At 45.6% G+C, this 72,089-nt stretch overlaps 1 protein-coding gene and 1 pseudogene across 6 annotated transcripts in view; one reads left to right on the top strand and one right to left on the bottom strand.

Moving 5' to 3' along the window:
* The window catches only part of LOC139605084 (coiled-coil domain-containing protein 171-like), a 22,465-nt gene extending 11,456 nt beyond the window's left edge, over window positions 1–11,009 (top strand). For 3 of the 6 annotated variants that reach the window (XM_071456467.1, XM_071456469.1, XM_071456466.1), the window contains 4 exons: window positions 601–736; window positions 1,771–1,925; window positions 2,436–2,510; window positions 5,945–8,953. In XM_071456467.1, the coding sequence (XP_071312568.1) occupies window positions 601–736; window positions 1,771–1,925; window positions 2,436–2,510; window positions 5,945–6,202 (624 nt within the window). In that variant the 3' untranslated portion in view covers window positions 6,203–8,953. Of the gene's footprint in view, window positions 1–600; window positions 737–1,770; window positions 1,926–2,435; window positions 2,511–5,944; window positions 8,954–9,650 lie in introns of those variants that run through there. The other 3 variants (XR_011684221.1, XM_071456468.1, XR_011684224.1) reach the window with 3 other exon arrangements.
* A 37,335-nt stretch (window positions 11,010–48,344) lies between these two features.
* LOC139605098 (E3 ubiquitin-protein ligase BRE1A-like) lies at window positions 48,345–60,061 on the bottom strand (annotated as a pseudogene).
* Window positions 60,062–72,089: the final 12,028 nt, after the last annotated feature.

Raw genomic sequence — 72,089 nt, 5'->3', positions numbered from 1 at the left:
GCTAACTTTATCATCAATCTAAACCAATATAACAAAATTGGGACATTATTCCACTACATACATGGAAACAGCTACATCTTTCCAGTTCTAGTGCAATTGGATTATTTGTTTTCAGAGGTCTGTAGGTTTACAATGTTTCTTTTGTTACTGCAAGTTAATTTTTTTGCTGTGGAGTGGAAGGATTAGTAACTTGACTCATCTTGGAAGTGTGAACATTAGCTTGAAACTATGTGGTAATTTTTTGTGAACAAAAATTGAACCTGCAGTGAGTCTTGTATTTAAATAAAATGAAAAAATTGTATCAAGAGCTCAGTGCTGTATTGCATACTTGAAAACATCACAGCATCTTCTAACTAGGGTGTGGACTCATTCCCTGCTCCTCAATTACATTATTCAACATTCTAGAAGAAATACAAAATCCATTGTTAGAACTTTTTGATGTTCAAGTCCTGGGACTAAGAATCTGCCTGGCTTCCAAACTGTATTTGATTTCTCTGCTAAAAAAAAATTCTGTCTTTTGTAACAAATGTGGATGTGTGCTATTTGGCATTTAAGTGTAGCTTGCCTGGCACTAATGATTCCTTTTACTTTTATTTAAAGAACATATTTGGACATCTTAGGGATCTCTACTCACTGGCAGCTGCCAGAATTGAAGCATTAAGAACAGGAAGACAATCTTCACAGGCTCACTGTGAATCCGAAGCAGCTTTGGTGCCTCTTACTCCTGTTCCTGATGGTAAGTGTGCTTTGCAAGCAATTACAGTCACTTGGATGTGGGTTCCCAGCCAGCATCTCCCTTCATGCTGCACAGCTTCTGTAGGCAAATACAACACCACTTAATTGTAAACATATTGAAGCAATAAAATTAGTGCAAACAGAAATGTTCAGAGACATATATCAGAAGAGAAAGAAGGTGATGAAAGTTAACACAGGACTTAAAATTAGTGCTGTATTTTTTTTCTATTGGTCATTATTTGATTAGGGGTTTTTTTGTTGTAGTTTGAATGTTGCTTGGTTGGTTGGATTTCTTTTGGTTTTGGGGAGTGGTGGTGGTGGGTGGGTATGTGTTTGGTTTTTGAGTTGTTTTTTGGTTTTTTTTTTTTAATATTATTATCCTTCCTCCTTTCCTGGGACTTTCCTTTCCTGGAACTTTGCTTGCCTTCCTTTTCCTTTCCTTGCCTTGAAATTTCCTTTCCTTGAAACTTCCTTGAAATATCTTTTCCTTTCTCTGAAATTTTCTGTCCTTTCCTTGAAATTTCCTTGCCTTGCCTTGAAATTTCCTTGCAATTCCTTTCCTTTCCTTTCTTTGAAATATCCTTTCATTTCCTTGCCTTGAAATTTCCTTTCCTTTCCTTGAAATTTCCTTTCCTTTCCCTAAAATTTCCTTAAAATAGCCTTTCCTTGAAATTTCCTTTCCTTTTCTTGAACTTTCCTTTCCTTGAAATTTCCTTGAAATTTCCTTTCTTAAAATTTCCTTTCCTTTCCTTGAAATTTCCTTTCCTTTCCTTGAAATATCCTTCCCTTGAAATTTCCTTGACATTTCCTTTCCTTGACATTTCATTTCCTTTCCTTGAAATTCCCTTTCCCTTCCTTGAAATTTCCTTTCCCTTTCCTTTCCTTTCCTTGCAATTTCCTTTCCTTTCCTTCATAGACTTTTCCCTTTCTTTTTGTTAGAAGCCATTAACATTTTGTAACAGCCTTTCCTTGCAAACACAACCATTCCAGTATTGTGCATTTCCTTGCTTATTACAATTTACTTTCTCCAAACAGAATCTTCACACTGCCACATTGACTCTGAAGCAGTTCACCACCTCCACCTCCACCTCCTCCTCCACCTCCTCCTCCTGCTCCTGCTTCTGCTCCTCCACCTCCTCCTCCACCTCCTCCTTCTGTTGCTGTTCCTGCTGCTGCTCCTGTTCCTGTGGGTAAGTGTGCTTTGTGCCTTTCAAGCAATTAAAGTCACTTGAATGTGGGTTCCCAGACAGCATCTCCCTTCATGCTGCACAGCTTCTCTGGGCAAACAATACTTAAATATAAACATAAGGGAGTATTAAAACTAGTGCTAAGAGAAATGTTCTGAGACTGTTTTCAGAAGAGAAAGGAGATGGTGGAAGCTAACACATGGATTAGTGTTTTTTATTATTGGCTCCTATTTCCTTGTGGGGTTTTTTGGTTTTAGTTTGGGTTTGGATGCTTGGTTGATTGGAATTTTTTGGTTTTGGGGAGGGGTTGAGGTGTGTGGGTGGGTATTTGATTTTTGATTTTTTTCTTTTTTTACTTCTTTTAATTGCTTGCTTGCTTTCTTTTTAACCAAAGGCTTTTCCCTGTCTTTCTGTTTTAAACCATTAACATTTTGTAATCACCTTTCCTTGTAACCATAACTATTTCCATTCTGTGCATTTCCTTGCTTATTAAAACTTACTTTTACTAAACAGATCTTCTTCAGCCTCACATTTCACCCCAAGCATCTGGTAGAGCTGCTGCTCCTATTCCTGCTCCTGCTGCTAAGTGTGCTTTGCAAGCAATGACAGGATGTGGGTTCCCAGCCAGCATCTCCCTTCATGCTGCACAGCTGCTGTAGGCAAACGCAACAACACTTAATTGTAAATGCACAAAACACTGAATTGTAAATGTAGCATTCCGTAATGTAGCATTAAAACTAGCACAAACAGAAATGTTCAGAGACGTTTTTCAGAAGAGGAAGGGGATGGTGATAGCTAAGACAGGGATTAAAATTTTTGTAATTTTTAGTAGGTTTGTTTTTTTTTTTTTTTCTAGTGGTCCCCATTTGCTTGGTTATTTTTATTTTTGTTTGTGTTTGGTTGCTTGGTTGTTTGGATTTTTTTGGTTTGGGGGAGTGTTGGTGGCAGGTGGATGGGTATTTGGTTTTTCATTTTTTTCTTTCATTACTATTTTAAATTTTTTAAAGGCTTTTTCCTTTCTTTCTGTTTTAAACCATTAATGTTTTTGTAATAGCCTTTCCTTGCAAACTTGGGTGGGGCTGCTACTCGTGAAAATTAGAACTACATTGGAAAAGTTCACAGAGAACTGTCTCGTGTGGAAGAGACTCCATGGCATAGCAAAAAAACACCTCTCCCTAAGCCATTGCAGTTCTTTGCATTTCCTTGCTTTTTAAACTTTGCTTTCTCTAAGTTGTAGAAATTTGTCAGACTGGGCTTTTTTCTTGTCACCCTCTGTCTTGCATTTTTTTTCTTGGAAATAGTGTAGGACAGAATTCAGTAAATGTGGACCTCAAATAATTGTAACTTTTTCTTAGTACTGTTAGTAGTGAATGGTTTTTTTGCTTTGAAACATGTGAATGTTCTCACAGTGATAGTAAGTAAAGTAAAATCTGATAGTGTCATGGGTTTGACATTGGCTAAAAGCCAATGCACCTACAGTGCATTAAAAGCCAGTGCACCTACAAAAAATCCTTTACTTATTCTCCTCTGCCACAGTTGAGTAGAGGAAGGGGAAAGAACAATTAAAAAGCTCATGGGCTGAGTTAAGGATTAGAAGTAAAAGACTTTAAAGGCAAAACAGGCTCAAAACTTTAAAATATATAAAGAAAATTCTATTAATGAAATTTAAAAAGAATCATGAGATTTAAAACCCTTCCATAGCCCTTCTTTCCTTCCGACCAACAACAGAGGGAGACAAAACATGGGGCTTTTAGTCAGATTGTCACTTCTAAAAGTCTTTCTTCAGTCTGCTTAGGGAGAGGTGTTTTTTTGCTATGCCATGGAGTCTCTTCCACAGGAGACAGTTCTCTGTGAACTTTTCCAATGTGGTTCTAATTTTCACGAGTAGCAGCCCCACCCAAGTTTGCTGCAACATGAGTCACTCCCAAGGGCAAAGAAGTCTTCCCACAACTGTTTTTTCATGGGCCATTTGGTTCACGGGGTTTTGTTTCAAGGATAAGCTGTTCTAGTATGAAAGCAAAGGTGTTTTCTTCTATCTCTGGAAGCAAGGCTTCTCTCTCTCTTTCAAGTCTTTCACTTGATCACAGCTTCTCAGCATCCACACGTTCCAGGATGACCACCTTTTTCTCACAGGCTGCAGGTGATTTCTGTATTCCCCCACGCACTTAATGAATTGCAAGGAAATAGATTGTTGTGTTATAGTCCTCACCACAGCTTGCAGGAGAATTTCAGCTTTGAGGCCCAGAGCACCTCCTCCTCCCCCTCCCTCTTCTGCACCAACCTTAGTGTCGCCATGTTGTTCTCCTCACATGTCTTCCCCTTTTCTTTTTCTCTGACTCAGGAGAGAATTAGTGTTCGTAAGTTCATTTGTTCTCAAGTTCTATCAATTGAAAAGTTTTATAGACCTCTGCAGCGTTGAAAGGTTGATCCCATGCAGGCTTCACCCTGGGCAATTGCTCGCCATGCCCCTCACACTGATCACACGGCTCCCGCCGGCGCCATGCAGGACGCGCCAGCTGCCAGCTCCACTCAGTGCCTCTCCTCATGTGGCGCACCAAAAAGGGGAAAAAAAATCCACTGCCACTACTTCTGGCTCTTTGTTGGCAGCATGGCTGGCTAAAAGCGGCTAAGCAAAGCAAATAAAGCTCATTGTGAGCCACACCGAGACAGCCGCACCACATGGCGCCAGCCTGGCTGTGCCCATCTTGGCTGCGCCGTCCTGGCCACATGGCCAGCCCTGGAGCAGGAAGACCCTGGCACCTACCCACCTCTCCGAGGAAGAAAAAGAGAGTTCCCAAGGTTTTGTCTTTCATAAATAAATTACCATAGAGGCATTACAAGCTTTTGTAATTGACTTAGCAGTGTGCCTATTCTCAGAGGGAGACAGCAATTGGTTTTGCTTGGCATGGAGGAAGCTTTTAGCACCTCCTCACAGAAATACCACTTTTATGGCTGGCTTCTTCCCTCCTGACCAAAAATAAACCCATGCAAAACCAACATATGCCACAAAAGAGAATTTTCCAGCTACTGAGATGATGGCAGACATGAAAGAATGGAGATATCAGTACAGGCAAAACAGAAAAGCATACTGACAGTGTTTACTTATCTGGAAGTGTCTATAATACACCAAGCAGTGATGTCTCCCAGAAACTAATTTTTTACAGGAGTAGTAGCAATTCTTACCTGATTTTAATCAACTGAGCATCACTTGCCAACATTACTACATAGCCAAGGAATGCACATATCCCAGTACAAATGCTCTCCTTGTCATGTGTCTTTGCTTACACAAGTAATAGTTGTAACTAAATATTACAAATCATGCAGTTTAAAATAATAACAATATGAAACTTATATTATAAATCACATTATGTAACTTAGGACAAAGTTTACAAAAACACGTTAGTTCAACCCCACACATGCTATTTGGTAAAGAAAGTGCCTTTTCTATGCAAAAATTGTTTGATACTCAGTATTCTAGTTATGTGAACTTTTAACTGGTCAGACTGTTGTAACATACTTGAATATTAGAGTAATTTAATTAAAATGTTGCCTGCAACAATATGCTTGACTAATATTTGAAGAGCATTAAGTGTTGATTTCAATTAATAGTGAAATATATCCAAAAACAAATAAATCCCTTCTGTGGCCAACAGGGCAAGTGTTCCCCAATAACAGTGACAGGGAGACTGTAGAATAAGTTTGTTTACTTGATTAAAAAACACAGCCTTGGAATTATAATGATGAGGGATAAAAGATCTCTGTAAGTATTGTGTAGCACTTCAAATAAAGTGCCATTGTTTTCCAACCCTTCTGAGGGCAGGATACTTGTGCTAATGTCCTTTGTCTATTAAAGATTAGTGTCTATAATCAGGTGCCATGTGTTTCAAATAAGCACTTAAGAAGCAAACAGTTATAAGTACTTCACATACATACCCTTGTGAGAGGTATTTAACAGGAAACGTAGATTTGCTCTTGATTTGTTTTTCTATTTTTTTTATTCCAGCACACAGGGGAGAGCTTAGACTCAGAACCTATACTGTTTCTGGAACCGACACAACATCCACTGTGGCACCAGACAGAACTGTGCCTGTACCCTCCAGTGTGGTACCACGCAGAACGCGCACTCTGTATACCACCGACACATCATCCAGTGTGGCACCAGACAGATCAGGTGTTGGATCATCAGTGGACATACCCTCCCACAGGATATCCAACAGAAGTTACAGTTTGTCTGCAAGCAACATACCCTCCATTGTGACACCAGACAGAACAGGTTTTGAATCATCAATGGACATGTCCCCCCATGGGGTATGTGACAAAATGTACATTCTGTCTCCAACCGACACATTCTCCATTGTGACACCAGAGAAAAAAGGTTTTGGATCATCAATGGACGTGTGCCCCCCATGGGATATCCAACAGAATGTACACTCTGTCTCCAATCGACACATTCTCCAGTGTGACACCAAGCAGAACAGGTTTTGGATCATCAGTGGGCATATCCTCCCATGAGATATCTGACAGAACGTACCCTGGGTCTGCAACCAACACACTCTCCAGTGTGACACCAGACAGAACAGGTTTTGGATCATCAATGGACATATCCTCCCACAGGATATCCGACAGAAGTGACAGTTTGTCTGCAAGCAGCATACCCGCCAGTGTGACATCAGACTGTCCAATATGTCCACTGATGACCCAAAACCTAAGTACAAGTTTTGGATCATCAATGGACATATCCTCCCATGCGATATCTGACAGAAGTTACAGTTTGTCTGCAAGCAACATACCCTCCAGTGGGACACCAAGCAGAGCAAGTATTGGGTCATCAAGGGACACATTCACCAACCAGAAACCAACCAGAAACAGTACTGGGTCATCAATGGGTGCATCCTCCCATATGACAGGGAGCAGAACTGGTACTGGGTCTTCAGTCAACAAAACCACACAGAACTAGTTCTTTGCCTTCAGTCAAGTCTTTCAGCCTGAAGGTCTTACCCAGCACCAGAAGAAATCAGGGAATTTAATTACTGGATGTGATAGTTTTCTTGAGCAGTATCCTAGCTTCTCTTCAGAAGAAAAAAAAAAATCCAGCAATGTAAAAAGACCTAATTAAAGTACAATTAAAAAAGGAGTAATTAAAGTACCAACCTTTGTATTATAGTTAAGTGTATGTAGTTTTTGGTTGTGACAGCTATAGGTGGCCTAAAGCTGCACAGATGATGTGGCATAACAAGACAGCAACTCAACCAGCCTAATCCATTGGATAGTAGAAGCAAACAAGTCCCCGGGTGTGTTACTGATAGGCTGGATTCAAGTTCAAACAGGGGACTTCAGCCAACCCGTTTGAACCATGAATGCACCCATATCATTGGCCAGTGAGCTGGTGGAGCTAAGACCCTTGTCCAATCAGCTAGGTAAGAGTGGGAAATTTGAAGCCCCTATAAAAGAGGGTGCCTTTTGTTGGTTTTCCCAGCTTTTGCAGAGATGGGCAACTGGAAGGCATTTAAAAAGATTTGATTCCATTATCAGTCTCGATGAATAGTGAGACACAAGAGATGTAAAACTCAATGCCATTCCAGCAGAAGCCAACCTATTTCCTGGTTACAATACCTTATAAATGTTTTTCAACCTATTAGCTTTTGCCACACAATGCTGCTATTAACTCTAACACAAATCACCTCGATTTTTCCCCACATGGTCCTGCTACAATGCATCTTTCACAGTTCTAATTCTCTAAAATATCTAGTCTTTTTGCAGGGCCATATTTTGAAACTTGTTGAAACGTGTTTCTAGTTCAGTCTCTCTCTCTCTCCACAATGTCATCTCTATTCCATGGCCTTCCTAAGTCAGCACACCTTACCTCAGTGTTTGCATACAGGTGTACAAGACTGTGAGCTTTCTGTCAGGCTGTGAGAATTCTTCACAAATCCATTTCCCACAGCCATTCAATAAGCATTGGCTGTTGCTGCATGGACTCAGTGTGTGTGTATGTCACATTCCTGTCTCTACCATCAGCGACTTTTGTCTGTAATTTCATATTTTTATGAAAATATGCATTCATATCTTCACATTTCTGTGTTTCTAATTATTTGTACACCAAAGAACTTACTTTTTTAATTCTTACTTATTGCAGTTGTTAATTTTTATGTAGTATATTTTAAAATGTTACAAAAAACCACCTTTTGAGTAATTTTCCTCATTCTTAAAAAAAAATCCATAAGCCATTTTAGTCTCTGTCTCCCAAAGTTGTTTCATACCTCTCTATTTTAAACCAGGACTACAGTACTTTAATAGGATTGAGAGAGGTCCATGAAATGCACAGCAGTGATTCCTCTTGTGGAACGTCATAGCCCTGCCATGAGGCTCTTTTTTTATTGGTGTTTTTTTGTTTGTTTGTTTGTTTTGTTTTTCTTTCCTCCTCATCAGTGTAACCGCAGCCACACATTGAGTTGCAAACTTAAGCCAGATGAGCAGAATAAAAACAATGTGATGGGCCTTTGGGAGCACCCTGGCTGATCTTTCTGCTTTTTCCATTGAGCAAGGCTCTGATCCAGGCAAAGAGATTGCACTTAGTGCTACAGAGCCATTTGGCAGGAACTCCATTGATTTCTAGGAACAGCTGGAGGCCTGTGTCTCCCCAGGATGTTTTGGCTGTCCCAGGCTTTGTTGGGTTTTGGCTGCAAATACCATTGCCTTTGCTTTCTGATCTAGAAGTACCATGGCTGGGCAAAAACTGCCCATGGGCCATATTCCAAAGGCAGTTTGGTCTGGAGTTTGTGAATGAAGGAGACCTTCATCCAATTCCAAACCATAGGAAAAAAAATCATAAAAGAGAAGTTCCCATCTTTAACAAGCAACTGACAATTCAGAAGGGAATGTAGAGCTTATTTACGGAATGAAAAGGAAAGGAATCTTCCAATGGAGTTGTGGTTTACAGAGTTTTTATTCCGACTCCCACTCACAGCTGGCACTGGAGAAAGCCATGTCCCTGGAATTGTCAGTGTCTTCTGTCTGCCATGAATTGTTTTGCTGCAACAGAGGCATCAGGTGGAGAGAGGCTTAGCTGATGTTAGGAACAGGAGCTGCCCCAAGGAGAAAAAAATAAACAAATTTTTACTTCCCAAATCCATCTCCGCAGAGGCTCAAGCAGGATTCTCTGGTTCCCAGAAATACACAGAAATAGGGCTGAGAAGGCCATCTGGACATACGTGTTCATGCCCAAGACCTTGCTGATGCCATTTGGGTTTTGCCTTTTTTTCTATGTTTTCTATATTCTTTGCATATATGTTTGTAGCTCTGTATCCTACTGTATTAGTCACCAGTTTTCCCAATACTTTTCCAAGTCCTTTCCCTAAGCAGAAAGACAAAACAAATTCCAGAGCTCCAAGCGCTGGGGGGTCCAAGGCCCCAGTGCCATCTTGGTTCTTCCTGGCACACAAGAACAACTCTTTGAGATGCATTTTAATGGACAAAGTACAGCCAGTGCCAAGAGGGGGGACTCCAGAGAAGGAACTTGACCTGGGGGGGGAATTGCGTCACCACTTGTTGTCCTAATTAGTGCTTTTTATCAATTACGCTAATTTCCTAAAACCTACAAATATGTACTCATCTCTGGAGGGAGTGGGCTTTTGTGGACATCTTCCATAACTGCCCCTGAAAACTTCCAAATAAAGATCCATTTTTATATTATCTCCTTACTAAAATTATCTCTACTTTCATTTCCAGGTTGGGAAAAAGGCAACATTGCCATCACAGGCAAACGTGGCTCATAATCTCACTAATCCGTTCATCAAGGTATCTTCAGTTTGCTGCTAGCTCTTTGGGAATGCTGCTTGCTGTCCAAGAATTTTGTTCTTTTCAGGAAACTCAAGATACTTGCTTAAGTTCCCCTTTTCTACAGACTTGGGCTATTGTTGAAAAAAATGAGTGGCACAAACCATTGCTTAGGCAACTTCAACAAATCTAACGTTGATCCCAGTAGGTCTTAGGCCCTTGTTCTGTCAATTGACAGGGGTGTTTTAAAGGACACAGACACCAATGGAAAGAAAGATCATATTTTACTAGGAATATTAAGGCAACAGAAAAGTGAAACAATACATTCAATAAAACTGTGTGCTTGGCTTTAGTGACAAGCAAAAACAAGCAAGGTAATCTCATTACTATATGAGAGACAGGACAGTGTTTGAGAAAGATCCATCACCAATGGCGTGAACGCCTGGATCTCTTGCCAAAAAAATGAAATTTATTTACTGTGTCTGGGTGATCTTCAGGACAATGAATAACTACTTTTTAAGCTTTACATGACATATACCCGGTACTGAAGATTAATGCTTATTCCATAAAATAAAATTAAAGAAAAAAAATTTACTCTGCTCTAATCCATTTCATTTTGCTCCAAATTCTGCTTAGCATTTGGATCAATAGAAACACATGTGCCTATGTATTCCTCCGTCTTTCTCTTTCAATTTTGCCATTCATATTTGTTGTAAAATTGGTGAAATTAAAGATTCTGAAGCAGGATTTCTGTTTGTAGTGTTTATACTGAGATGGAATGTCCACAGTTCACTATTATAAAGAAGACATTTATTTTATAGCATGATTTTCTGGAACGTGTGTTGTTTTTAAAAAATAAGAATGCTATATCATCACTAGTACCTTGTGTTTCAAATAAATTGCTACAATGTTCCTGAAGGTAATACTAAAATTAGATGAACCAGACCGGACAGTGAACTGCAGTATAGGGAATACTACATTAATTTCAACTACTCCTTCACTTGTCTTTCTAACACAAAAAAGGAAAAAAAAGCAAAGTATCTCCCCTCGAAGGTTTCAAAGATGGGTAGGGGGGTGGCAGCAGAAAACAGCAGAACAATGAAACAATAAAAATTAAATACTAACAGAATCTGTTGGCCTCAAAACAATTAAAAGATTCAGAGTTCGTTCAGCCATTGTCTGTCATCTGTACATCAGAAAAGAGGGAAATCAATATTTGTTTCTTGGAGAGTTCCAACCCCAGCATGTGGTATTGATAGTTTCAACAGTGTAAAAGATCAATACTTTTCACAACAAACCTTTCACTTTTCCACTGTTAGAAAAGGTTTGTGAATTGGCTGGTAACACTGCTCTTGTTTAACGTTTTCTTTTGGGGAGTTTATGTTATTTCTATTGGCATTACTAGTGAAAATTTTTGCACTACTATTGCTGTAGTAGTGATGAATGCATATGATGTAATGATGAATGCATAAATAAAAAAAACCTTCACCACACAGGTGACAGTCATGAGAAAATATGCAACCAAAAAGTGCTGCAGCAAAGTCCCACTAGCCATGGGTGACAGGAGCTGCTTTGTCCCCAACAAATGCCTGAGGCATTTGCAGGCTGCAGCAGTTTATGACAGGCCCTTTTTATAAGTTTCTGATCTCATTGCTATCCTGCAAAGCCCAGAGACACATCTGTGGAGGCATGGCCAGTCATGACTTCTAGTTGTCACGGAACCTTGACACAGCTGGGACCTCTCTACTGGCAGATTGTTTTCTCAGTTTCAGCTCTGAATGGGAGGAACTCATGCGAAAAGGAAATTTATCCTGAACTGGTACTATTGAAAAATGCTATCTGTGTTTCTTTGACTCCTGTTTTCAATGTGTCATATCACCTGATTCTTTTATACAGCTTCTGCATTATCAGTCTACTAAGTGCTGTAAGGGGGTTTATATCTCACCCCTCAGGAGAGGGGGGAAATAAAAGGCTCCTTACTGTGTTTGCAGGAGAAAAAGTAACTGACCTCTCTTAGAGCAGAGGGAATAGGAAAGGGGATGCTAGAATTAAACTCCTACCTGTTATCACTAAACTCTTCTCTACTTTTCCAGAGTAAATTTACAAAAATCGAACTTGCATGTGGTTTTCAGATAGGACCTCATGTGCTCTCCAGCACGTCTGAGCACTGCTAATTGCTCTGTGGCTCTCTCATTCTTCCCAAGAGTGTTGTAAATTGGGCTACTGGAACCACAGCACATTTGGGATCTGGTAGCAAGGCAAATCTCCCCGTTCTCCTTCCACAGCTTCAAGCATTCTGGTTTTAGACATTGTTGTTTCATTCAGTTTGTGCCTCCCAGTATGCTTCTCTTGAACATTCTCTGATTCAGGATGATTTTTTTTTCCATTGCTCCAGGCTTTCAAAATCAAGTGTGAATTATTTTACCTTTTCTCCAGAGTGCTAGGACTGTTCTAGGTTGGGCCAGCAAAACATTGCTGTTCAAAAGTCCAAAGTCTGTAGAGCACTTCTTGTCACTATGGTCTGTGGCAAGCAACACTAGTGGAATTTAAGCATATATCTTGCATGAAATATATTCAAATAAGTCAGTGTCACTCTGCATTTATGAAAAAATTTTGTTTGATCCGCAAAAAAGATAACCACAATACTAGAGAATATCGGTTCCAGGGAAACGGGCCTTGGAACGCACCCTCTCCATGCATGCCGAGAGAAATACAGAGAGCTGCCTGGATAGCTCAGCCTCCCACGGAAGAAGAAGAAGATTTTACTCCCTTAGATCGTCAACTTCTAGAAGTGCCAGTGTAGAAGTAGAAACCACAGTAGATGTTACCATCATGGACTCTGCTGTACACCTGATAGATACTAATGTAAAAAGACCCTTGAAAGATAAGCTTAGTTCTTTACTGTTAGAGAGATCATCTGCCAGTAAAAAGAGATGAAATAGAATTCCAAGAGTTATTGATGCAGACTATCAAGGGGTTGTTAAAATTATGGTTAGAACATTTTTCCCTCTTGTATCTGTTCCCAAAGGTTCACCAATTGCTCAGCTTATTCCTTTTAAGTCTTGTGTCCCCTGTACAGACTTAAAAGGAATGGGGAACAGGAAGCTTTGGTTCCACAGATAAACAAGAAATATATTGAGCCACAGACATCACAAGACCTAAACCAAACAAACAGGTAACCCTGACACATCCTAACGGTGATTTTATTACAAAGAAACTTTAAAAGCCACCATTGTTACACGGCCTTTTTAGCAGCGGCCACTGGAAGGCAGCCAATCCTCAAAATTAGCTAGACCACCGATACACCTGTTTGGATTGATCGGGGGCCACTGTCAAAGGAAAAGCTGCCCATAATCCAACAATTAGTGCAAGAAGAGCTGGAGGAAGGGCACATAAAGGCATTGATTACCCCTTGGAACACTCCAATTTTTGCCATCCCGAACAAGAGTGGGAAATGGAGGTTGTCCATGACTTATGTGCTGTTAATGCAGTCATGCTAAGTACAGCTGCCTTGCAACCTGGTCTTCCATCTCCTACTATGATACCTGAGTCATAGAATCTATTGATCATTGATCTCAAAGATTGTTTTTTTACCATTCCCTTGCATCCAGAACACACTACTCATTTTGCATTTTCTGTTCCATCTATCAAGAAGGCAGAAGCCTACAAAAGGTATGAATAGATTTCTTTGCCCCAAGGCACGCAAAATTCCCCTACGATGTGCCAAATTTATGTGGCTTGGACATTAAAACCCGTTCGGCAGCAATTCCCTGAGTATATCATCTATCATTACTTGGATGATGTATTAGTGGCTGGAAAACACTTAGACTCTGTTCTAAAAGCCATGACAATTAGGCTTGAGGAAAGGGGTTTGAAAATTACTTCTGATAAGGTGCCATCTTCTGCTCCTCGGAAATATCTCGGGCGGCAGATTGATCAGTCTGTAGTGAAGCCACAGAAACTCACCATTACAACTGAGATGAAAACTGTACCTGATGTGCAGAAGTTAGTAGAAAATATTCAATAGATAAGACCTATTTGTGGGATAACTAATGAAGAACTTGGAGCACTAATACAGTTACTAAGTACTTCGTCTTGAGCAGATGAATGCCAGATCCAAGATAAAAAACAACAGCAAGCCTTAGATCACATTGCCACAAAGGTTGCTACCTCACATGGACCTCCTCTGATTGAAGATGTTCCAGTTCAACTGATGATCATCACCCAGAACAAAGAAGATGACAATTATGCCAAGCATCCTTTCACCTTGATTTATCAATAGGTTAAAACTTAAGCTAATCCTTTCATTATTATAGAATGAGTATTTTTACCTGTAAAACAATCTAGAAATATTACCACTCAACTAGAACTTTTGGCTCATTTGACTATGAAGGGCAGTGAGAGAATATTAGAAATCTAGAGACATGAACCACATTCAATTGCTGTAGCATTAGCTAACTAATATCTTAAATAGAGAATTAAGCATTCTGTTTCTTTACAGATAGCTTTGGCTGGATATGATGGTAAAGTTCACAATACTTATCCATGGCACCGGGTGTTATCTTTAGTGGAGCATCAGCGTCTGGAGGACAGACCCTGGAGATTTGACTGTCCAGTGTCTGGGCAGACAGTATTTACAGATGCAGGTAAAAGGCCCAAAAGGGCTGCCTGCACTTGGCAGTAAGACAAAGTGTGGAAAAAGCATGTCATTTTTGGAGAGGTAAAAGATATATTGCAGACAATAGAATTGAAAGCTGTGATTTGGGCTTTTGAAAATTGGAATATTGAGGTCATTACCATTGTTTCTGATTCACTTTATGTAGTTGGCAGTGTCCAACGCCTTGAAAGAGCAGTGCTTGAAGAAATGAGTAATGAGCATTTGTATTCCCTTTTAAGCCCATTGATTAAAACCCTAAATCATCGACAGCAAGAGTACTTGATTACTCATGTTTGTGGTCATCAAGCTCTCCCTGGTCTGTCTGAAGGTAACGCTCGAGCTGATCGGTTAGTAGCCACTGTCTGGCCAATGCCAAACTCTGATAAATTTCAGCAAGCCAAAACTTCCCATGCATTTCTTCATCAATCTGCAAAAATGTTAGGTAAACAATTTGCTATTCCCCTTACTGATGCTTCTGGTATTGTGCAATACTGTCCTGACTTGTCAACCAGATGGCATTGGTTTAGTCACGGTGTTAACCCTAGGGGTACTCAACCCTTGCAATTATAGCAAATGGATGTAACTCATGTAGCAGAATTTGGTCAGAAAAAGTTTGTACATGTTTGCATTGATACCTATTCTTGAGTTATATGAGCTACTCCCTTAACAGGTGAGACGTCGTGTTGAGAAACATTTGTGCAATTGCTTTGCCATATTAGGTATCCCCTTAGCAATTAAGACAGACAATGGTCCTGCTTACTGTTCCTTAAGATTCCAACGTTTCTGTAATTTGTGGGGTATTCGACGTGACACTGGTATTCCTCACAATCCTTCTGGACAGGCAATTATTGAGCGTGCCCATCAGACATTCAAGGGCATGCTGCAAAACAAAAAGGGGGAACTCCAAGGTTATCCCCTGAGGAAAAAACAGCTAAAGCCATTTTTGTGCTTAATTACCTTAGAACAACAGGAGATAGGGAAGATCCACCTATTCTTGTGCATCGTGCCCTCACACGTAATCCAAGTGAGGAATTGCCTGACGGCATTCAGGTCATGTTCAAAAGTCCAGAAACAGGGGTGTGGGAAGGACCAGCTACAGGCAAATTAAGAGGAAGAGCTTCTATGTGCTTACTTACAGATAAAGGCATTCGTTGGATTCCAGCCATGTGGGTGAAGCCCTATCTGAAAGCACCGTCCTCAACCCATGTCGTGCCCAGAGGCGGAGAGTCGGCAAAAGCACCGACTCCAGACGGCCCTGAATCCAATTCTTCGACAGCCGACCGCTGAACAACGGTTAGAATATCTACCAAATTTACTGGACTATGCAGAGGAAGTACTAGCAACTCCACATAAGCTTAATACACACGGGTTAGATGTAGACAGACTTCTTTTACCTTCACTTCCATCACAAGCTGTAAATCAGATAGAAAATGCTTGATATCTGCATGGTTGTGCATGTAAGGCATGGCTTAAGGTTCGTTGTATAAAGCGTCACTTAAAAACTTGGCGACAAGTTTGTCAAGAACATCATTTAGCAGTGGTCCGAGGGAAAAAGCAAAAATTTAAGCCTATTAACCTAATATGCAATAACTGCTCTTACACACTTAACACTATTACCCCAAGAATGGCATGAGCTAAATTTTTAAGGCATAACTCAAGAAGATATCAGAGTTATCTCCAAGATGTATCTTTGATAGAAATACATAAGCAAAGATTGTTACTCTGGTTGCAGTTTAAACTTGCTTTAATTGCTGTAGTAAACCAAATTGTACTAGAGAGCAAGATAATAGCTACTGAATGGAGAGTAAGAATAGCAATACCACAAATACATCACTTTAGAGATTTTGAGTGAGAACAAGCTAAAGCAATTTGGGCAAAGCGCAGGCGTGATGGATGACAAGGGCAACAATGGCACCCGCCTGGCAAATATTAACAATGTTGCTTAGTGGAGAGATTAAGGAAACGCAGGGAGTATACAATAGAGAGCAGCGAGCTGACATGAGGGTTATTACATAGGCTACCAGAAGAGGGCAGAATCTTTCTGTTTATCTCTGGCTACACCTTTGCATCCATTTTGCACCTGTTTAATTGGAATTCCCTTAGACTCAATGGAAGAATTCGGAAATTGGAGCAGAGCTCACATTTATGGCAACTTAAGTAAGGCCTGGTCCAATTGGTGTACTAATCAAAATGGGATGATCACAGAAAATTGGTGTGAAACACAAAAAATCCCTAGAAATCCTTTAGGAGTTGAGGCATTTACAATCGCTCAAGGTTTAAATACTACAAGCCAGTGGCCGCAGGAATTGGATATTTTGGGATCAGTGCCAGGAAATTACTGTTTGTTCTTTGAGTACCACAAGGGTAAAGAGCTGATTAGGGAGAAATCAGGAAAACACGGCGATGGTAGCACTTGGATATCTCCTCTTTCTTCCTGGTATCACAATACCACAGCATACTGTGCCAGTTGGACATGGTCTGTATCCCTAAAACAAAAATCTGCAAGGATGTAACCTCCTGGAGTTTTCTCATTTGTGGAGATAAAGCTGAGCCTGTGATTCCTCAGAAAGCATTAGGAGGACTGTGCTATTTTGGGAAATTGACACTGTTTGCCCCTAGCATTCAACAGATGCTTGACATCAGGCACAAATTCCAACACCCAAAATGTAATTAGGCTCAGACTGTAAGGATAATGTAGAATTGTAGAATACACGTTTCATTATACTGGCATCACTTTTTACACCAGAAGTAGCTTCATCAAAGGCCCTTACACAACTCAAATGATTGGCTTGTTGGACAGGAAAACAAATTAACATTACATCTGCAATACTGAATGAGCTTACCAACTGATGTAGGTAGCATATGCCACGCTGTGTTACTGGATTGGGCTGCTCTAGATTTTTTGTTGCTAGCACAAGGAGACGGATGTGAAGATTTTGAAGGGATCTGTTGCATGAATCTCTCTGACCACTCTGAATATATTGACAAGAAACTGTCATTGCTTAAGGAGAATATGAAAAAGTGGGCAGTCGTTTAGAATTCTTTTGATGAGTGGCTAAAATTCTGGGGAATAACAGGCTGACTCAAGGACTTAGTACGCTCTGGCATTATGATACTTTGTATTCTTTTTTCAATTCTGCTTATAGTGCCTTGCTTACTATGCTGTGTGCAAAAAATAATTGGCTGTGCTTTTACATCAGTCTAGTTTGTGCAAAAATAAAAGCGGGGAACTGGTGAAGATATTTTGCAGGTTGAGGAGTTTTGGCAAGACAATGGCCATATTCAGCCAATGCACAATCCAGCCTGCTTGTAATAATGGACAATGAACACGTTCACAAAGAATGAATTATGGACATATTCAGAAATGGGCTCAGTATATCCTTGAAAAAGATACAAGAAGAAGAGTCATCAGGACTCAGCAAGTTTGTCAGCAAGCTTGGGAAAGTGAGCCATGGGTGAGCCAGACAACCACAGCAAGATACGTAAAAAATTAGATGATCCAATCAGCATTCTATTTTAGACGCGTGAACAGCTAGGATGAACCAATCATGTATTAGCTAGAGACACGTGGATAGCAGAGACTTATTATAAATATAGTCTTTTAAAGGATAATAAATTTGGCTTCACTAGATCATATTGGTTATGGTGTGATGTCCCAAAACCTCTGCACCCTGCAGCCTGTTCCCACAGGAGGCTCTGGTGAGCCCCTTGCAGGACGCTCTGCCAGGCACGCAGCACTTCTCCTCTTCTCCTGCCCGCCCAGAACGCTCCTGGGACAGCAGGACACAAGCTGGCGGGCTCTGGGCTCAGCACATCCCAAACAGAGGGGCAGGAAGATGCAGGGGCTGTTTTGCAGCCCTGCCCAAGAGAGGTGGGAAGGGTCTCCTCCCTCTGGGCTCACTTGGTTGGGTTTCTGACTGGGCCTGAGGCAGGGGCTGCCATTCCTCACTTGTGGGGACACCAGAGCTGCCAGAACCACACCGAGCCTGCAGGCACTGCCCAACAGCGCTGCGGCCACTGGGAGGGTCGCGCCTCTGGGGCTCAGCCACTCCCTGCTGCTGCTGCTGCTGCTGCTGCTTTTAGGCACACGCAAAGCTCACTGTTAGGCCATGACGGTCTCTGCTTCTGCCCTCTTCCTGTCCCTGTGTAGGGATGGAGCATTGCTGTGCTTTCAGGAAGCTCTCTGGGAAAAACTTCCAGCATTGCAAGCTCCTCTGCCCTCCATAGATGCATGCTGTGGAATCCCTCACAGCTGGCTTCAGAGCATCCTCAAGCTGGCTCTTCTAAAACCCAGGGTCCTTGTTCCCTTCAGCGTGCTCAGCACGACCTTCAACTCCATGGTGCTGTGCAACTGAAGCAGCAGGACAGGGACCTTTGCAGCCTGAGCTGCCCTTGTTCCTCTCTGCCCGTGCACAGAACACAGCGCGGAAGAGAACGGCAGCAGGGCCCTGCGTGTTCCTGGGCTCAGGATTTGTGCCGCTCCAGCTCCACAGACACGTGGGTAAAGTGACAAAGCCAAACTGTTTATTAAGGGAAGGCAAAGCAAAGGGGTGATCTGGGAGGCAAAAAAGGGGATGGACAGGGCCTGGGGGCTGGAGGGAGGAAGGGAGGGAAGGAGCTGCCAACAGCGAGGGAGATGACAGGAGCTTCCCACAGGCTCAGCTGTGACCAACAAGAGCTGTGCCTGGAGTTCCAGCTGGTCCCCTGTGCTCTGCAGGTGGTCTCATCTTCATTGGGAACTGGGGGTTGCCAAAGGACACGGGTTCTTCTGATCCTGCAGACCAAGTTCGGCAGCTCTTGCCTCGAACTTCAGCTGGATAAATTGGTTGATAAAGGAGGGGCACTCGTATTCCCTCAGGGCTTGAAGGGCTGGAAAAAAGAAGCACAGAGCCACGGTTAGAGGCCGGATTGCAGGAATCCAGGGAAACACTCCTGCCAGGGCCATCCCAGCCGGCTTCTGCTATGGCCAGAAGGGAGCCGGAGACAAGGGCTTGGGCCGGAAGGTTGTGGCCTCGGCTCCCCCACGTGTGCCTGAAAGCTCTCCGGGCTCTGTCCCCGCCGCCCCTCGTCCGTCCGCACAGGGAGCAGAGCCCTCGGCAGCTCGGGCAGGGATTGTAGCTCCGGAGCTGGGATTTGCAGCTGCCCCCGGCGGCCCCCGCTGGCACCCCCGCGGCTGCCCCCACTCACCCTGACTGAGGACCTGGAGCTCCTCCTTCTGCCCCATCATGAGCACTCCGGCGACCCCTGGCAAGACAGAGCCCGTGGCGGCGCCAGGCGGCACAGCTGCCCGACACGGGCGCTGGCAGCCCTGCGGCCGCACGCCCTCCTGCCCCGGCAGGGCTGCTGCCGGGCCCCTGCCGCACGCTGCCGCCCGAGGGCACGGCTGCGGGAGGGCGGCGGCAGCGCCGAGGGCGGGCGGGGCTGCAGCGGCCCGGGCGCGGCTCCCGCTGTAGCCGGGGCAGCAGCCGGGCCGGGGGCAGGGAGGGGCGCGGGGCTGCTGGCTCACCGATCAGCCTGACGGCCGCCTGTCGCAGGCGCTTCTGTGGGCTCTGCAGGAAGGGCAGGGCCCAGCGCAGGTGCTCGGCCGCTCGGCTCTCGTCCTCCAGCAGCTGCGGGGAGCACCGACAGAAAAGGATTGGGGCGGGCTCTGCCCTCGGCCGGGCGCTCCCTGCGCCCAGCAGCGGCCGAGCCGGCCCGCACGGCCCAGGGCAGGGAGCGGCGTGTGGGGCGCAGGCTGGCGGGCCCGGCTGCGGCGCCGGGCAGGGGCACAGCTGCCAGCCCCGGCAGGGGGGGCTTCTCCAGCCTGCAGCTGGGGCTCCCGGGCTGTCCTTACCAGGAGCTCGGCGAACTTCATCCGCTGCTGCTTGGTCAGCAGCTCCTCCAGGTCCCTCCTCCTCCGGAAGCGGGCCGCACAAAGCAGGGCTTGGAAAGAGGCCTGGAGAGCAGCAGAGAGCCAGTGGTGGCACCAGAACCCAGGGCACAGGACCCACATGCCTGTGCCAAGGCCAGGGAAGGCTGGAGCCTGCGTGTTGCCAGGGCAGGAGGCAGCCCAGCTCCTTGCCAGGGATGCAGCAGCGTCACACAAAAGCTGACCTTTGCCACACGCCGGTTCTCATCGTGCCAGCGCAGGAAGAGAGGGAGCAGGCTCTGGCTCACAATTCTCGTGAGAGGCTTTTCCCCCTCTTCCACTACCAGCTCCATCACTTTGCAGAAGAGCTGAATGGAGAGCAGCTGCACGTGGCTGTTGTCCTGGAGGAAAGGAAAAGACCTCAGCACCAACTACTCCAGGCCCATCAGGGCAGAGGCCCAAAAGTGCACGAGGCACAACATTTCTGGGCAGTGTCCAGTGCTGAGGGCTGGCTGGGGACACAGAGCCTTACATTCTCCAAGTGTGGCAGGAGTGGCTCAGCCAGCTTCAGGGCGGTGGCGCTGGGTATCTTGAGGTCTTTCTCCTGGAGCATGTGTGTGAGCACAGAGAGGATCATGCCGACCATCTCTGCATCAGGATCCGCCAGCTGCTCCAGCAGGTGTTGATAGAGGCCGCGTATTCCTCCGCCCTGTGTGCAAGAGCAGGCCGTGCTGTGAAGCCAAGGACAGCCGCAGCACCAGCAGCTGCTTGGGGCACTCGGGCAGCTGAAGTGGGAGGCAGGAGAGCTGGGAGCAGCTGCCTCTGCTGCCAAAGGCCAGCCAAGGCCAAAGGTCTGCGTTGGCCAGCCCCACGCTGTCAGCGCAGCTTCAGCCACTTCCCCTTCTCACCAGCGAGGGCTCCTTGCTGAGCACCACGAGGCCTCTGAGCTCCAGGCGCAGCCTGTCCCTGCACTCGCTCGGCAGGTGCCTGGACATAACCGACAGGGCACTGGCACCGTGCTTGGTCAAGTCCAGACACTGCAGGACCTGAAAGGCACAGGGCAGTGACAGGGGAGCCGGCCAGCAGGAGCCCAGAAGCACACAGGGCCGGGCCCAGGCAGCAGCAGCAGGTGTGGGCAGCGTCCCAGGTGGCTGCAGCTATGAGAGGCCAGAGAGCTGGGAGGCAGCTCAGCCAGGCAGCGCTGGCCATCAGGCTCACCTCCACAAAGAAGGCCAGGGCAGGCAGATCCCAGCAGGGCTGCTTCCCAATGAGCAGGTTGAGCAGGTGCAAGGCGATGCGGGAACACAAGGGGGTCAAGCTATGGCGCATCTCCCTGGCAGGGGGAAAAAGGCAGAAAAGCCCTGAGCCAGGCAGGCAAACCTCTGCCAGGACTGACTCCCAGAGGTGTGATCATTCTCCAGCACCCTGCAAGGGGACGTGGATGCTTTGGGAGGCAGCTGCTCCTGGGCACCCTCCTCTCCCAGCCTATTCCGGTCTGCTTGGTCGCCCGTCGCTGACAAGGCCCTCTCCCCCACAATCACAGGGACTGCGTGGGGCACTCCGGGCACGGGGCACAAACGCTGGCAGCGGGGGGGAGAAGGGGGTCTCACCTGGCCAGCAGACCGACTGCATGGTGCCGGGTGTCGGCACAGAGCAGGGTGTCCCAGAGGCGCTTGCGCTCCAGAGCCACCAGCCTCTTCTCAAAGTCCAGTAGGCAGAGCAGAGCCTTCATGGCCTGCACTGCAAACCTGTGTACAGAGCAAAGGCCAGGTCACGCCGGGAGCACTGGCCCTGGCCACAAGGACATGGGAAGGACAGGGTGACCAAGACCTGTTGGGCTTTGTGGGAAGGCAGTGTTCCTCCCGGCACGCTCTCCAGAAGTTCTCAACCTCCTCTGGCATCTGCTCTGTGGTGACAAAAACTTGGAAGAGCAGAGCCACAAACAGGCGGGCAGAATGAAGGACTAGTGCCTCATGCCACTCGGGCATGTGGACAGTCTTCCACAGCACCACAGTTGCCTGCAAAGGAGAAAGCACCCCGAGGCAGCAGTCAGTGCCCAGGTGTCCATGTTGCAGGGCCCAAGGGGAGATGCAGTGGGAGCAGCCAGCCTGCTCCCCTTGAGCCTGCTCCTAGCCCAGCTTTCGGCCCAGCACCTGAGGTAGGGAGGTGCAGGACAGGGAGAGAGCATGGAGAGCTGCTGGAGAGGTGACCCGGAGGGTGAGCAAAGGCCAGTTCTAGAAACTCACAGCCAGGGCAAAGATGGCCTCGTTATCCCCACTGTAGAAGAACATGCTGTAATGTGGCCGGTCCTCTATCACAGACAGGAGTGCTGGAAGCACCTTCTGCACTGCAGATCCCGAGGAGCTGATGGTTCTCCACATCAGTGCAGCAGCTCTGTGGGACCAGGGCTGCGCGTCAGTACCGTGCCCCGTGCGGCTGGGTGGGGCCAGGTAACAGAGCCCCGGTGCCCTGAGGGGTGGGGGGGGGGGGCATGGCAGCAGGCTCAGGAAACAGAGGGGCCCCAGGGTCCTGGAGCTGTCCGCCTGTCTGGCAGACCCCACTGGACAGGGTGGGGCCACTGAGCACCAAGCTCTCAAGGCAGTTGTGCTCTGTACCTGTCACAGGTTGGGGCACAGCGCAGGAGGCTCATCACCACATTAGCAGGGTGCTCTTGGGCCAGGCTCAGAATGTCCCTTTGCAGCCCAGTGTCCACAGTGAGACCGGACACGAGTGTCTGATGAATGTCCCTCACCATGGCTGACACCTAGAGGAGGAATGGGGAATGCCTGGAGTGCTGTGCAAGGGGGCAACTTGCCCAGCTTCCCCCAAGAAGTGCTTGCCTTCCCACCCCACTTGCTGGCTTCAATGGCTGGGGGGGCCCAGCAGACGTAGCTTAAGGGCCACACGATCCTGGGAGGCCTTCAGCCCTGGCCCCAGGCTGCTTACCTGCTGCTGAGATGAAAAGAAATGCTGAGTGGGAGCAGGAACCGCAGTGCAAGTGGGCCTGGTGTTGGTCTTTGAGAGGGCCCACGTGCTTTGCGTCCTTGCGTCCTCACTCAGGGCCGTGACAGCCTCCGGCCTGCCCTCAGCCATTGCCCTGACAGAGTCTGCTGCCTGCTCAGGGGAGGCTGAGCTGACATCAAGCTCTGCCCGCAGCTCGGCCGTGCCCTGGGTTGCTGTGGCGCTGGTGTTTCTGCACCGAAAGCACAGGAACCTCCGCAGTATCTGCAGCAGAAGGAAGGGCAGGAAGAGAGGGATGTTCCGTGGCCTGCTCCAAGTGCGGCACTGGGCTGAGCAGTGCCAGCAGGCCCGGCCCAGGTGGGGATGGCCGCAGGTACCTGCGCTGCTCTGTGGAAGCGGCCGCGAGTGGGGTCCTGCTCTCGTGTCCGATCCTTGCCCGCATCTGGCAAAGAGCGAGTGCAGCCAGAGCTGAGGGGCTGCGGGAGAGGCCCGAGAACACGGCCCAGCCCTGGCAGGAACAGCACCCGGGTGGCCAGGGGATGGAGCAGGGCCGCTGGGGGCAGCCTCAGCCCCTCTTCCATCCTGTCTGCGGGCTCGTCCACAGGGGCCAGGCCGGCCACAGGCACCAGCCATGCAGCCCAGCTCTGCCACTCACCGTCCTGCAGTGGCTGCAACTGCTCCAGCTCTGCAGGCTGCTGCGCTGGGGAGGCTGCAGGGCCTTTCCTTTTCTTCCCCCGAAGCACCTTGAAGAGGCTGAGCACTCTGCCTGCCATCCCGCTTTCTGACCTCGAGGACACCTTTGAGCCAGATGCCTGGGCAAAGGTCTGAATCAGCGAGCGCCTTGCAGGTGCCTGCGACAGAGAGGCCTCAGGAAGGCTACAGGACAGCGCGTCCTGCACTCTGGTCTCAAGGCCTCCTGCCACAATAACAGGAGGCTCCTTGTGAGCAATGGAGGTCACTGAGTCCTATGGCCTGGCCACAAGGGCACCGCCACAGGGATGGCAGATGCCTGGGAAACGCTCCGAGTCAGGAAGTCCTGCAGTCTGGCCACAAGGCCAGCCGCAGGAGTAACGCCTTGGAAAAGCTGTGGGTCAGCGACGAAAGAGCCGGCTGTGTGGGGCTCCTCACAGCACAGCTCTGGCACGTCCTGTCTCGTCACATCCACCAAGCACTGTGGCGTTGCCTTGTCACCACCAGCACCCATGTCACCACGTGTCACAAAGGGTCCTGTTCCATTCCGTTCCGTGGTAACCGTGCTGCGCCGTGTCAGCAAGGGCCCTTGGACGCACTGCCAAGTGGTCTGGGGCCACCCCCACCCCACCCAAAATGCCTCTGATTGGAAGAAATCCATTGCCCCAAGTGTCTAAGACAGCCCGGGACACACCAAGCCCAGCCAAGTGCTCAGGGAAGGACTCTCCATGGTGCCTGGCCAGCACAGCCCAGCTCGCTGCTGGCTCTGGAGCAGAGCAGCTTCCAGCAAGCACGGGGCAAACACATCTTGCCAAGAGTTAAGACACACCAGATAGGGGAGATGGCATGAATGTGTGCATCAAGGCCTATGAATTCACAGCTCCCCAAGAGAGCTTTGGGGCACTCGGCTGGACAAACACGATCCGGCTCAGACCTGTGCTCAAAGGTGGGCAACAAACCCTGCTGCAGGTGCTTGGCTTGGTCTCTGCAGGCCCAGGCAGATGCCAAAGCTGCTCTTCACATCCTTCCCCTGCCCCTCTGCCAAGTGCAAGGGGCCTCAATGACTGAAGGAAACACAGGGAGTCAAATGGAGACACTTGCACCTATCTCACTGGGGGCTCCTGGAGAAGCAGTTTCCTTGGGAATCAAGCCCCTCTCTTCCAAGGGCACTTCTCCAAATGTGTACATTTCCTGGGCAACACCGACACACCCTTAAGAAACCCTGGCAAGGCTGAATTGCTTGTGCTCCTTGCAGCACATGCACTCCAGCTGGAGCTCATCTTCCTTCCCCCGAGGCTGTTTCCACGCGTCGCTCCAGGCGCGCAGCCCCGGGCCCCTCCAAACACGAGCTGCCCGCTGCCTCTGCACATGCCTGAGCTCCTTCCTGCCTGCGCTCAGGGCAGCAAAACTGGGCTGTTCCCAGCCAGGGAGCGGAGCCCTGTTGTTGAAGATGTTTTGCAGGGAATTTGTGCCTGATGTCAAGCATCTGTTGAATGCTAGGGGCAAACAGTGTCAATTTCCCAAAATAGCACAGTCCTCCTAATGCTTTCTGAGGAATCACAGGCTCAGCTTTATCTCCACAAATGAGAAAACTCCAGGAGGTTACATCCTTGCAGATTTTTGTTTTAGGGATACAGACCATGTCCAACTGGCACAGTATGCTGTGGTATTGTGATACCAGGAAGAAAGAGGAGATATCCAAGTGCTACCATCGCCGTGTTTTCCTGATTTCTCCCTAATCAGCTCTTTACCCTTGTGGTACTCAAAGAACAAACAGTAATTTCCTGGCACTGATCCCAAAATATCCAATTCCTGCGGCCACTGGCTTGTAGTATTTAAACCTTGAGCGATTGTAAATGCCTCAACTCCTAAAGGATTTCTAGGGATTTTTTGTGTTTCACACCAATTTTCTGTGATCATCCCATTTTGATTAGTACACCAATTGGACCAGGCCTTACTTAAGTTGCCATAAATGTGAGCTCTGCTCCAATTTCCGAATTCTTCCATTGAGTCTAAGGGAATTCCAATTAAACAGGTGCAAAATGGATGCAAAGGTGTAGCCAGAGATAAACAGAAAGATTCTGCCCTCTTCTGGTAGCCTATGTAATAACCCTCATGTCAGCTCGCTGCTCTCTATTGTATACTCCCTGCGTTTCCTTAATCTCTCCACTAAGCAACATTGTTAATATTTGCCAGGCGGGTGCCATTGTTGCCCTTGTCATCCATCACGCCTGCGCTTTGCCCAAATTGCTTTAGCTTGTTCTCACTCAAAATCTCTAAAGTGATGTATTTGTGGTATTGCTATTCTTACTCTCCATTCAGTAGCTATTATCTTGCTCTCTAGTACAATTTGGTTTACTACAGCAATTAAAGCAAGTTTAAACTGCAACCAGAGTAACAATCTTTGCTTATGTATTTCTATCAAAGATACATCTTGGAGATAACTCTGATATCTTCTTGAGTTATGCCTTAAAAATTTAGCTCATGCCATTCTTGGGGTAATAGTGTTAAGTGTGTAAGAGCAGTTATTGCATATTAGGTTAATAGGCTTAAATTTTTGCTTTTTCCCTCGGACCACTGCTAAATGATGTTCTTGACAAACTTGTCGCCAAGTTTTTAAGTGACGCTTTATACAACGAACCTTAAGCCATGCCTTACATGCACAACCATGCAGATATCAAGCATTTTCTATCTGATTTACAGCTTGTGATGGAAGTGAAGGTAAAAGAAGTCTGTCTACATCTAACCCGTGTGTATTAAGCTTATGTGGAGTTGCTAGTACTTCCTCTGCATAGTCCAGTAAATTTGGTAGATATTCTAACCGTTGTTCAGCGGTCGGCTGTCGAAGAATTGGATTCAGGGCCGTCTGGAGTCGGTGCTTTTGCCGACTCTCCGCCTCTGGGCACGACATGGGTTGAGGACGGTGCTTTCAGATAGGGCTTCACCCACATGGCTGGAATCCAACGAATGCCTTTATCTGTAAGTAAGCACATAGAAGCTCTTCCTCTTAATTTGCCTGTAGCTGGTCCTTCCCACACCCCTGTTTCTGGACTTTTGAACATGACCTGAATGCCGTCAGGCAATTCCTCACTTGGATTACGTGTGAGGGCACGATGCACAAGAATAGGTGGATCTTCCCTATCTCCTGTTGTTCTAAGGTAATTAAGCACAAAAATGGCTTTAGCTGTTTTTTCCTCAGGGGATAACCTTGGAGTTCCCCCTTTTTGTTTTGCAGCATGCCCTTGAATGTCTGATGGGCACGCTCAATAATTGCCTGTCCAGAAGGATTGTGAGGAATACCAGTGTCACGTCGAATACCCCACAAATTACAGAAACGTTGGAATCTTAAGGAACAGTAAGCAGGACCATTGTCTGTCTTAATTGCTAAGGGGATACCTAATATGGCAAAGCAATTGCACAAATGTTTCTCAACACGACGTCTCACCTGTTAAGGGAGTAGCTCATATAACTCAAGAATAGGTATCAATGCAAACATGTACAAACTTTTTCTGACCAAATTCTGCTACATGAGTTACATCCATTTGCTATAATTGCAAGGGTTGAGTACCCCTAGGGTTAACACCGTGACTAAACCAATGCCATCTGGTTGACAAGTCAGGACAGTATTGCACAATACCAGAAGCATCAGTAAGGGGAATAGCAAATTGTTTACCTAACATTTTTGCAGATTGATGAAGAAATGCATGGGAAGTTTTGGCTTGCTGAAATTTATCAGAGTTTGGCATTGGCCAGACAGTGGCTACTAACCGATCAGCTCGAGCGTTACCTTCAGACAGACCAGGGAGAGCTTGATGACCACAAACATGAGTAATCAAGTATTCTTGCTGTCGATGATTTAGGGTTTTAATCAATGGGCTTAAAAGGGAATACAAATGCTCATTACTCATTTCTTCAAGCACTGCTCTTTCAAGGCGTTGGACACTGCCAACTACATAAAGTGAATCAGAAACAATGGTAATGACCTCAATATTCCAATTTTCAAAAGCCCAAATCACAGCTTTCAATTCTATTGTCTGCAATATATCTTTTACCTCTCCAAAAATGACATGCTTTTTCCACACTTTGTCTTACTGCCAAGTGCAGGCAGCCCTTTTGGGCCTTTTACCTGCATCTGTAAATACTGTCTGCCCAGACACTGGACAGTCAAATCTCCAGGGTCTGTCCTCCAGACGCTGATGCTCCACTAAAGATAACACCCGGTGCCATGGATAAGTATTGTGAACTTTACCATCATATCCAGCCAAAGCTATCTGTAAAGAAACAGAATGTCTAATTCCCCATTGAAGAGACCAGTTAGCCATTGAATATGGTTCATGTCCCCAGATTTCCAATATTGTCCCTCTGCCCTTCAAAATCAAATGAGCAAAAAGCTCCATTCGAGTGGTAATAGTTCTAGATTGTTTTACAGGTAAAAATACCCATTCCAAAAGATTGAAAGGATTAGCCCAACTTTTAACCCATTGATAAATCAAGGCAAAAGGATGCTTGGCATAATGGTCACCCTCCTTGCTCTGATTGATGATCATCAATTGAAATGGAACATGCTCGATCAGAGGATGTGCATGCCACGTAGCAAGCTTTGTGGCAATGTGATCCAAGGCCTGCTGTTGTCTCTTATGGGCTCCGGCATTCATCTGTCCGAGACGAAGTGCCTGGTAACTGTATTCATGGTGCAAGTTCTTCCTTAGTTATCCCACAAATAGGTCTTATCTATTGAATATTTTCTACTAACTTCTGCACATCAGGTACAGTTTTCATTTCAGTTGTAATGGTGAGTTTCTGTGGCTTCACTACAGACTGATCAATCTGCCACCCAAGATATTTCCGAGGAGCAGAAGATGGCACCTTATCAGAAGTAATTTTCAAACCCCTTTCCTCAAGCCTAATTGTCATGGCTTTTAGAACAGAGTCTAAGTGTTTTCCAGCCACTAATACATCATCCAAGTAATGATAGATGATATACTCAGGGAATTGCTGCTGAACAGGTTTTAATGTCCAAGCCACATAAATTTGGCACATCGTAGGGGAATTTTGCGTGCCTTGGGGCAAAGAAATCTATTCATACCTTTTGTAGGCTTCTGCCTTCTTGATAGATGGAACAGAAAATGCAAAATGAGTAGTGTGTTCTGGATGCAAGGGAATGGTAAAAAAACAATCTTTGAGATCAATGATCAATAGATTCTATGACTCAGGTATCATAGTAGGAGATGGAAGACCAGGTTGCAAGGCAGCTGTACTTAGCATGACTGCATTAACAGCACATAAGTCATGGAGCAACCTCCATTTCCCACTCTTGTTCGGGATGGCAAAAATTGGAGTGTTCCAAGGGGTAATCAATGCCTTTATGTGCCCTTCCTCCAGCTCTTCTTGCACTAATTGTTGGATTATGGGCAGCTTTTCCTTTGACAGCGGCCACTGATCAATCCAAACAGGTGTATCGGTGGTCTAGCTAATTTTGAGGATTGGCTGCCTTCCAGTGGCCGCTGCTAAAAAGGCTGTGTAACAATGGTGGCTTTTAAAGTTTCTTTGTAATAAAATCACCGTTAGGATGTGTCAGGGTTACCTGTTTGTCTGGTTTAGGTCTTGTGATGTCTGTGGCTCAATATATTTCTTGTTTACCTGTGGAACCAAAGCTTCCTGTTCCCCATTCCTTGTAGTCCATACAGGGGACACAAGACTTAAAAGGAATAAGCTGAGCAATTGGTGAACCTTTGGGAACAGATACAGGAGGGAAAAATGTTCTAACCATAATTTTAACAACCCCTTGATAGTCTGCATCAATAACCCCAGGAATTACATCCAATTCCTTTTCACTGGCAGATGATCTCCCTAACAGAAAACCACTAAGCCCATCCCCTGAGGGTCCTTTTACATTAGTATCTATCAGGTGTACAGCAGAGTCCATGATGGCAACATCTACTGCGGTTTCCACGTCCACTCTGGCGCTTTTAGAAGTTGACGATCTGAGTGAGCAAAGTCCTTCTCCTCCTCCGTGGGAGGTTGAGCTATCCAGGCAGCTCTCTGTATTTTTCTCAGCACACACGGAGATGGCACGTTCCAGGGCCTCTTTCCCTGAAACCGACATTCTTTAGTGTTGTGGTTATCTTTTTTGCATATAGAAGAAAATTTTTTCATAGTTCCAGAGTGACAATGACTCCTAATATGTCTGATTTTACCACATCCAAAGCACCTAATGTGGTTTCCTTTGGCTCTCTTTTGCAGTTTAGAAAGCAATGGCTTTACTGCATCCCGTACTGCAGCAGCTACATAGGCTGCTTTTTGTCTTTCTGTAGTTCTAGCCATAAGTTCCAGTGTTTCTGAAACATCAGCTCCCTTCTTTAATGTTCCCAAAATCTGCCGACTTTTATCATTAGCATTGTCAAAAGCAAACATATTAAACAATTGTAACTTTGTGTCTGAATCCAAATCAGGATGATCATAGATAGCTTCATGCAATCTGTCTACAAATGTATCAAAGTCCTCATTCCTTCCTTGGCAAATCTGTGTAAAAGACATGGTGTGTAATTTTTTCTGGAAGTGCAAGGGTAGCATTATATGCTAGTTGTTGGCTCATCTGTAAGACTTGATCAATGCTCTTAGCCTGGGCAGTGGCAGTAGCCCAGGGCCCCTTGCCAAGTAACTGTTGTGCTGTTAAACTATACAGAAGATCACCTTGCACTCTGGGTCTTGCTGCTTCTTGAGCACACTTTTCTTCTCAGCTTTTATGAAACATCACCTGCTGATGGGGTGGCATTCTAAGTCTTATTAGGGTATGCACATCAGCTGGAATTGTGTTAGATGGAAAAATATACTGCAGAAGTGACTGTGCAAGTTGGGATTTTCAACCAAATTGTGAAATTGCAGCTCTCAACTTTTCTAAAATCTTCCAAACGAAAGGTTCTCAAAGTCTACTTGCAGCATTAGTTACTGCAGGAAAAGCTTCTACATCATTTGAGAGAAAAGTCCCTTCTACAATAGCTTCTGGAAGAACTTTTTTCTACTTTCGTTTCTGAGCTGCTTCTATTTCAGGGTCATGTTCCAACTCTAATTCCACATTCTTTACAATGTGGGAGGGAGGATTTTGTTAAACCGGCTCAAATGCTGGCTCAGAGACAAAATGAGAGGTTGGTAACTGCTTCCCTGGATGTCTGTCTGAACCTACTATCATTGGCAAGTCCATTTTCTCAAAAGAATAGTCTCTTTTGGGGACAACTGAATCCTTTTGCTGAATTACCAATTTTTGCAATCTGTCTACTAAAGATTTTAAATCCTCTTTGACAGAAGCACTATTCATAATACATCTCCTTCCTTATCCTTTGAACTTACAGCATGTTTAGCTTCCTTTATCAACAGCTTTGTAACTCTGAGTGCAACTGTCCTTTGTTCTGCAACCTAACCCCCCCCCAAAGAGGCAGCAGCTTCTTCATTCTTGCTCTGAGCTGGAGGAGCAGTGGGTGTAATGCTCCATTCTGAGCTGAGGGCTTGCGGGCTACGTGAGGGAATATCTAAGGTGGTAGAAAACAGCTGCTGAACTGAAGTTACTGGAAATGCCTGAGGCTGTTCCGATGCAGAGGCGAGGGCTGCACAAGCCGCAGCAGCAGCAGCTTTCCTCTCTGCCTTTAAGGCTTGCAACACCTCTATGACAGTTTTCTACAAAGTAGCATATTTAGACGCCTCTTTTGCCTCACTCCCGCCAGATGCAATACTGTCCCACAACATTCGCCCCACAGCTTCCCATGTCAAAATCTCAAAAGCAACCTGTGCTCCTGCTATGAGATTATGGTCCCAAGCCCAGTGAAATAGTCTCTTCATAACTGAAGCATCATACTTTTGTTCGCTCTTAGAGAGGATATGTTGGAGGAGTTTCTGAACACCTTCCCTTTAATGTTCACACCACCTCCACTCTGGCTGCTCACCTTGATCAGGGTGAGATTCAAGTCATCTACGACTGGAGTTCCAGTAACCTTTTCCTCTCACCGGGGCAGTGAAGGTACTTTCCACCGGCTTCTCCGCTCCTTGAAGGCTGGCTCCGATCCTCTGCAGAGCAGCCAAATTGCCGTCCTCAAGTCCCTCTGGTGCAACGACATTGGGTCTGCCCGCGTTCTCCACCAGAAATGCGGGAAGCAGAGGTTCAGGGACATCACACCATAACCAATATGATCCAGTGAAGCCAAATTTATTATCCTTTAAAAGACTAGATTTATAATAAATCTCTACTGTCCACATGTCTCTAGCTAATACATGATTGGTTAATCCTAGCTGTTCATGTGTCTAAAATAGAATGCTGATTGGCTCATCTAATTTTTCACGTGTCTTACTGTGGTTGTCTGGCTCACCCATGGCTCACTTTCCCAAGCTTGCTGACAAACTTGCTGAGTCCTGATGACTCTTCCTCTTGTATCTTTTTCAAGGATATACCGAGCCCATTTCTGAATATGTCCATAATTCATTCTTTGTGAACGTGTTCATTGTCCATTATTACAAGCAGGCTGGATTGTGCATCGGCTGAATATGGCCATAATCTTGTCAAAACTCCTCCCTTCTGTCTCTGAGCCAGCATTTGAGTCAGTTTAACAAAATCCTCCCTCTCACACTGTAAAGAATGTGGAATTAGAGTTGGAACATGACCCTGAAATAGAAGCAGCTCAGAAACGAAAGTAGAAAAAAGTTCTTCCAGAAGCTATTGTAGAAGGGACTTTTCTCTCAAATGATGTAGAAGCTTTTCCTGTGGTAACTAATGCTGCAAGTAGACTTTGAGAACCTTTCATTTGGAAGATTTTAGAAAAGTTGAGAGCTGCAATTTCACAATTTGGTTGAAAATCCCAACTTGCACAGTCACTTCTGCAGTATATTTTTCCATCTAACACAATTCCAGCTGATGTGCATACCCTAATAAGACTTAGAATGCCACCGCATCAGCAGGTTGTGTTTCATAAAAGCTGGGAGGAAAAGTGTGCTCAAGAAGCAGCAAGACCCAGAGTGCAGGGTGATCCTCTGTATAGTTTAACAGCACAACAGTTACTTGGCAAGGGGCCCTGGGCTACTGCCACTGCCCAGGCTAAGAGCATTGATCAAGTCTTACAGATGAGCCAACAACTAGCACATAATGCTACCCTTGCACTTCCAGATAAGTTACACACCATGTCTTTTATACAAATTCACCAAAGAAGAATGAAGACTTTGATAAATTTGTAGACAAATTGCATGAAGTTATCTATAATCATTCTGATTTAAATTCAGTCACAAAGATACAATTGTATCGTCTTTGGGATCATTACTCCATTCCAAATGGCTTTCCCTTCAGTCACAAGAGCCTTCCATCTCTTCCAAAAATTGCCTGCTGAAACTCTTCTGCTCCCTTCCAAATCAGTTCACTACTCCAGCATAACCCTTGAAGCACGGACAGACATCTCTTCAACTAATTAAATAGAAAAGTAGAAAAGAAGTGATTTTATTGCAGTGCTGGACATATGTGAACAAGTTTCCAAAGACACGTGAAAGGAGTTGCAGACTCCTGGTCTCTATTTCTACAGAAAAGGTTTTACATTAGGTTTCTAAGGACCCATAATACATAATTATTACCCGCCTGCTTCGTATTTTTATCAGCTGAATATCTATTACAGCTGCACAATTGTACTCCCTTAACTGAGTCGGTGGGATTTTGAAATGAGGGAGTGGTCGTATGGGAGGAAGAAAGCCGTCTTCCTCATGGTGAACTCTTCTCCCATGGCCAGTTGGCAAGACCTTTTGACCTGCTGGTCATGGTCCAAGCCTCTCCTAACTGTTCAATTATTCTTAAGTCAAGGTATTTCTATGGTCTCTGCTTCTTCACAATTGCTTCCTCTATCCCTGTCACTGCTAGCTTTATGTTCCTAATATATTTGGTACTCTTTACCTAAGGTGTGTGATTTCTGCTAGCTGTATTACTAACTTAGCTTCTTACCTAATTTTAAAATCTTAACTAAAACAAGAAATCTTCTACTATCCCAATTCTATTCCCAGCTAGCCCCTGGACTCATCTGCACTTTTCAATTATCCTAATTACATTTTCAGCTAAGCCCTTGACTCACCTCAGGCACATCCCTGACTCCCTCTCTCCAGCAGCTCAGAGCTGCTTTGCACAGCGCTTGCTGTGTGCCAGAGAACACAAAGCAGGCTGGCCTGGTGGGCCTGAATATTTCTGCCAAACACTCTGCATCTCACACCTTTGCTCTGGCTGAGTGCAGAACTGCAGGATTGCAGGTGCTTCCTGCCAGAGCTGCGTGAGGCGCTGGCTCCTGCAGACGTGCCCTGCCAAGCTGTCCCTGCCTCACGCTGGCCTCGCTTGCCCTGGCAGAAGTGCCGGGCCTGAAGGAGGCTGCCCTGTGCTCCAGCCTGCCGAGCAGCCCGGCTCCCTGCCCCGGTGCCCAGAGTGCTGCACACACTGCTGACCTTGGCCAGGAGTTGCAGGGCAGCCGGCAGAAGAGGAGGAATCCTCAGCCAGCCCAGCGGCCTTCGGCTGCCCTTGGCCTTTCTCTGCTCCTGGGCACACTCCAGACGGCCAATGCCTCCAGGCCAGGCTGTGCCCAGCACGGCTGCGCTTCCCCTCGGGATCAGCCAGCTGCCACCTGGGCTCTGAGAGTGCAGGATTCGCCCGCTCCCAGGAACAGGCACCCAGGGCCCGGCTGCTGCCTCTGGCAGCTCCAAGGGCCTCCTTCCAGCCTGCCTCTGCCGGGGCTCAGCCTGCTCCCGCCTCTGCCGGGGCTCTGCTGGGGCTCCAGCCCGGGCAAGGCCGGGCCCGCTCTCACCTCACAGGCGCTGACAGCTCTGCACCACAGGAGACCTTTCTGAGCACCCTCTCTGATCTTTCTGCTTTCTCACTTGAGCAAGGCTCTCCTCCAGCCAAAGAGATTGCATTTAGGGATCCAAATCCAAGTGGCAGGAGCCCAAATGCCCTCCAGTCACAGCCGAAGGCCTGCATCTGCACAAGATGTTTGGGCTGCCCCATTCTTCCTTTGGTTTTGCCTTCAAATGCCATTGCCCTTTCTGCCTCACCTAGAAGTGTCACAGATGTATCAAGACGGGCCAGTGTGCCAAAGGCAGTGTGCTCTGGAGATGATGAATGAAGAGTCTTCCCAGCTTTCAAAGCACACTGTGAAAAACACCAATCCCTTGTTTTAAAATTTTAAAAGTTTAATAGCAATAAAATGGCTATTAAGATAGTAATAAAAGTTAGAGTAATAAGAATTTTGATAATCAGAGTTAGAACAGTAAAGGATAATAAAAACAAAGACATATGGACAGTCCTGCTGCCTCCTGGGCAATTATGCCCCGAAAGCACACAGGCTAACAAAGGATTAGCCCTTAAAAGCAGTAGCCTGTTGCATATTCATATATCTCATACATGATGCATAAATTCTTTTCAAACAAAGGGTGTTCTCTGGTTATTGTCAAGTTCTCCCCTTTAATCCTGTTGGCTCCTCAAAGTTGGGAAGGAAGTGGAAGAAAGTTGGTCTTTTCCAATAAGGACACAAGAATTCTTCTCTTGGGGCTTTGGGTGTCCTGTTGCTGTTATCTCTGGGCAAAGAATTTCTTGATTATCCCATCCCTTTCTTGAGCTAGTTAAAAAAGTATCTTACATCGCTTAGTTTCTCTTTTACATAATGTTATAACCTAAAACTATATTTACCACTGAAACAATTACCAATATAACCGGACGGGACGTACATGAGCTTGTCTGGCCTTTGCTGCTTGACCAAATAGCGACAACTGTGGCTAGCTGGATGCTGCAGCTGGGCTCTTGGAGGCAAGTCCAGGCATGCAGGAGTTCAGGTTTACCTTTGGTGTAGAAGCTTTAAGGTGAGGTGAAGGAAAGGAGTCGGTTCTGGTGGAGGGTTTTGATCCAGAGCTTTATTCCTGGCTCACAGGCCTCTGAATGCAGCAACGGCTCCAGGAGAACTCCCAACCGCACGGTTTGCTCACAGTTTTTTGCTCACAGTTTTTTGCTCACCCGGGAGAGAGGGGGAGGGAAGGAACATGGGGGACCACCAGCCAGGTACAGGAGGGGAAGTCTCAAGGGACAGAGGACACCTGGATGGCCCAATGTCCTTCCAGGAGGGGAGGGCATCTTTTGAATTCTGCCAATCACTCGCCACCCTTCTGGAATGCCAGAATTGACAGACAGTGCTCAGCAGGGGTCAGGGTGTGGAAAGGAGGGATGATTGACACACCTGGCAGGGAATTATCAGGGAGGAATCTGGGGTATCTGAGGCAAACCATGACATCATACTGCAACATACCACACTACTTAAAAAAATACAGTACTACTAACTAAGACAACATAACACATAGAGTATATTAATTTATATATATATATATATATATATATATATTCATTTTAATATCTGTGAAGAGTCTATCCTGTAATACGTACTTTTCAAAACACCAAAGAAGCCATTTGCACCTTTAAGAGACAGCTGACAACTCAGAAGGAAATGCTCAGCTTGTTCACAGGGTGAGAAAGAAAGGATTCTTCCAGAGAGTTGATGTTTCAGAAACTTTATTTATTTACAATCCTACTCTATAATCCTATAGGATGGTATTTACAGGAAAATGGACATGCACTAAATGAACCAGCCTAACCTTCTGGAGCTAACTAAACTAACTAACCTTCTAGAACTAGGTCAGGTTTTTAATAAAGCTGCATTCAACTTTGTGGATAAAAAGGTGATGCTGTGAGCAGAAAGAAGAAGCAGATGAGTTGCTGACAGACAAAGGGGTAGCAACCCAAATAAAACGACATTACAGCATCACCAATTAGATTAAGAAAAAGATGCGTGCTTGCCTCAGGACAAAATAGAGCTACCAGTCAAGAGATGCGTGGACAAAGTGTAGCAGCCAACCAAACAGTGCATAACTATAGAAACCTATACGATAGGAAGTAATTATAAACTATGTTTAGAAGCACAATAAATGGCTTCTCCTTGATTCCCATGGAATTGTGCAGAGTCTTTTGTCTTTTCTCCACATACTCCTACTCTAAATCCTACTCTATAATCCTACTCTACAATCCTACTCTAAGATGGCTATGGAGAAAATGGTCCTGATATGATTATAGCACTGTTCGCTTCTCCATCCTCTATAGAATATTAATCCCAATGTTTCCAGGTGTGGGGTGCCTGGCTTCGTCTAGCCCTTGCTGCTAGACCAAAGGCAGCAGCTGTGGCGTTTTACCCCAGAGATACCTTTGGCCAGCTGGATGCTGCAGCTGGGCACTCGCAACAAATCCAGGCAATGTAGGAACTCAATTTACCTCTGGTGGAAAAGGTTCAGGCGATGGTGAAGAGAAAAGGAGCCGGTTCTATTGTAGAGTCTTAATCCAGAGTTTTATTTTAGGGTGGTAGACCTCTGAATGTGGTAACAGCTCGCAATAGGACCCTGGACCGCATGGTCTCATGCCCTTTTAAGCCCCCAGGACAGGGGGAGGGAAGGGACAGGTGAGGGCCAACCAGGTGTGAGGAGGGGAAGGCTCAAGGGATACAGACGCTTGGACAGGCCAATGCACCCAGACCTGAGGGGCATCTTTTGAACTTCTGCCAACCACACGACGCCCTTGCTGGAATGTTAAGATTGATGGACAGCTCTTAGGCAGGAGGGCAAAAGGGGGAGGGGGAAGGTTGGCACACCTGGGGGGGTTGGGATAGGTGAAACAGGAAATCACACTGCAACATCTCCCCCTAGTTTTGTTTAAAAAGAAGAGGACTGGGTTTGTGGTGCAGAGTGCTTACCAAACCATGGTTGGTAAATCGGTTCCTCCTCTACAGGAGGTTCAGTGCTTTCCACTGAAGGTTCCATGTCATTCATTGGAGCACTAAGGGCTCCCAAATAGTAAACTTCAGGAGGGGGAGATGAGCTTGAAATCAACTTGAGAACCATGCGTTTGACTAGTCCAAAAACAATGCTAACAACTACAACAACAATAACTAATATAAACAATACTAAAATTACAGTTTTCAGAATAGATCCCAACCAGCCCGAGAGTCCCCAGCCTTTGAACAGTCCACTCAGCCAGTTGTCAGTTTCTCTCTTGATGTCTGAGGTCTTTTGCCAAGGTAGTCCATACGTGCTTTTGGCTGAGGGACTATCCAGGAGATCGCGGGTGGGATGATCATGAGTAGGACGAGGAGCAGGCTTGGTCTCATGGCATCATGAGGCTACACACGAACCATGGGATCTAAACTGGTACAAGGAACTTAAGACAAACATATTACAAACTATTCCAGATAGGAGGCTTAAATGGAATTTCCTCCAGAGAATGTGTGCGGCATTTCCTTCTCCAGGCAGCACTGGCAACCTGGGGCACTTCTGTCAATTTCTCTGAGACCTTGGGAACATAGGGCCTTACCCATTTGGAAGGAACTCACTTTAACCCAGAGCGGGTGGACACACAGGCGTATCCACGTCCCCAAGTAACCAATTTGTAAGGTCCCACCGTCTTCCAAGTCTCAGGGTTCTTTACTAAAACCGGAGGCTTTTCTTTCATCATCGTATGACTGCTCCCCCCAAAGTGGCATAGGATAGGAGGGTTCAGGCTGCCAAAGGAACAATTCAGAAAATTGATTGTGAACAGCGCCCTGGACAATTGGATGTGGGGGGGTTCCACCTTCAGAACCAGGACTCTTTTAATATTGCAGTGAGTCCTTTCTACTATGGCTTGACCTGTAGGGGAGTAGGGGATGCGAGTTTTATGCTCTACTCCCCATTGCTGCAGGAAGCTCCTGAATTCCTTGGATTTATAGGCAGGCCCATTATCAGTTTTCAACTCCTTGGGGATGCCCATGAAAGAAAAAGCCTGTAAGAGGTGCTTAATGGCATCATTAGATGATTCTCCTGTGTGGGCAGAAGCATAGACCGCTCCAGAAAAGGTATCTACACTAACATGAACGTATTTCTGCCGTCCAAATGACTGTATGTGTGTAACATCTGTTTGCCACAGTTCACAACTGTTCAACCCCCTAGGGTTTGCTCCCATACTCACTGTAGGGAGTGCATGTTGTTGGCAATTTGGGCATGTGGCCACAATCGCTTTGGCCTGTTCTCGAGTGATGTGAAACTGACGAACTAGGCCAGGTGCATTTTGGTGGAAAAACTGGTGGCTGATTTTATCCTGTTCAAAAACATTTGGGAGAGTGGCCATCACTGCAGGTGCAGCAAGAGCATCTGCCCTTCTGCTGCTTTCAGCAATAAACCCTGGCAAGTCGGTGTGTGACCTGACGTGCATCACATAAAATGGTTGCTCCCGGTTAGTGACTAACTTTACAAGTTTTGAGAGCAATTCGAAAAGTGCGATGTTAGGCACTTCTTGCAGTATTGCTTGATCTGCCCTGGATACTACTCCTGCCACATATGCAGAATCTGTAATCAGATTGAATGGTTCTGAGAACCTTTCAAAAGCCCTAACAACAGCAGCCAATTCAGCAACCTGAGGTGAACCTTCCACCTCAGCAATGTCCGTCTCCCACTGCTGGGTTTGAGGACCCTTCCAAGTCATAACGGACTTGTGGGACCTCCTGGACACATCTGTAAAGACAGTCAGAGCCTTTTTTAAAGGTCTCCTACTATGAGCACTTCTTAATTTCAGAAAAAATTGAACATCTTGTTCGAACATTTTGTGGGCAGGCCGGGGGACAGAAATTTGTCCTGAGTAGGAATCCAGAGCAAACTGCAACACTTCATTTTCTCGAAACAATTGTTCCAATATTTGCATAGAATTTTGACCCAATTTTAACTCAATTGGAATGTGAATGCACTCAAAGTCACATCCTGCTAACTCCCTTTGCACATAAAGAATGCTTCTGGCATGACGTTAGCACCATCTCCAAACCAGTGACCTTGGCACCACCGGAAATTGCCAAGCAATTGCCTTGGAGTTGTCAAATATATTCCCAGGAGAATCCCCATCCGCCATGGAGTGGAAGATTATGATTTTCAGTGACATTTTGGGCCAAGCACTAAACAGCCACTGGAAAGGAAGTCTGCTCATCCCTGTCCTTATCCCTTACCTTTCCAAAGCCATCCCTCAGCTCTTTGTCCCTTGTAAGACCAGCACTGGTGGGATGATCCGTCTCCTTGGCCTGGCTCAGTGGGATGCCTGGGAATGGAAGCAAAGGTTCCTGTAAAGCTCTGGCAGACTTCAAGCCCCCAAAAATGCCATGCTGGCCAACAGGAAAAACAGGTTCCAGATTGTAAAGCTGCCATAAAACACAGAGATTGGGATTGAGAGCAGCAAGGTACAATGCCTGGACCCTCTCCCAGGGGATGGGCCAGTGGCAGCAGACATGACATTACTCTGTTGGCCAACAGCCTGAAACCTGCTGCATGACAAAGGCCTCAGGCCCTGCATGCTGGAGAGCCTCTGTGTCTGATAGAGAAGGGCAGAGATGGAGATTGCTCTTGACAGAGATTCTTATCTGCCCATATTCATGCTGATTTTAGTAAACATCATCTTTCCAGTTCCTAAAAGAAGTCCCAGGTTCTAATACCTGGATGCATTTAGATCAACATTTTCCTCTCTTTGTTGGAATATCTTAGAGGATATTCAAAGAAAAGCCTAGAGTTGCAGGAGTGATATCCAAATGTAAATTATGTTCTTGACACTAGATAATTCATTTTCCCCAAGGATTTACCTTCTAAACTGTTTGAGATTGGACCACTTTTGGGCCAGTCTGACTAGAGGTTGTTTTTCTTAATGCAAGTAGAACAATGGAGCTCATTCTGGAATACTCTCCAACAGAGCTGTTAAAATTCTGAGAACTAATCATTCTATACAACAGCTTCAACAGAGGATAAAATCAGGCAGCAAAGTAGAATAATAACAATGTTGTAAATCTGGATTTTTTTACCCCTGCAGAATGGCCAGCTTAATAATAAAGGAGATAGTAATAAATAATTATTATTATTATTTATTATATAAATAATAAAAATAAATAAATAAATAATAAAGATATGGGCTTTGAGGAAAGAGAGTAATTCAGGATGGAAGGTAAGGCTTCAGAAGGTAAGAGCATCTGGGAAGATGGCAGATCCCAGGGTAACCTCCTTGGGACCATTGCAGTCAGTGAGGTCTGCAAAGTGGAGACACAAAATGTAACAGAAACTGTGATGCAATCCTAAAGTATCTGAAGCTCTGCATTGCATGGGACAGATTCCTTGGAAACTTCTAAAGACCTGCACAAGGGAAACATGCCCCTACTGGCAGACATTTGAGGCAGGCCAGAGGGAAAACCCTGCCCCACTTCCCCAGAGCTAGCACAGGAACAGCCTGGCCTCTGGGCTGCCCTGGGACAGCAGGGAGCCCAGAGCCCTGTGCTCTCCAGGAAAGGCTCAGCTGCACATGCAGCCTCCTGCTCCTCTCCCTGCCCCACAGCTCAGCAGCCCTGCAGCTCCACTGGCAGCAGCACAGCTCCTTGCAGGGGGCACGTGCAGGGCACAGCTGTTCCCTGAAAATGCGCACAGCCTCTCTGGGCTGCCACAAGACCCTTCCTCCCACCAGAGAGCGGCCCAGCTCCCACCTCACCTCTTTGTGAGGCTGATTCATGCTCCTGGGGCTCCTGGGCCAAGGCTCCCTGAGCCGGCCGGGAGCCCAGACCTCCATTCCCAAGGCCGGGGTCTGGCACATGAGCCTCCAAGCCAAACAGGTCAGGCAGTTTCCTTGGGAACAGAGGCATCCCAGGTCCTATCTTGCACCAAGTGCTCTTTCCCTTCTTCCTCTGGGTTTTTGTTGTAGATTCAGAAGAAGCTGTCAACCAGGTACAAGAGAAGAAGTGAGTTAATTGAACTCATGCCTTTATAACCAGCCCATCTAATGGGTGAGGAATTCAAAGTGTATTTTAGTTACTGAAAAGATTGCTTGGTTTTTTATTTTTCATGAATTTAGCATCAGTTTAATTTCTCTGAACAATATGGAGCTGGCAAGCCAAGAGAGAAGAGCTCTACTACTTCATGTGGTGTTGTAGCGCGTTCTTATATTTTGTAATACTTTGAAGTAGTTTGTCTTGTATCCCCATGTTTTTCCCAAATGGTTTATCCCAGACTATACCCCCCCCCTCCTTTTCCCTCTACTTGTGTTATCCCTTTCCTGGGATAAGATCTCCAAAACCCCCACCCTGGCTCTCTGCCAGTCACCTCGACATCCCAGCCCCCTACCTAGAAGTTTCGGTCCAAGTTGTCGAGTGATTAGCCAGGGGCCAAGGGTCAACCCCCCAAGTCCTGCCCCATACGCTGTTTTGTATGTCTGTCCCCCCAGCACCCATCCCCCAGGGATACCTATTGGTCAGTAGGATTTTATCTATGTTAGTTTCCTCCCCCCTTTAAATGTGAGCTCCAGACTTCCCCCAGGGCTCTCGGCAGGAACCCCCTGAGGTATAGGAGCTCGCTTGGGACTCCTTAATAAAACCTTGGAATACCCCCTGCTGGGAGTCGGCCCCTTTCCTCTTCCACCGACGTCTCGGTCGTCTCTGCTGCAACGAAGGCAACCAGCCTGAGTGCCCTCAGCACCCTCAGGGCACAGAGAGTGTCTCCCCGCAGTCGGCCGTGGTGGGGTCACCCCCCCCACTCTCTGCCGACCCGGGTAAGGCCCAGGGACTTGAGAGGCTTGCAGAGAGACTGGGACAATGTGGTGCCTGTTGCCTCCCCACTTTCCTTTCCTTTCAAAGAACTGGGAATTCACAGTGCTCTCTAGAATCTGACAGTGTCTAGGAAGTAATTGTTTTCAAAAGTGGTTTTCAAGGCCTTTGTTTCTGTATTTCCCAATCAATTCTACGTTGGGTTTTGCAGTTTTGGGGATTTTTTATATTACTCTTTACAACAAAGGAAGTTCTGGGACACAAACTATGGCACCATGTGTTTGATGCAAAAGCAGCTTTGCTTTCTCCATTAGATGTGCCCAGTATTCTGCGAGCCCGTATTTCTAGGGAACAAAGTGCTCATCCCAAAGTTCCACTTTTGCTCTACTTACTTGTTCCAGGGGTTTATTCTCTGCTTTCTTTTCAGCAGAGACACCCAAACCCAACATAAACACGACCTATCTCAAAACAGTTCTGATCTTGGCTAATAGTGACAATTCAAAATGTCCTTAATGGAAAATAGCTGATGGCTGGTCATTCTGAAATACTCCTCACCAGAGCTGTTAGAACTAGGAGAACTAATTCTTTACATGGCTGCACAGAGGATAAAATCATGTGGCAGCCAACCACTATGAGAGGATACCTGTCTTAAAACTGGATTCATTCACCCTGAAGAAGGCTCAGGTTATTAATAAAACTAAGAAGGAAAGGATTAATAACATGTCATTTCTAGTCCAGAATTAATCCAGAAAAAATGTAACCTTACATACTGAGTAATACTTCTCCCTAGTTGCATTAACCATTCCAACTGCAGAACAGCAATGAAGGAGTCATTCCAAAGGGGCCAGACCCAGGATTTGGCAGAACTGTAAGCCAAGCAACCAGGGGATCTGATCCCTTTTTCTGCATCAGCAGCATTATTTCTTCAAGTCTCATCTCTCCTATCATCACACACCCAGAGATGCCAAAGGAACAACAGTGTCCGTGAGGCTTTCAACTTAAAAGCACTGTCTGACCCAGATGCACCAGACACAGCATTTTGTCTGGCACAATTACACTTGTCAGGGATCAGGCAAGGCAGGGACAGGGACAAGGCAGAAGGCATCTCCTGCCCCAGCCTCAGCCTGCAACACTGACACAGGCAGAGAGAGCCAGGGAAGAGATTTGTCACTGTGAACCTGCCACAGGTGGCTTTGGGCTTGTGCTGTCACAGGATGACAAACTCACACCCTGCCTAGGCTGCATCCATTTGGAAGTCTCCTTCTCCTTCCTTGGAAAAGTCAAACAGACTTTTTATCATAGGAGGTTTGCCAGTGCAAAACCAGGCAATGTCCATGAATCTCCTTCACATCTCAGAGGGTTCAGCTCAGAAACAGCACCAAGGAAATGTCTTCTTCTTCAAAAGCAGGAGGAAGGAGTGGGAACATTTCTCATTTCCTGATAAATGCCTTCCTATCCTATTCTCATTTTGACACTAGAAAGGCTACAGGGAGATAAAAGGCATGTGCAGGATGGAGAGGAATGTTTTCTTTTCCTGCACAGCATTTCCAGGACCCCAAGGTCCCACTCCAGCTCCTGCCACTCAACACTTCACACTGGAGGAATTTTCATTGCACCACTGGAACGCACTCCCAGGGACTGGGCTCTGGGAGAATCCACTGAGCCCATCAAGGAATTGAAGTGAATTAAGAAAAATTTTCAAGAGATTGCATTTTAATCAAGCTTTCGAAATGTCAACTCAGGGTCAAGATTCCAATGGTAATTTTAGGACAGACATGCCCTGTACCTACCTGCATGTTCCAAGGTCTCCTCTTGGCTTCTGCTGCTAGATCCTGGCCTGAAGAAGATGGAGAACAAAAGAACATATGGGGAGGTAGAAAGAGAAAGGAGGACATGGGCGTACCATGAAAGGAGGCAAACCTTCTTAGCATGATCACTTCTATATAGGAGGAAAAGCAACACATAAGCCCAAGAGGATGCAAAGCTGATTAATTGTCCTTAAACTTTCAGTTGCTGGAGTCACACAGAGCTGGCCAAGCTCTGGCTGAAATAATGGCCAAATCCAGAAGAGGACCCATCCTGAGATGGTTTGAAGCCCTGCCTCCTCTTCCCCATCACCACCTCTGCTCTTGGGACATTGCTGTTGGGTTTGACATTGTTCTGGATTATCACAGATGGGCAAAATGGTGAATGCACAGAGGTTTGCCTAAATACATGGGACAGCTGACTGTGCAAAATGACCACAGGAGATGGGAAGAATGAGGTGAACAGCACACTGGAGCAGCAGACACCTTGGCTTCCCTCATCTCCCAGGACTCCTGCAAATCCAGCTGCAGAGTGCTTCGGACAGACCCCGCAGCACTGCCAGCAGGGAGACGTCCTGCCTTGCACATTACGGGGATCAAAGATTTTCCAAATGACCCCTTCTTCATTTCCCCATCACTAGAATAACACAAGGAGGACTGGAAAGGATAAAACACAGTGCTCGGATCAAGCATCCAGCCTTGCCTCCATTCACGCCTCAAGACATTTAGATATGCCCTCAAATGGGACCTGGCAGTTATAAACAAGTCAAACTGATGGAGCTGATTGGGGAATGGAAAGGGAGCTGGTGGGGGAGACACCATGTCCCACACTTATGAGCACTCCCTGCCTTCTCACTTCCCTGGAAAGTTGGCTGCATTCCCAGCTGGCATCCACATATTTGAAGTCAAGATGTTCCGGGGTGCCACTGTCTCCAGTGGCCTTTTGGATGGCATGGCAGTGGGTTTAGATCACTGTTCTCTCCCTGCCCTTAAGGTACATCTCAGCCAGTGCTGATCTCCAGCCATGGTCCCACAAAGCCATTCTGCAGAATGTCAAAATCTGCTTTTCTCAAGCCCCTCATTTCTTCTGCTGCTGCCCTTCCCTCCTACAGATCCCCAGCAGCCTTTGAGCCCAGATGCTGCTGAGCTCTCGGCATGCTCGCTGCTCTCCAGCTCCCACACATCCATCATCTCAGGCTCCCTGGCATTTGGGAAGCCCAGCAGAGCTCCCTGCCCTGCTGCTCTCTGCAAGCTCTCTGCCTGCCCAAGTCCCTCCAGGGCCCCCATGCCATGGCCATGAATGGGGCTGGAGGCACTGGGGGTAGATGCAGACCCATCCTTAGTATCCCATCATTTCTGGCCCAGCTAAAGAGCCAAATCAGGACCTGTTCAAACTTCAGTGAAAAGGTCAGTTCCTGTCAGGGAAAATATCTGAGAGCTCTGCCAACAGCGCAGAAACTGAAAATTTACCACACTGTGTTGTGGTTTGTTCTATGTTTGTCCGGTTTCCCCCCATTGTTATGTAGATGGTTCTGCCCGGTTCCCAGATCTTGTCAGTCTCTAGAACCCCTCCCACATTGCTATAGTTATCTGATGTATCATTTTGTTCCCCTCCCCTGGCTGCCTGCCTGTCACTCGGCACCCCTGCCTCTTTTTCTGGAATCTTCTGGCCAGGGTGTCGGGTGATTGGCTCAGGGACCGGGGCCCCACCCGCAGCTGTGTTCTATTGGTTCTCCCATTGTGTCAATCCCAAATGTATCCTTCCCTTCCCCTCTCTGATTCGTTGTCCTTCACCCCTCCCATTCCCTTTAAAACCTGAGGTTTTCCCCACCTCAGGGCTCTCGGGTTCTTCTCCTTCCCTGCTCACTTCCCCTGCCAATAAAACCTCCTACCCCAAAGGACCTGGGAGTCGCCTCTTCATTCAGTCCTACGACTTTGGAGTTTCCCGCAACGGCCAAACGTCCACAAGCCTGACATTGCTTAGGCACAAGGCCCAGACTTCGTGTCGGGGAAGTGCCTTGTCGGCTGGAGGTGGGCTGGACACTTGCTAGCCTGGGCATTTCACTTTTTACCGGCCACCGCTCCAACACTGGGCATAGCTTGGTCTCCTTACCTTATTTCCTCTTCCCTCTGATATGAGCTCCTTTTTCTTTCTACTCTCCTCATCCCAGCCGGTGCCAGGTTTGCCAGTCTCCTTCTCTCTGCTGCATATCTGGCTTGGCTTGGTTGAAGGAGAGCTCTTGGGGATGGGTGGCAAGGGCTTGGAGGGAAGGAGCATGGAGGAACTTGCCAGGGAAAACCTCTTGGCAAGTTGGTCGCCGGTCAGGCCTGCGAAGTGGAGACACAAAATGTATCAGAGCCCACAATGCAAACCTAAAGCATCTGAAGCTTTTTTTCTGTTTTAGCTGCTGCTGAGCAGTACCTACACAGCACCAAGACCTTCTGTGTCTCATGCTGTCCACCAGAAGGTAGGCTGAGGGTGCCCAAGAAGCTGGGATGCCACACAGCCAGGACAGCTGATCCAGTTGGCCCAAGGGGTGTTCCACACCCTACAATGCTATGCTCAGCAATAACAGCTGGTGGAAAGGAGGCAGTGGGAGGATGTTCAGAGCTGCAGCATTTAATAACAGTAAGGCCTGATGAAGCCCTGCCTTCCTGGAGATGGTTCAACTCCTGCCTGCCCCAGGAAGTAACCAATTAATTAATTTCTTGTTTCGCTTGTATAGACATCTCTGCTGTAACTGTTAAACTGCCTTTATTCAGCTCACCTGTTTTCTCACTTTGTCCCTTCTGATTCTCTCCTTGTTCCCTCAGTGGGGGAGAGAGCAAACAGTTGTGTGCAGATAACCCACACCTCCATCTCCCCACCATCTCTCTTGTCCTCTTTCCTTTTTCCCTATTACCTGTGTTTTCAGTGTCAAAACTTTGCCAGCTCCTCCTTTTCCTCTTTCAGCAGCTTATGGATCTGGTTGGACTACATACGTTCCGACATCAGCTTGAAGTTGGCATCATCCTTCTCCCGTAGCTGCTGCATCAGGCGGATGTTCTGCTCTTGCATGTCTTCAAAGGCTTGGCCTGTGACATCCATTTCTGACAGCAGGGCCTCTTCCTCATGCAAAAGAATCACAGGCTCTGGCCAAACTGTGCTCTGGACCCCCTAGAGTGAGCCTGAACATTTTATTCAGAGACACCAAACCTAGCGAAGGTGGAGGAAGATTCTCGGTGTCAGGGAACACCATTATCCCAACAACCAGAAAAATGTATTCCCTACAAGTCTGCACCACAGCAGATACTCTGAATTTGAAGGTGCAGAGAAAAGATGGTCACCTGTCACTTGTCTGGCAGAATCAGGTTTGACACAGTCGTTGCCAGAGCTGGGCAGAAACTAACATCCAATTCCCAGCAGCTGAACAGCTGTCAGATATACCAGGGCAAAAATTCTACATGTGCACAGCTTTACAGCTTCCAGCTAACAGGCTGCCAAGTTCCTTAAACTCACTTTGGCCACTTCAGCATTGACAAGGTAGAGCAGTTCTGTTCTACAATAACAAGAATCCAAATTTTAAGAAAGTACATGTCAATTCATTGGCTTGCCTCTATCCTGCTGAGGTGGTCCTGCTCTCTCATTGGATTGAGCCTTTTTTAGCAGAAGGTATGTACCACTTCCATGCAAATGTATTCACTAAACTAACTGAGGAGGTAATAACTGTTTAGAAGAAATTGTAATCTCTTCCCCTAAGGACTGATAAAGCCAATTCTCTGTGTGCTTCACCAAGGCCATATGTTTAACTGTTTATTTAATATTTAATTGTTATTAAACATTTACCACCACAGCCTGCCTGTGATATCCCAGCGCTGAGGGTGGAGAGGGTTATTTTGCTGGTGGTTCTTTTGCTTGCTCATTTTTCTTCCTTTTTGGTAAACAAGCACCAAACTCCCATCTCTGGCCCATACAGATATAAATTCCTTCTCTCTTCTGGACGTAACCTGAAGGCAGCTCCTCCAGTTGCCCCAGCCAAAAGAGGAATTTTTCATCAGGAATTTCTCACCTGCTTAGCCATGTCAATATTTCTTCTGTAAATATTCAATCTGTTCTTCCACTGCTCAGGTCTTGTGCAGGGCATCTTCATCAGCCATCTTCTTACTCTCCTTTTTCTCCTTGTCTTCCAATTCTTTCACCCTCTGCCTCAGTTCTTCAAGCTACAAGAACCAACCAGAAACAACACTAAGCACCAGGATATGCACTGAGCATTGTTCAGAGCCTGTTTTCTCCAAAATTCTCTGAAACACTCAGGACTGCCTTCAAAGCATGGCAAACCCCCTCCCCCCCCAGGTTGTTTTGACAGAGTATTACAGACAGATGTACCATTGAGATGGGCTGTAGGCCCAAGATCTTGACTTCCACACCTTTGAAAATTTCACAGCATCTTTTATCAGAGTAGGAACATCAGTCGCCTGCAATTGTACATGTATGGATATGTGCTCAGAGAGCATCTGCTCCTTTAAGGCCATCTGGTCAAGGACCTTCTTCCATACAAGGAGGAGATAACAGGAAAAGGAGGTAAAATAAAACATACAGAGATGCAAACTTGGCAGACAAATGGTAAGGGAGGCAGTGAGGAAAATGAAACCTGGTCAGTCACACTAACTGTTGAGAGCACATGAGTGTGAAAATGTTTACTCCATCAAGGTTATCTGAGTGTGGGAGAAGGAGAAAACCCAAAACAAAATATACAGAGACACAAACCTGACAAAACAAACACAGCTACAAAGAGAGGAAGCAAACCTCCCCAGTCACAACAGCTTCCAAGAAACTCCAGGAACCACCTCTGGGAAGATCAGCTGGGACTTTGTAACTGATGACACTGTAAAGCGGGAATGGCTCCTGAACTGGGACAGCTGTGGCAATCAAGAACTGCTCAAATGCAGAAGCAATGTGCAGGGAAATGGAGACCAAGGATGAACAAATTGGGGTTAGACAGAGAAGGGTATAAAAGGAGCCAGTCCTATGGGAAATATGGGCAGTCAGTACGCAGTTGTCTGGCTCAGCCTTGCCCACAATCATCACAGCCTATCCTGTCCTAGCTTCTTGTATCTTTTCCTAAGTATTGCCATGTAATCTAACTCTTTACCCCATGTGTGTGTGCTGCACAGAGGAAGTGCTGCCTATAGGTGAGACCTGCTTGTGAACAAGGCAAGAGGGGCTTGGAACCACAGGGGTCCCAAAGAGAGGGACATGCACTGGAACTGAAGGAATCTGCAAATGGGTCTATGCTTACGAGCCTAGAGACTGGCGTGTGTGTGTGCCTGCACTAGCAACTAGTCCCTGTTATCTCCAGACCATTCCAATCTCTAAGCGACAAAGCTGAGAAGACAAATAATCCTCAATTCTGAGGAGAGAAACAACACAGTTCTGCTGCAGAATATCTGAAAAAAAGTTTAAGTAACACATTAAAAAGAAAAAAGGAAGAGAAATTAGGAATACCTCAGCTTTTGCCTTCTCAGCTGCCATCAGCTGCACTTTGTTTCTCTGCTCTTTGGGGGCAGAGCAGTATATATCTAGCAAGAGTTTCATCTCCTTCTGGCTCTCCTGGGCCTTCCTGGAGAAAGGGAGACAGACCACAGTGAGAACACAGCAGCAAAGCCACTGCTGCATAGCCAGCACCACAGCCTGGCAATATTCTCTCATCTCCCACATGGATATTGTTAGGAAAATTAATCCACAAACATCAGAGGTTTATGTCCAAAAAGGAGACAGAGGAGTCTTTTTACCTTATTCGAATAAAGGGAGAGGCCAGGGGGCATTCCCTTGGGTCTCTCAAATTTTTGGAGGATGCAGCCTCCCTTTTTATCCCAATTTCCTGGCTGCATTTCCTTTCTCTCTTTCCCCATTGGCTGAGGTACTTGAGAGCTACAGACTTCCTGATACGCCTGATACCTAAGATTCCTCTCTAATGTATAACCCTCCCTTTTCACTTTTAATTCTTATGGAATTTAGGGGTTTTTCTTCCCCATTGTTTCTTTTATCTTCCAATGTCTAATTTATCAGCAAACATGAAGTTTATTTGTAAAGGCAAATATATTTTTCCATTATCAATCAGTGGAATCCTTCCCATTGTTTTTTTTATCTCCCAGTGCTAGTTTTATCCACCAGCAGACCCACAGCTTGTTTGTAAAAACAAATCCACTACTCCTCTCAATATGGAGTCATCCTTGGGTCATCTTATCCTGATAATATAAAACAGCAGCTGAATACAGGCTGCAAAAGAAACATGTTAAGGGACATAGGTTGAAATGCAAGAAGTGGGCTGGAGATGAAAGAGGTACCCTAACAATAAGCTAGAAACTATCCACCTCTGCTTTGGGAACCACATAGGAGTGGGAACACAGCTGTGTCCTCTATTAATAACCTGCTGCCTGTGAACTTCTATGCTATCGTTATGACAGCAACAAATCAACATTACTTGACCCACACCATGAAGTACCTCCTTTGGTAATTCATGCTTTAAGCTACTGCACTGACCACATCACAATCAGAAACAGAGGGTGTCAAGAAACTCTCTTGGCTCCAAATTCCAGTGATGCTGATCCTGTAAAAGCAAGACCACGTGAACACCTCAGGCTTGGGCACTGCTCACACAGGAAAGGGAGAAAACAGCAACTCTTACTTGAGCTCAGCCTTCAGCTGCTTGATCACTTCAGCCTCCTTCTTTCTTCCATCTTCATGCTTCCCTTTCTCCTTCTCTTAGGACTCTCTCTCCTTCTCTGATTCCTTCTGCTTCTGCTTTTCCCACTCTCACTCCCTTTCCTTCTCTTTCTCTTTTTTCTCATTCTCTCTCTTTCTCCTTCTCCTTTTCCTTCTCTCGTTCCCTCTCTCTTTCCCATCTCACCTGCTCCCGTTCCTCTTCATCTTGCCTGGCCTTCATCTCATTAACATCTTCAAAAGCAGCCTTGGGAACAGTCACTTGGGCAGAAGGATCATCAGGCTCCTGCTTGATCTCTGCAGGTTCCTCCTTTGTGTCTTCAGCGCTAGACTGGGACTGGAGGAGAGCACTGCCACTGCGAGAGTGGATCTGGCATGGAACAGCAAGAGAGATGACCAAGAAAACAAATGTTTAAGTTCTTAGCCAGGAGTCTTCCTCACCCCCTTCTCCCTTGTCTTCCCAGATGCATGCTTCCATGCCCCCTTTTCATGGAGCACTACACAGCTACAAAGGAAGAGCATTCGTTTGGTCAAAGGAAGCAGCAGAGTGCAGAGCTCCACAGAAAATTTCACTGCATCCTGCACAGTGTATCAGAAAGGTTGGTATTCCTGGCAAGGGTGACAGCATTCCCCCTTCTAAGCCTTTCCCCTCTTTTCTGGCATCTCCTGCTGTGTTACCTTGCTCAGGTCAGACTGGGCCTCTCTCAGTTTGCGTTTGTATCTCAGCACCTCTCCCTTCAGCTGGTGGTTGTGATTCTGGAGGCTGCTGATGAGGTGATGCATCTCCCGATTAATGGGGCCTGCAAAAACAGAAACACCTCTGCAACAAACCACACTTCTGCCAACCTTCTTGAGGACTTTCATGGAGATGGAGAACAAGCTAAGTGACAATGACAAAGAACAAAATAAGACTGTTATCATTCTGCCACATAACAGAGCAACACTTTTGTCTGAAAAGAAGCCATGCCAGTTTTACACCCAACCATGGCCTCCCAATAAAACAGGTGAAGAGCTTTGGTTTTTTGAGATTAAGAGACCTGCCAGAACAAGTATTTAACAGTAACAAAGAAAAAACTCAGATGTTCTAGTGCACTGTAGCCCCTAAAGGGCAGTGTGGGAGAGGTGGTGGTCATTTTTAGGCACAGCACAACATCATACCTTCTTGCTCATTGACAGCCTTGGACCTGCCATAAACAATAATCACCTCATCAACAAAGATGGACACATAGAAAAGTGAGAGAATAGAGAAAGTGCATGTGAAGTAGGCATTATGGTAGCCTTCTACCAGTAAGACATAACGACTGAAAGGAAATTAAAGAAAAAGAAGTACAGAATCTGAATCCTCCTTATAAAGATAGTTAGCAAATGATTGTGGACCGCAGCAGTGAAACAGACACATATATACATGCATTCAGCTTAAAAGCAATTAGAAGGAAAAAAAAAAGTTGGAAACTAAAGACCACTTATCTCTAAACAAACTCATGTGGATAAACAAAATTCAGAGGTGCCTCAAGACAGTTTCCACCATCAGATCTCTGGATTTAGGTTATGGGGACAGATATTTCTTATAACTGGCACTGACGACTAAGATGAAATTTGGATTATTCTCCCCACCATATACTCATCTACCACAGCATCACAGCTTATTGTGTTACCACCTTTAAAAAACATCACAAACTCACAGGCTGTTTCCTATCTATCCATCCCCCACAGTGGGAAAGACAGAAATTCTTTGACTCTTTCAAGAGCCTCTCTCCCCACACAAGTTCCCTGATTGTTTCTGTTCTCTGGTTCCACTTGCACAGGGCCTGGGGAAGGTGGAGGAGGGATCACTACTTGTAAAGAGACGAATACAGTTTTAACCAGATACGGTTAAAATGGACTCAAAGATCAGAACGGGACACGGGCAGGAAACCATTACAATTTCCAACGGTGGCCACACGGTGTCACCAACGCACTGAGCTGCAAGTGGAGCCACAGACTCACTCAATTGTACCTGGAGCAAAGCGTAACACAGCTAAAGAGCAGGCTCAGAACAGACACTGCAATGAGGTTTTCTGCAGACACAGCACTGCAAAGCTGAGGGCAGCCCATCCCACAGAACACCTTCATCCTCACACAGCTACAGATGTCTCACCTTGAGCTTTTCATTCTGTGTTGTTACTTCCTCAAGATCATTTGTGGCACAGGACCTAAAAATTATCTAAAATAAGTATCTAAATTCTGTTCAGATTGTGGGCCTTGTTCTCCTTGAATGTATTCTTCCCCTTGACCACAACTAAGCTCCTGACCGCACCTTGTGCCCATTAATAGTGATTGTTCCCCCATAGAGGCTGCTCCCAGCTCCATACACCTGGTAGCCTCTGGAATCTACCTGCAAAAAATGTAAGAGATTTCTTCAAGACCCAATGAAACACCTACAAGAGTAATGCAGCAGGTCCAAGACCGAAGAAGAAATGCTGCAGGTTCTCAGCTCTCCCAGCAAAGTCCCAGGGAGGATGTCACACACCCATCCAACACCCTTCCCACTTCCCAGGTCTCCTGGTCAGCACTTACTCGTTCCAGGATGTCGCCAGGTGGTGGTTGAGCCTCTGCTCTCTCTTGCGGATCTTGTCAATGTCCCACTGAAGGTCAGCAATCATGGTCTCCAGGACAGACACCCGGGATTCTGCTGTCTCCACCCTCTCTTGCAGCTTGGAGGACTGCGATCAAAGAAGTGCTTCAGCCATCACATTGCACAGAGCCAACTATTCCATACACTGCTCAGGAGTACTTTTTCTCTTATTCATCATGTGCTTTTCATCTTTTGCTGTGGTGACAGACTATTCCATGAACTGTCCCAAATTTTACACTGGCCAAATTCCAAGACGGCAACAAAAGTAAGACAAAACTAAAAATGGAGAAAGAGCAGGAAGCTGGTAATATCTGGCAGAATACAGACGCAGCCATCTCAGCTAATTCAAAGGTATTTTTGGATTTTAATCTTTTCAATCCCTATGTCCATCTACTCAACAGAGCACCTAAGTGCTCAGAGGTCTAAGGCTAAGTAAGACCACCATAAACACAATTTTTATATGAACTGAAATCTCTCAAACATATGCTGCTACTAATGTGAATCCTTTAAGCACTGGGAACATTTTGAAAATGGTATCATTACACTGTCAAATGACACAGAGAAAACCAAGGAATTCAGAATGACAGGTGCCATTTTCCTTCTTTCAGCAGCAGCATTTAGCTGCTGGAATTCCAAACTCAAGTTAGCTTGGTAGTAGAATGTTTCCATATTCCAAGTATGCTTGTGGGTTCTACATACATTTGGAAAGCTGGGAGGAGTGAAGTTTGTTAACTTTCAGGGAAAAACGTTCCCTCTGGAGAGCTCAATTACTCACTTGTTGGAGGTAGTGAATTTGCCTAAAGAGGCAGAAATAAGAGCAGTTAAGGGACATCAGGCAGGGTGTTCAGAAGAGACAACAGGTAATAAACTGCTCAATGGAGATGTTCAGAAAGCAGTGCTTCTGCCAGAGGTCTCTGGGATCCCCCCTTTACCCCCTGTGACTGAGCTACTGCCTGAGGGAGAGGGGGGAAGTGGTGGTGCTGGTGCTGTCTTTTCCATCAGAGGAGTTTGAGATAATTAAAGATAGTGGGGCACAAGAAAGAGGGGAGAACTTATTAATAAAGGGCAGTAAACAGTGGATGCCAGGAGCTTTGACCCTGCAGGTGTTGGGACAGCCTTGTAATATATGGTAGGGATAATTCATGCTATTAATGTATGGTATAAAATATTGTAAAATCCAAACCATGTCTTTTGACCACCCCGGCCGGGAGCAGCTGTCTTATTTAGATTCAACTAGTTCCCCGACACAAGATAACGATCGAGGCCTTAACCCTTAACGTAAGAATAGAAGCTTCTAGGACGATGATCACCAGTTTCCCAAGTTGTCGGGAGCCACCCGAGAGCGATTATCACCTTGCTGATTGCATCTATCAAGATAGTCAGTGGCACCAATTTGATACATCTGAATACGCGGCTCCTCCAAGCCGATTGACGATTGATGCTGATGGCAACCTGGATTCAGCCTTTGTCCAGCTCTGCACATGGAAAGCAACAGCGTCGCATGTCAAGAGACACAAAGGAAATTTGGTCATCTTTGCCTTGGGCAGAATAAAATGTATAAAACCTCACCGGGCGAAGCAGCGAGTGTGAACAGGGGGAACTCTGACACTCGGGAGGTCAGATCTGTGTGTTCACCCGGCGCCGATCCCGGGCTTGACACTGTCTATTTGGCTGTGGTGGTTTCAAAGACTGAACTTCGGTCTCGCAGACAAATTACTAACTCTTTGCTAAATTTTTTTATAATTTTGGCTCACGATTTGATAATTTATAACAGCCTCATGGGGTGAGTCACTGGGACTTTCAAGGATTGGCAGAGATGTTCTTCATGATGTACTGCCTTGGGTCTTTTTGTTTTAGCAAAATGAGCCAGACTACAAAGGAAATTGCAAGGCAGGGAAATGACCTTGGGCTCTATGTCCTTTCCAGGGATGTTGGGTGTATTTTACTGAGATGCCCTGGGCAAGAGGGCTTAGATATCCTCTGATAAAGGTATGCCAGCTGGCAGAGTGGCCAGAGGAGTTTATAGCAGCTTCAGCAGCTATTTGATCAGTGTGAGAAACGAGGCTCACTCTTTGAGAGGAGCAACTTTAAAAAATTTAAAAGGTTTATTAAACCTTAACAAAAAGTACAACAAAAGGACTAAATAAGGAAAAACAGACCTGGGAGCCCACCCCACCCTCACACCACAGCTGCCTACCACATGGCTCACTGCTCTTCAAGATGGATGCTTTGCCTTTGATACCCCTGGGGTTGCATCAGCCAACCCCAGCCCCTCCCAAAGTCTGTCAGTAAACTCTTCTTTGCCATTTATTGGTGGAGACTACTTTCTTGCAACTTGATTGGAGAGTCGGGTATTGTCATGCTGTGCCCCTCCTAGCAACAAGCTTTTCCATTCTCAACTGTCCCACCTGTTATAGACAGATAATGAGATGATTGGCTCTAGCAATTAAAAGATAACTATTGTGTGAATATTAAGAAAAGCTTTAGTGATGTATGGTTATGTTATTGTAGTTTAGATGTCCTCTGTTCTCCCCATAGTTCCCTTTTCCCCCCCTGTATTGTGACCATCAGACAGCTGGGGTTGTCTAGGACAGGTAGAAAAAAGGTGTGCACCTTGTATGGGGAAGTTGGGAATGGAAAAGCTTGGGGGTGTGGCATGGCAACATCTGATCTCCAATCAAGTTCCAAGAAAGCAGTTTCCATCGATAAATGGCAAAGAAGAGCTGACTGACAGACTTTGGGAGGGGCCAGGGCTGGCTGATGTAACCCCCAGGGGTATAAAAGACTGAGCATTGATCTTGGAGATGAACTGGGCATGTGGTGTGCATGAGGGGCAGTTTCCAGCACTGCAGCTTTTTCCTTATGTAGTCCTTTTGTTGTATTTTTGTTAAAGTTTAGTAAACCTTTTTAAATTTTCAATGTGAGCAGTTGTCTCTCACATATGCAAGGGATATATGTGCATGCCTTCTCTCTACCTGTCCTAGATACCCCAGACTGTCTGACAGACACAACACAGAATGGGGGGGGGGGGGGGGGTGAGGGGGGCAGGGAAAGGAACTATGGGGAGAACAGAGGACATCTAAACAAAAAACCACAATAACATAATTATACATCAATAAAGCTTCTCTTAAAACACACACAATATTCATCCCTTAATTGCGAGAGAAAATCATCTCATTCTTTATGCATAACACTCTTTACAATTTTTAAAGTAAGAAATATTAAACCAAATATTTCCGGGTGGGATGTGCCTGGCCTTGTCTGACCCTTGCTGCTGGGCCAAAGGTGGCAGCTGTGGTGTTTCACCTCAGAGACACCTTTGGCCGGCTGGGTGCTGGAGCTGGGCACTCGCAACAAATCCAGGCAAAGTAGAAACTCAGTCTACCTCTGGTGGAAAAGGTTCAGGCGACAGTGAAGAGAAAAAGGAGAGGATTCTGTCGTAGAGTTTTAATCCAGAGTTTTATTCCAGGATGATAGACCTCTGAATCTTGTAACAGCTCCCAACAGAATCCCAACTGCATGGTCCCATCTCCTTTTAAGCCCCGGGGACAGGGGACGGGGAAGGGACAGGTGAGGCACCAACCAGGTGTGAGGAGGGGAAGGCTCAAGGGATACAGACACTTGGACAGGCCAATGCGCCCAGACCTGAGGGGCATCTTTTGAACTTCTGTCAAACACACCATGACCCTGCTGGAATGTTAAGATTGATGGACAGCTCTCAGCAGGAGGGCAAAGGGGGAGGGGAAAGGAGAAGTTGGCATACCTGGGGGGCTGGGATAGGTGAAACAGGAAATCACATTGCAACATTAAAGGTTTAATAAGGGAAAATAAGAGATGAGCAAAAGTAACAGCACTGGGTGCATAGCCAGATGCACATGGTTAACTACAACAACTCATATACTTTTTCATTGCATTAGTCAAATGCATATTTATGAGAATTACACATATTCAAACATTCCTTTGAGTTTACATGTTCCAGGAATTCTTTCTCTTAGTTCAACCCCTGACTTCAATTTCTTAGTGTACATGCAACAATGCAGATGTGATTTTGAGAGTCTTGTATTTTATTTCCTTAAGGAGCCCCCTGGTGTGTGGTTAGAGTTATTGATAGCCGAAGGATCAGTGGTAGATTGCTCCTTGCTCTTTTGGTGTTACGTGTCTAATTCTTTTCAAAGTTATCTTATCATACAGATGTTCTAGCCATCTTTACAAGTACTTCCAATCAACATTAACTATTTCACTACTTGTCAGTTAGTTACAAAAATAAAGGCATTAGTTATTATTTCACAGCTACAATTACTTCTGCAAAAGTTGATGTTATAATACACATTATATAGCCAATATTTTGTCAAGGCCTAAACTATAATATGTATCACACCAAAATATACAATCTATACAGAGATTAGGATATTAAACATAAAAGGCTGACAAATTATACTGTATCAAAAGCAGTTAAATAGAGATTACAAACTGTACTATATCAAAATAGTTTACTGAAGTCAATAATAGCGAAAGCCAATAGCTACATAAATTATTCATAACTGGAGCTGTGGCTGTAAAATAGTTGTGCCCAGGCTAGAAGTGAAGTAGAGAACCAGCCACCTCCAGCTGTTCCGACACTCCTCCGGCACGAAGCCAGGAGGCGTGTGTCGACCGTGGGTCGATAGAAAAGGGCAGGAAGCCGCTGATGACGAAGGCCCAATGCCGCAGGAGAAGGAAAGAGGCGACTCTCTGCTGGCTTGGGGTAAAAACGGGTTTAATGGGGGAGGACTAAGCAGGGAGGGAACCAAGCAGAGAGAGCCCCGAGCCCTCTCGGGACCCGGGTTTTAAAGGCAAGGGGTGGGGTAACAATGAACCAATCGCAAACTGGGAGAAAGAGATACATTTAAGATGGATAGGGAGAAGGAGCCTATGGAAACCAATCTGGGGTGGAGCCCCGGCCCCTCAGCCAATCACACGACGCTCCAGCCAGAAAGTTCTGGAAGAAGAGGCTGGGTGCCGGATGACAGACAGGGGCCTCGGGGAGGGGCCAGGGGTGTTACATAGTAGGTAACCGGGGAAACAGGGGAGGGGTGCCGGGATTGGCATATAACAAGGTTCGGGCTAAACCATAAAATACGAGAGGGGGAAACCGAACAATCCAAGCGCAGGGGGAAACTGAGCAATCCAAACGCAAACCACAACACATAACAATCAGTTAACAAATGGTTTCTGAATATGGGATTGTGAAGGCAGTGGACTTGGACGGGGGAAGCTGGTTTTACAGGGGGATCCTTCAAGGGATTATAGCTGCTTTGAGATTTCAGTGGGACCTCCATATTCCCTGGCACCCTGAGAATTCAGGTAAAGTATGAAAAATGCATATTTTATGATTGGCTTTTCACAAATATTAAAATGAATATTATATGTGTTATGTCAGAAAGTTATGCTGTATTAGTTCTCTTAAGTAGTGTGTTTAATATAGTTTTAAGTTATAAAATAATGTTAAAATAGAAACTATGCTATGTAAGATACTTTTTAACTAGCTCAAGAAAAGGATGAAATAATCAAGAAATTCTTTGCACAGAGATAACAGACACTAAAATCCCAAAGAGGAAAATTATTGCCTCCTTATTGTAAAGAACTAGTCTCCTTGCACACTCAAAGGAGTCTGACCATGATTTACAAGATGAAGGAGAGGAAGTTGACAATAACCAGAAAACACCCTTTGTTTGAAAAGAATTTTTGAGTCATGTATGAGATGTATGAATATACAACAGGCTCTTGCTTTTAAGAGTTAATCCTTTGTTAGCGAGCTATGCTTTCAAGAGGAAAGCATCCGAACGTACATAATTCTTTGCTTTTATCGTCCTTTATTGTCCTCTGATTGTCTAAAATCTTATTTCTCTAATTTGTATTACTATTTTTATAACCATTTTAGTACTATTAAACTTTTAAAATTTTAAAACAAGTGATTGGCATTTTTCCCAAGTAGAAAGGATGAATGGAGGAATAAACACCCTTTGAAGCTGGTGACAGAAACTAAGATGCCCTGGGCATGGCTTTTGCCATTAGCTTTGGCAGGAATAAGAGCCAAAGCTGAGGGAATATGCAATTATTCCCCTTTTAAGTGTTTGGGATTCTTACCTTGTTCATTTTCAAGCTAACAGGGAGGAGAAGATGTATATTTAAACCAATGTGTGACCAGGACACCGTGTTTTGTGAAATCTCTTTTGACACAAAGCCCATTTAGCACAGACACTGCCTTTGGACGTGGCTTTTTATAACATCCAACCCTGACTGCAGAGAGAGCAGCCGGGAGAGCTGAACTCACCCAAGATGGCGGTGTGGGCGGAGCCGCCCCCGCCCACAGGCGGCCCTGGCGGAGCGGCCGCCTCCCTGCCCGCCGCTGAATGGAGCCATGTCCAGGCTGGAGCGGGTGGGAAGGGGGTGAATGTGGGCAACACGTTCTGTGCCAGCCATGGTGTGGCAGCAGGCCCAGGGCAGTGATTGTCCCCCTGCATTCGGCACTGGAGAGGCCACGCCTTCGGACTGTGTCCAGTTCTGGGCCCTCAATTCAAGAAGGGCACTGAGGGGCTGAGGTGTGTCCAGAGGAGGGAATGGAGCTGGAGAAAGGGCTGGAACACAAGTCCAGTGATGAGTGGCTGAGGGAGCTGGGGGGCCTCAGCCTGGAGAAAATGAGGCTCAGGAGAGACCTTGTTCTCCAGAACTCCCTGACTGGAGGGTGCAACCACGGAGGGGTGAGGCTCTGCTCCTAGGGAGCAAAGGACAGGACAAGAGGAAAAAGACTCAAATTGTGCCAGGAGAGCTTTGGTTGGGCGTTAGGAAGAAATTTTTCACAGAAGGGGTGATCAGACATAGGAAGAAGATGCTCAGGGAGGTGGTGGAGTCACTGTTCTTGGAGGTGTTTCAGGAAAAGACTGGACGTGGCACTCAATGGCGTGGTGTGGTTGACAAGGTGGTGTTGGGTCATAGGTTGGACTCCATGATCTCAAGGGTCTTTTCCAATCTAAATGATTCTGTGATTCTGTGGAAAGTGTGAAACAGATACATGTGCATACACCAGACAGGTTAGTTCCAGCTAAGACTGAGCTAATAGATAATGCAAGTCCGAAGTGAAATTTTAGTGGTTAGGTTTATTATCTTCATCTTTGCAGAAAAACATGAAAACACCTGTCAACAGCATCAGGTTGACAAGGTTCCTGATTTATTTGCATTGCCCGGAGATGCTGGAGATGTCACATCCCTGGAATTTTCCAAGGCCACGTTGGATAGAGCTTTGAGCAACCTGGTCTAGTGGGAGGTGTCCCTGCCCTTAGCAGGGATTTGGAACAAGATGAGCTTTAAGTTCACTTTCAACCCAGACCATTTTGTGATTTGATGTTTAAAGTTTGAAATAGGTTTGCACCTCCAAAGCAGCACAAGGTTTTTGAGCAAGTACAAAGTTTGCTTTCACCCAGCTCCACTGTTACTGTCAGCACTGATAATGCGAAAAATAAGTACAGTCCCCATGCTGCAAATCACAATATAACTTGCTGCTATGCCCAAGACCCACAGACTAGCTGAATAATACACAACAAGACTTCAGGCTGGATAAACATCTGAGTTGCAACACAGCTGTTGCAACTTTGTGAGCAAGTGTGAGAGCAGCTGGAACATAGAAGTTGACCAGCTTGGCTGAAATCTGTTTTTACACAATACTGTCTAAAAATAATAAATAAAATAAAATAAAATAAAATAAAATAAATCTCTTATAGCAGGGCTGGAAAGCTGAATACCTTGGGGATTTCTTAAAAGATTATATTCAGACCTTCACTAGTTAAAAAATAAAAGCCACAATGAATTACAAAACATTAGCAAACATGTTTTCCACCTACAACATTTCTTTACAGCTGGGGAGCACTTATCTAAGTCAGAAGTGGTTGATAAGTGATTGATTCTTGGTGCAGTCTGTTGTTCACCAAAATGTTTGAAACCAAAAGGTGCTTTTATGCTTCATAAAATGGACTCCAAATGAGGGTTTCCATTCAGCACACCTTTCAGCTCTTGTGTTTTTCTTCCCCTTTCTTTATATTTGTTTTTTCTGTCCTCTGCATATTTTTGTCTCAGGTGTAGGATCCATGAAGAATAGATTTATGTCCTTTCTGCAAAGCTCTAAGTGAAATGGGGACAGCCACAACCTTTTATTTAATTTCATGCCAGTGTCTTTTATCTCTGTGCACCTTGGCATTTCCTCCATTTCCTGCACAGCACTCCTACCCTTGTACATTCAATTCCATATCTATCTTAATCACCACGGTTTAGATAAGCATTCAAACAGACTTCTAAGCCACTTTTTTTATACAGCACATACCACAGACCAAAGTGTTTGGGGAGGCCCTAAAATGGGACTTAAAAGGGAAAGTTCTAGCTGCCAGCTGGATTGCGATGCTAAAAAAGAAATGGCTATGCTGCAGGATTCATGTGGATTTTCCACACAGCCTGCAAACTCAAGACTGAGGCTCTTGTTTCCCTACAGTAGCTTTCCTCAGTGCTGTTTCTAGGTTAACTGTCACCTCCTTGTGAATTGTTGTGCAGAGATAACACAGGAGATGAAGGGAAAAAAAAAAAAAAAACCAAGAAAAAAACTGAGTGGTAAGGAGAGAAAGAGAGGGATTAATAATACTTGTATTAATACTTGAAATACTTTTGTGAAGAAGATGAGAGAGCCCGAGCAATCCAATGCCAGTGCAGAGGAACTGCAGAGAAAGTCTTGCAGCAATTTGCAATTACTAAGAGTCAGGAGTGTGACAAATATGGCTGCTTTTTCCTGAACCTCGTAGTCCTTCACTTGCAATTGCTACAAGAAAGAGTGGAGCACTTTACAAAATTACAGTTGGTTAAGAATTGTTGTGATTGAAGCAGAGTGTTTCTTGGAAAGGATGTGCACATGTTTTTAGCATAAGCAGAGGGGAGCCTGGTATTGAGAAACCATCAAAGACCCAGAGATGTACTGATGTTGTGTAAGGAACAGCCTACAGAGGAGACAATTTTGAGCTTGCGGTATTGGTGTGCTCAGGCTGTGGCCACAAAAGAAGACTTGGATGGACTGAATCTCCTCTAAACAAGAAATGCACAGCCTTGTGACCAGGGTGTGCTGAACATCACCCATTATCTGTTGCAAACCTCTATTCCAAATTAAAAGGACCTACAAAACCTCAAATTCTGTCTTTCCCTCAAGTTGTAGGAGTAGTAGTAGCCACCAAATTTGCTATGAAAGCCCAACACATGGGTGTGAAATGCACCCTCTTTGGTAAGGTGGGAGGTGGAGACACAGCATTGTGAACTATTCACATATTACCCAGATGTGTCTGCCGATGTGCAGGTAAATTTGGAGCTTTGGCACACCCAGGACAGTACCTAAAGTGATCTTTGATCCAGCAGAACTGTGCTGCTTCCAAGAGGAAAGGCCCTATGGGAGATGGTCTGGGAGCTGATCTCTCTCCCACCTGTTGCTGAACCTGAGGTTGTCGTGAGCAGAAGGCTCTGCCCTGGAGGGCAGAGGGAAATCCTCTCTTTTGTGAAAGGACTTGTGTATCTGGAGTCTGCTGAGGAAATAGCAGAGCACAGATCCCAAAGGTGGGAACAGAAGACCTTTGGCCAATCAGCTCCAGGTGCTGTCAATGGCAGATGAAGAAAGGGATTGCAGGTTGCACACTTAAGGAAAGACATTGGGCAAATGGGCCCAAGAACTCAAGAAGCAGCCAGCCTAAGATAATAAAGTGAAAAAGTGACATTTTCAGGCAACCAGTGACTGGGCAAAACAAAATAGCAGACTAACTGCCCTAAAAGAGATAACCAGATTCCAAATTCAGTAGAGCAAAGCCCTGTGCATTAATAATTCTGGGGTAAAGGTCTATTTTTGTGTCAGCACACAAATCAGCCTTTCATTTCCTGGGCTGGTAACTGGAACCACAGCAGCTGCTTTGTGATAACGCAGTGCCAGGCACCACAGGAGAGCAGGTATGAAACACAGCCCTCAGTGTGTCCTGTGGCAGCTGGCACATCTGTTCAGTGCCTTCTAGATTAGATGATAGAGGTGAAGTAAAGGAAGGAGAAGTCTCAGAAAGAAAAAAAAAAAAGGAAAAATAGAAAATGCATATTAGTGATATTAGTGGAACATACTTCCAAATAAAAGTACCAGACCTGTCATATATGTGTACAGGTCTTTGACTTAAAAGCAAATGTAGCTCTGTTCCTAAAAACAATTACAATCGATAAATAAATAGGATGAAGGGCTTCTACTTCCTAACCCCCTTAATTTCCTTGTACACTGGCTACAGACAGGGTAATTCTATCTTGTTCTGCTATTTTGATCATTGGTGCTTTGAAGCAAAAATAGAAAACAGCAGTGTCTTAAAAGACACTCTTTTTTAATGGCTGGTTTGTGCAAGAGGCACTTTCATGTTATCAAAGTGTGATAAGCAATAACAAGATTAATTTTAAAAGCTGACCTTTGAAGAACAAAGTTTCAATCCTTGCTCAAAATTTTGTCCTTGAGGTTTGTTCTGGTGTCCCCTCCTCTTGACATGACTTTATCCTTACCTCATTGTAAGGTAAGGATAAAGCACAACATTTTAGTTAAGGTTGTGCTCTCAAAATAGGATAATTTTTGGTTTTCCTCTCAAGTATTGTGAAGTAGCCTATGTTGTTGATGTGGATATGAAATGGAATGAAAGGTGGTGCTGCAGGGTGCTGTGCTAGGTACACATTAGTTAGGGCCAACAGTGGAACTGTATTTGATAAGATCAGGTACTTTACCTAATGATATCCACCCAGTGCAGTGTACATCAGATCACACAGAAATGTATCACTTCACAGCATCCTTGATCTAGCCAACAATTGCTGTTGATGTTATTTAGGATATTATAATTCTCTTGACAGACAAGCTGACTAAAGAAAATGAACACATATAAAGCTGTAGCCAATGCAGTTGAACTGAGTTCTTGCTTTTCCATTGAAAGAAATTGCATTGCTATTACTACTACTACTACTACTACTACTACTACTACTACTACTATTATTATTATTATTATTATTATTATTATTATTATTATCATCATCATTATTATTATCATTATTATTATCATTATTATCATTATTATTAGATAGTTACTCTTATCGAAGTAGCATAGTAGGATACTTACGGCTCACTTCTGGGAAGAGAGGCACTTACCATATTTTGCCCAGGTGTAGGAAAGAAATTCCATTGTCACCTGACCAGAAGGGACCTGGATAGAAATGTTTCAGTTGCTTATATATGTGGCACAAAAAGTCTCACTTACTTTTGTTTTGTCATGTTCCTTCCATAGCTGTTTTCCTCCTGTAGAGAAATACTTGATGCTAAATGGAGAATATTTGTGGGAATTGAAGGAGCTCTCTCTGCTGACACCCAGAAAATCCTGGCAGGGAATTTAAAAGAGACAGAATGAAATATTCTAGTCAGTGAGAAACTCAGGCTGGGAAGGCTCAGCAGGAATTATTAGCGATTGCCTTGCTGCCTCACTGCCCAGCTGCCATAGTGATCAGGAGAAATGAAAAGCCCAGGAAATGGAGCACAGGCTTTTCTGTCTTCTTCCCTTTCCCTCACTCACTCTCACTTTTTTCCCCCACCAGTGCTCCCCACCCCCACAGCACCACACCTGGTGGTGCTGGAACCACCTTAATTTTCTGTCTGTGCAGAGGATTCCTGTGTGCAAATGTTCCTGGAAATAGTGATATGAAGAGTTTCCTGAAAAGGAGCTTGACTCTACTATCCATAGTTATTTAATTGGAGTAGATGCACTTAAATTTTAAAGACATAGTCTTCAGAAATTACTTTGCATCCTAGTAAGCTCTTTACTGGCACATTAAGTGACCAGAAAAAGAAAGTGAGCTTTTTTTTGTGAGCTATTTTTTTCAGTGAGCTGAAAATATTAATTACTCATCAGCAGTGAAAATTACTGAGTTTGCAGAATAAATTCTAGAGAAATCACTTGCATCTTTATACTAACCAATGTAACTCCTGTGATTATAACAGGTTTTCCTTCTAGATCCTGGATTAGTCACAGACTTTTATGTCTTTCTTCAAGTAAGGCAGGTGCCCCTACTTGGTTTCCCAGGACTTGTCTAAATTTATATATTAAAAGAAAAATAAATTAACCTGAATTAATTAAAAATCTAAACTAGAAGTAAGCTATTTTAGTTTCTGTGTTACGTTCACTATTACATGGAATGAAAAAAGGGTAAAAAAACACCATTCAGCTAAACTGAATTTAAAAACCTCTTAAACTTCACCAAATAGTGCTGCCCCTTAGAGATTTGAAGCAGTTTTAAAATAGCTATAATTTGATACAATTTTCCTGAGAGTCTTTGTGGACTTAAAACCTTGCACAAGTAGTACTCAGACTTTCCTAGACAGGCCATTTCTCTCATGCCAGCATCTGACCTTTAGTTACAGAAGTGCTCACCTAAAATTTGCAGTGAGAGAGCAGAGAAACTGCTAACACTGTGCTTCTCATACAGATGCAGAATTTGCTAGTGGAAAGAGTTCACTGACCATACAAAATATCTTTATTCCATTTTGCAAAAGAAAGCAAGTCCCTGGGTATAATTCCAGCAGTCCCTGGGGGATAATTCCTCCTGCCTCTCAGTTTGGAAATCTTCTGGTTTGCCTTTTCAGCTTATTCTCTTTTTTAGCATCAGCATCTTTTTTTAGCAAAAAGTACAGTGTCCCAGGCCGTTCTTCTATGTTGCAAGACAGAGCAAGTAACTGAGAGCCAATGTATTTTAACAGATATTTTGAAGAGCTACTGGAATCTATGCCTAAATTAAAAGGTTTGTCCCTTTCTTTGAAATACTCTGTGGTCTGCAAGAGTAGAATTTTGGAGCAAGACACAAAGGAGGTTGGATCACCAGAGCATATGCCACTAAACTGGCCAAGGTACCTCCAGTTCTCAGAGTGTCACCAGGCTTGCAGTATTTCTGCAGCTCCATCATAATTTAACACATTTCTGTGCTGGCTCACTCTGGTGTTCTTTTAGCTATCAACAGCCTTTTCTAATGGTTTGATTGGAGAAGCTAAAGAAGCAGAGAAAAAGGGTGTGTGTGGTAGGGAGGGGTGCCCAATAGTCTCTAAAGTGAACTGGACTACAGTGAATGTATTTCTGTCATGTTCAGATATGTGCAGCTAGGGTAGAAGAGATTACAGGAACAGGATTTAGTAATTAATCTGCAAGATGAATTAGCTACTGGTAAGAGCCTGAAAAGTCTAGTTGTGGTTGTACATAGGAGACTTTATAGAGGGAAGACTTGGGAAATATATGAAGAAAAGAACCAAAATGAAATGGACAGATCAGGATGAAAATGAGATTAAAATACTTCAGCCTTTTTATAAATACTAATGCACCCTAGACAGCCAAGCCAGCACGAATCCATCCCTGCTGGAGCTGTGTTTCCTCTGACTATTGCTGTCTAAAGTTAAACACAGTGGCCCTTACATATTAGCTCATTATGTCTCCAGTAAACAGCAAAGCACTTTGAACACTCTTTGTCCCCAGTGATCAATACTGAGTCTGAAAGAAAACAAAGAGAAAGCCACTGCCACTCTATGCATTTGATTATCCTCAATATTGTATTTATATTCAAAATGGTCATCAGAAATATCTGCTGCTTCTTACAAAAACAGAATGTAAGCAGGAAATATCAGGGGTTTTACCCCTATAAATGATTAGCAGGGGGAAAACCTTATTATCAAAGTTAGTCTTTGAAGAACAGCAGATACCTACAAGGAGAACATATCCATTGTGCAGCTGACAGTACAGGAATAGCCAGACAATCATCTGGTATCTGTATGTAAAGGAATAGTGCTGTCACTACAGAACTTCTCAGTGTTTGTGGAAGAGGTACAGCCTTTGCAGGTTATTTACATACTGGCACAACAAGTTATGCTAAACACATTATTCATTCCTCCTGCTGGAATGCAGTGACTTTGGATTTTTCCTAAGGAGACCAGCCTTACAAAACTTTTTTTCCTGTGTCTCTTTTTTTTTTCTTTTCTCTTTTCACAGGTTCCTCCTTGTCCCTAATAAGTGTTGCACACACTTCTCGAATTTCATTGCAACTGGCTGAAGGAGGTTAGCCCCAAACATGTGTTTGCTGCTACTTCAGGCAGTGCCTTGCAGAGCAGAGCTGAGCGTGTCCATCCTGCTGAGCAGAACCTGAGGACACCCTGAACAGGAAGCTGTTTGTTTGATTTGTTGGCTGAATAATCAGGACAAGTGCTCAAAATCAACTGGAGTGTGCATACCCTCGTGCCCTTGCCTTCTGGTAAAAACATGAGGCAGCAGGAGGAAAGACAAGGAATCGGGAGGGGACAGGGAACACAAGTTGGAGTGAAGATAATTTGACAGTGATGTGCAGGACACAAATAACACAACTCAGAGGACACCAGGCTTCTCAGTTCAGCTCCCCCAAGACCATGAATGTCTGTCCTGCCTGCACATTGAGCAAGTATCTAAACACCACGTGCCTGCCTTGTCCTGCCTCTGACACTCATGCTTATGAAAAGCAGGAGCTGTACCTGATCTCAGGCAAAGCAAAAGAAAATATTATTCCCATTGCCCGGCACAAATGCTCAGTGCCATCAGAGCTGTTACAGTGGATGGCAGAGGGGAAAGATGCTTTCACAATGGAAAATACTGGGATCTGGATGGTTGAGCTGAACCTTTGCCACCTGGATAAATTCTCATCCCAAGATTGTTTCTGATCATAGTTTTAAAGTCCTGTCCTATTATTGTACAGGCTGAATAATTTTATAAGTAACTATTTCTTCTGAGCATTTGAGGTTGCAGTTATGTGACTGCAGGAGCAGTTGAGTCACCAAATGTTCATCTCTGCTTTCCAAAGCCCTCCCAGCTTTCCAATGCCATTTGGTATGGGGAACTGCAGGGACAAAGTGACTCAACTAAGATATAACTCACCAGAAGAAAAAGTTCATTTTTCAGCTACATCAGTGTCCCTTATGCTTGTGCACAGCAGGAGACAGCACCATGATAAAGATGGATGAGTAGTCAGGAATGACAGGCTTCCACTGTCATTCTGTGCCACTGCCCCAAAATCACTTGAGACTCTTCTCCCTCAGTCTTTTGGGTCTAACAGAACCTGTTTTAAAGAAATAGCTAAGGATGTTAAGGTATTTTTAAGGATGAAAGTCAAGTGTACCCTGAAAAGCGTGCAAGTAAGTAGAGAGGAAGTTGGGAAGATTGCACAGAAATCATGCAAAATGACAATGACCTTAATATTTATTTCCAAAGATAAGGCCTTTGGGCCCACTTTTTTTCTTTTTAATTTATTATCCCTGATAATAAATTCTGCTGGGTAAAACATCCAAAATGTAATCCTGGGTGCAGTGTGGTAAGTATTTCTGCTGATGCTGCTCAATAGTCACTCTCCCACATGCACACTGACACAGAAGTGGAAAAAAACCCCATTTTTTGTTTCTTAAAATATCTGCATTTCTTATCCTGGAAAGAACATAATAATGGACCTCCTTGGAATGTACAAGCTTTTTCCCACCTCCAGTACTCTTACATACCCTCTTTTCTCTCTTCTGTTCCAGAATCTGCTGTGTTTTCAGTGCATCAACTTTTGGAGGCATGAGAGCATTTAAGTGGAAGGTAGAGTGTAAATCACTGTCATTAAAAACAGAAAAAGAGGCAGAGGTGGTCAGCAAAGGGAGATTTGGGAAAGCAAATCACTGAGAAACCATTATTTCTTTATTATTTTGAGAGAGTAACATGCATCTTAGTAAGCTGATGGACTTTCCAGCATGCCTAACCTGTTTCTAGGAAGTCACTACAGGAACCCAGTTGTGGTGCTTGATTGTGTTGTTTATTTTGGGCATTAATGTTCCTCTGGCTTTCCCCTCTTCTTCCACGTTGTCTTAGCAATGAAAAGCCCTAGGTGTGGGACAGCAGAAGAAACACTAAGGATCACAGGCCTGCAAAGCTGATTTCCTTTGTTCATCATGATTATAAGAGGGCATAATAGAAATTGCTATGTTAAAATTAAAGAACATATATCATGCTAGAAGCTTCTGATTTACAGGACTGGACACTAGCAACATTCTAGCTGCGCTCAACAGAACAAGGTATTTTACTGAATATATGCACTTACATTTTTCTGGAGCTGCAGGCACAAACCCAAGGAGTTCCTACAAGGACAGACAGTAAACTTTCCCTGAAATATCTTTCAGGTAACCAGTTAATTAGGTATTATGGTCACAGGGCTAATGGGTGTGTATGTATATAAGAGCAGGGAAATGGCACACAGAGAAAAGCACTGGGAGGTGGGAGGGAGGGGGACTGAACCCATCAGAGGCAGTCTTGGGCCAGTTTGATAAAATATCTGAATCCTGAACTGATATGGGCTGATATAAATCTTTGTGTAACTGCTGAGCCTCCCCACTTCAGCCAATACACCTGTGAAGACTTCGCTGCAGACTGAGAAAGCTTTTACCTGTCAGAGATGACACGCACATAAAGAACCTGCTGGTGACTCTTGCCAATTTCTGCTCGAGTTTGCAGACCCCGGTGATCCTCTCCCCTCCCGGGAGGGAGGCGAGGGCTCCGGAGCATCCAGCAGGTCCCAGCGGGGGAGGGCAGCGCTCCAGAGGCGCGGGAGCTGGCGGAGACACCTGGCAGAAGTGACACTGGGCAGAGGGGACACCCGCCAGAAGTGACACCCACTAAAAGTGACACGCGGCCGTGGTGACGCCGAGCAGATGTGACACCCTGGCTGGGGAGGGCCGGGGAGCTGCGCTGCCCCTACGGCTGTCCCGCCGCTCCCTGCGGAGCGTTCGGGGATCGCAGAGTAGGAATGAGGATCTCCGGCTGCGCAGCCGCCACCGCCCCGGCCGTCTCCCTGGGGCTCGGGATTTACTCCTGAACCTGCTTCCAGGGACCGGTCCCCTCCCCGGTGTGCGGTGACCCCCTCCGGCCATCTCCCCTTCCCCTTCCTTGAGCATCCCCGTGCTGGCGGAGTCACATGTTTGGTCTTTGATGCCTTTAATCCCACCCTCAGCGCCCGAGAGGGAGGAGAGAAATTCGCGGAAGAGAAGTGAGCCACACGCCGAGAGCAGGACCCCGGCGGGAGCGGAGCCGCGGGAGGGAGGGAGGCGGGAGCGGCCGTGCGGGGCTGCCCAGCGGATCGGGTAAATCTCCCGCTCGGATCGGGGAAATGGCCCCCTGGGATCGCGCTGTCCCGGGGAAAGGCTTCCTCTTCCCCTGCGGGGGATAAGGGGGCGGGCGGTGCACCGAGGAACCGGCTGGGGGAACGGGGAAAGGGGGGCCACGAAGTTATGGCTGATGAGCAGCCACAACTGCTTATCGGGGCTGGGCTTGGCCGCTGTGGCTGCGGCACCCGAGCCGGCAGGGAGGTGGAAACCCTCTAGGGATCGTGGAGATGTTTCTGTGCTTGCTCCGGGGATATGCCTGTACATGGTGACGAGCGAGGACAAGTGGCCGGAGCCTGGCCGCGCCTCAAGAAACGGCCCCTCCCTTAGGGGAGGTGAGTGGAACTCTCAAGGGAACGGGGAAAAGCCAGCCAGCTTCTGCCCTGAGCTTGGTGCCACCCGGAGGAGCCCTCGCCCGAGGTAGAAGCGAGAATCTTGTACAGTGGCCAGAATCTCTCTGGTCTGAAATCCGGGCAAGGAGCTGAGGACTGGGCACACTGAAATGCCCTCCGTGTGTATCTGCAAGGAGGGCAGAGAGTGGAGGTGGGATCAGCCTTTCTTATTTAACGCCCTTTTATTTTTGACCATCCCCACTGAGGTAACTGCCATTAATCCCAGTGCTTTACGGGTCACCTTGTGCTACCTGGCAGCTCTCCCGAAGGGAACGAGGAGCACCTAAGAAGAAACCCAATGGCCGAAGTCGCTGACATTTCAAATCAAAGGCTGCTGAGGAAATCTGCAGTTGTGCTGTGATGCAGCAAAACATGAAACAATGCTGATGTACACTACAGGTTCCTGGGCTGGCTTCTCCCCTGCAGTCACTGAGAAAATAATTTATGTACAACCATTAGGGCACATCAGGTTCAGCAAGCGTTTGCCAGCACAAAAGCCAGGAGAAACACCCTCCTGCACATGTGAAATCGGCTGATTTCTTGTCTGTCCAACAAGGGCGTGACTAATTGTACCACAGATTATTTTTCAGCTCCTGCATTTACCTCATTTTCTCCCCTTGGGGCTCAAGCAGATCACCAGGATCCCCCAGAACCAGGGCATTCCATTCACCACGCCTTCCTGTGCAGGATAAACACTGGTTCTTGCATTGTGGGGGGAGGGGAGGAAGAGGGTGTATATTCCTCAGGCACAAGTGGTGAATACAGGGAAATCAGTAGTTTAACAATAGTACAGAGTCTCTTCAAAGAGAAATGCTTTTTATCAATATGATGAAAGATTTTTCTTTCA

The sequence above is a fragment of the Agelaius tricolor genome, unplaced genomic scaffold (assembly GCF_023055355.1).
Source record: "Agelaius tricolor isolate 1412-34295 unplaced genomic scaffold, bAgeTri1.0.p SCAF_59, whole genome shotgun sequence".
NCBI lineage: Eukaryota > Metazoa > Chordata > Aves > Passeriformes > Icteridae > Agelaius > Agelaius tricolor.
Note: the sequence above shows the minus strand (reverse complement) of the source record. Positions and strands in the feature narration are given on the sequence as shown.